The sequence below is a fragment of the Enhydra lutris genome, unplaced genomic scaffold (genome assembly GCF_002288905.1).
Source record: "Enhydra lutris kenyoni isolate GAN:26980312 unplaced genomic scaffold, ASM228890v2 scaffoldscaffold3, whole genome shotgun sequence".
Classification (NCBI taxonomy): Eukaryota; Metazoa; Chordata; class Mammalia; order Carnivora; family Mustelidae; genus Enhydra; species Enhydra lutris.
This window is the reverse complement of record NW_019154087.1, coordinates 49,776,840-49,848,928: the sequence shown is the minus strand read 5'-3', so window position 1 is coordinate 49,848,928 and position 72,089 is coordinate 49,776,840. Positions and strand designations below refer to the sequence as shown.

The 72,089-nt window shown below is 38.0% G+C and overlaps 1 protein-coding gene across 1 annotated transcript; it reads left to right on the top strand.

Moving 5' to 3' along the window:
- Positions 1-22,711: 22,711 nt before the first annotated feature.
- Positions 22,712-66,440, top strand: LOC111156581 (family with sequence similarity 198 member B). Its single transcript, XM_022517574.1, has 4 exons — positions 22,712-23,609; positions 38,794-39,008; positions 62,565-62,791; positions 65,674-66,440. The coding sequence occupies exons 1-4, from the start codon at positions 22,712-22,714 to the stop codon at positions 65,879-65,881; spliced, it is 1,548 nt and encodes a 515-aa protein (XP_022373282.1). The 3' UTR covers positions 65,882-66,440.
- Positions 66,441-72,089: the final 5,649 nt, after the last annotated feature.

Here is a 72,089-nt window from a genome sequence, read left to right as displayed (position 1 = left end):
AACCAATAATAATAATAATGATATTAAAACTAATAAAAAATGAAATCCATATTCTCACAGATCTAGCTCTGATTCTACCTTACATAATGACTGATCGAACCACAACACTTGACTTTGGCCTACAGGTCATCACAATTTTGTTAAGAACAAAGGACATGACTTAAATTTGTATAGTTGGAGGGCTCACCTGTTGATTATCTAAAAATAAGGGAACAGTTTATCTAGGTAATTTAAAGTCTATATAGACAATGAACAACTTATTACAGTGCCACATTCAATTAAAAGTTTTTACTTAGCTTTACTCATCAAAAATGTAGTATCTCTTGAGCCCGATGTTAGCCAGGATATCCTTTTGCATAAATCATCTTTAACATGCCCTCCAATGAACATGTATGGCCTCTCATACCTTGATGGTTGGCATGATCATGTGATTTTTCTCAATAATATCTCACAGGGTCTCACAGTCAATGTAATACTTATGGCGGAATGCCAAATGAGAAGTGTCATTGGGGGTGTGGATGAAAGTCACAGAAAGGAAATGAAAAACTGCATGATCTCACTTTATATGGAATCTAAAAAAATCAAACTCAAGGATGCAGTGTAGAATGGTGGTTGCCAGGACCTGGGGGAAATGTTGGTCAAAGAGTACAACCTTTCAGTTATAAGATGAGTAAATTCTGGGGATGTAATGTACAGTGTAGTGACTAGTTAATGATACTGACTTGTAAATTTGAAATTTGCTACCGAGACTTTAAGCATACTCACCACACACACTCACAAAAAGATAACTGTATGTATGGTGATGGATATGTTAACTAGCTAGATTGTGGTAATCATTTCACAATGTGTATGTATATCAAATCATCACATTACCAGAAATATATGCAATATTTATTTGTCAATGATACCTCAATATACCTGGAAAAAACATAATAAAAAGAGCTCATGAAGGTGAAAAACTTAACACAGACAACAAATCCAATATGAGAATAAATGTAGTTCCTTTAGTTTTGTCCTTACTAGATTTGGTTTTTTCTCTCCACTGCTGATAAGAAGGAAAACATTAACTTTAATTTAAATCTTAGTCTGATTGTTCATTTAAACAGAAGCTTTATCTAATACTCAGTCCCTCTTAGCAAAATAAAAGCCATACCAATAGTGCTCAGTTTATCAAATAACCTCCCCAAACCTGATTTTCTCTCTCCCATGGTGTCTCTGTGGATGGGGGACGTGTCACCTTATGGGACATCATGAACATGGTTAAGTCCGAGTCCTAAGATGTTACATCCTATGCATCCTCTGGTTTCCAGAACTGTGTCCCATTTAATTTCAGTCTTTTTTCCTGGCATCCATGGCTAAAGTGTTACTTTCGTCTTTTGCTTCCATCAGTTAATGGAAACTGTCAAAATCACCAATGGCAGCCCCATTGCTAAATCCAACAATTACTTCTCTGTCATTATTTATGTGACCCTTCAGCAGGATCTGTCACAGCTGATTTTCTCCTTCTATTTGATGTTTCTCATTGATGTGGCTCCCAGAACACCACATTCTCCCAGTTTTTCCTCCATCCTCTGAAGACTCCTTCATCAATCTGGTTTCTCATTTCATCCCTGACCCTTAATATTGGAACACCCAGATTGCTCTTCTGAAATCCAATAACTTTTTGAATAGCTTACCTGACATATCCACTTAAATATCTGAGATAAAACTCAAACTTACCCCAACTCTGCTCTACTCACAGTCTTCCCTTTCTTGGTCAATGGCAATCTCATTATTCCAGTTGTTCAGACCAAAAAGCTTGGGGTCCCAGGGCTCTGTTAGTTCATGACCTTGTTTCTTGGTCTCTTGCCCAAGAGAGCAGAGACATAGATAAGGATGTTTTGCTCCTAAGGTCCTTCCTTTCTGATTCCCAACCTTTTCTCTTCTCCTACCTCACAATGCCACTCTACTATAGCACATAACCATATTAAATTGTGCATGCTTGTCTTGAACATTGAAATTCTAGGTAATCTTGGGGTAAAATTATACATAGGTTATAGTTTAAATTTGCAGTTTATAGTCCAAAGGGATCTGTTTTATCAGAATCAATGATATCCAGACATTGTCCCTGATAGACCTGATTGATAATTTTAACAGGCCATACTTCCTTGGTCGCCTTTTGGCCCTGCACAGGCCCCAAATTCAATGTGTTTAAAACATCATCTTCCAGTAAGGGACACTGATAGCTATATTTGTCCTTGTTCTGGGAATACTACTTCATTCTTCTTGGGATTGTTCCTGTGCTTCCTCCTTAAGCTTCCCTGAGTGTTGCTATTTTCTTACAGGAATTTGCCCCACTGGCCTCATTTGATTGGTTCAGGGATGTCAGCCTCTCCCATATTAAGTCAAACAGAGTATTTCAAAACACTAGTTACGATTGATTGATCTATTATTCTATGACCCGAAGTGGGTCAATTAGAATCCTTTCTTAGAATTTTTGAACTTGGAAGCACAGAGACTAAAAGGCAGAGAGTAAGACTACCTTTTACTCTCTGTGCTTCCAAGTTCAAAAATAGGGATAAAACCTATTTAAAAATAGAGATAGAACCAAGATCAAAAATAGAGATAGAACCTATGGAAAATAAAACTAGGGAGCCATTGTGGTCACATTTCTAACGATGTAAATGAAAGTGGTCTGTAGTGAGAGAGAATGAAACCAATGTCCAGAGAAAGGCAGGTGAAAGGTGTAGGACGAATGATATTTCAGTCCCTGGATGTAGTTTTCCTGAGGCCTAGTTGTATTTCTAGCCTTTTGGAGGTCTTAGTGGAGAATCTTACACTTTATATCACAGAGACCCATTGCTAACTAGCTTAGGGGAGAAAAAAGAATTTTTTTATCTTATATGTCCACTTATATGTCCATATAAAGTGATATTTATCTTATATGTCCACTTATATGGTTGGGAGGGAGATTAAAGTAGCTAACATGATCATTAAATAACCAGGCCTCTGTTTATGCCTGGAAGTGACACTTCAGAACAGCTGGATCTTTCTCTCTTTTTTTAATATTATTTTTTTATTTGAAAGAAAGAGAGAGAATGAGAGCGAGCACAAGCAGGCAGAAGAGCAGAGGGAGAGGGAGAAGCAGACTCCCCACCGAGCAGAAAGCCCAACGCGGGGCTCCACTGGATTTCTTTTTATCCATCTCTCATCTCTGCTTGTTTCAGCGTTTCAGTTAGTCTCAATTGAACTTCATGCAATTAGGCAATTTCTAGGTTGCTGAGAATGAGAGTTGCAAGCTGCCCCAGTCTTTCATCCTTCCTACACAGTGACCCCAAAGACAAAAGCTCTCTGCTAGTTTTAATAGAAAGTCTCATGAGGGCCCTTGATTGGCTCAGCTCATGTCTTATGAGCTACCACTTCTGAGTTAATCACTCTGGCCAAAAGCATGGGGTACTCTAATTGGCCAGACCCAGTTCACATGGTACATCTGTGTGCATGGGTAGGTCAGACGGGGCTGTGCTCAAAACCTGAGAACCTTATTAGAAGGGATATTAAAAAATGTCCTAAGAAGACTACACTGTAGCTATCATAGTTCACTACACTATTGTCGTACACTACTACACTATTAATCCTTTCTTAGATTTCATGCAGCAAGAAAAACCACTTTTCTCCCTAAGCCAATTGAGTTATTTTCTCTCATTTGCAATCAAGATTCCTAATGAATATACACTTCCTCATCTCTTTTTCTTCTTAGGTGCCCATCTCCCTGAATGCAAGTGTTTGCTGAATCACCTTTTTTGGACATGTGGCAATCTTCTTCAATTTCTGCCTATTTCTCCCTCTCTATATTCAATCGAATATCCTATATGAGTTCTAACTCTAAAATATTTCTAAAACCAATCTCACTTTCCCACCTTATTGTCACAGCCATTGTTCATGCCTTTATCGGCATCTGCTTCATTTGCTCCCTTAGTTTTCTGCCTTTCAGTCTTGTTTCTTTGCATTCTATCCTCCACTCTATTTTGCAAGTAGAATGGTGGTGTCATTTCCCTGTATAAAATTTTCTCTTGGCACTCACTGCCATGAAGCTGAAAACTTCTTGGTGATGTGTACAGGAGCTTTTACATAGTTTTGCTAAGTGTCCCTTATGTGTCTCTTGGTGTTCAGGTCTCAGTATCAGTTCTTGTGTATCACATTTACTTGGCTGCCATATTATCTTTGCTCCATTCTTTTCAGGTATTGCTATCCTGGTCCTAAACTCTAATCTCATAATTAGGTGTCTTTTATTTTGTCTTGGAATGCCTTGATAACCTGAGTCCTCCTGCCTTTATTGTTTACCAGGTTTAAAGCTAGTATTATATATAAATCACTTATGGAACTTTTAAGAAGGTCCTTACCCAACCCAGACACATTGCATCATAAAGATCTTTTAAAATGCTTTTCGGAGCTTCAGAAGCAAATGGTTTGGAGAAGCACTCATTTGACAAACACTATGCTTGAGCCTCTTTCGCTACTGCCTGCTCTTGAAGTTTTCTGATTCCTCTCTGCTACATTGACTGGATTCCTCCACTTACTCTTGAGACTTCTGACTGGCTGAATCCAGCAACCTAGTCATCTCTGCTCCGAACCCTTCTGCCATCAACCAGGAATCAGCTATTTCAATCGCTGACCTCTCCTATAGTTATATAACCCCTTCATTATTCCACATTCTTGATTTTTTTCTGTCTATTCTTGCTTTATCATCTATACTTCAACTTCTAGTTCAAATGTAAATTATTTTTCCTAGCTAGTTTGGCTATGTCTCCAATCATAAATTCTCCTAATTTGAGAGCCCTGAATTACCATTGCTAGATATTCACTAGCATTTAAAAAATCATTATAAAGGTTCCAATTAGTGGTGTGCTATAGCTGAGGGCAAATTGTGTATATCTCTTCTAAACTTCATATTCAACAAAACTATGTTGTTTGAAATTGGCTATGGTGAGGATATTTGCATCACAGAAATCAACAAATGCTCAGAAAATGCTACTTTCTTCCCCACTGAAGGACTGGTAAATGTTACCAGCATGCCACTATTTCCAGTGGAAGCTGAAGCTGTGGGAGTCCTTGTGCCAACCTAGAGTAGCTGGTTTAACCCTTGTAGGTAAAAAATGTATATACCATGAACTAATAGCAGCTAAAGGCAAATGTGGGCTGAGCCTGGATGGTTAGTGGTCTCTAGACCTTAAAAAGTAGAAAGGTAAGCTTCTAATGCTGTTCCAAATTCATTCTCCTCCTACACTGATCCATCTGAACTAATGGCAACAACATTCACAAGGACCTCGCACAAGTTATTTAAGCAATCTTCATAGCAAGTTCCTCATCTATAAAATGGGAATGCTAATAACATCTGTCTCATGGGATTATGAGGATTAAGTGAATTGTGATTGGCAAAAGGCTTAGGATAATGACTGACACAATCATGATTTCCTGAAATAGTATGTAAGTGTTTAAATATCGTTCAGTTCAAAACCTATAGAATCAGCCTTTCCTCCATTCTTTCTCTCATACCCTATATTCAAACTGTCAGGAACCTCAGCTTGACTACATATATTTGGATATGACCTCATCTTATCACCTCTATTGTGACTGGTATGGGAAACAAAGGCAAAAGAAAAATTCAATTTCCTTACTATTTACTGCCCATTGACAAGTTCTTGAAATGGACAGAGTGACATTCCTCTAGCAACTCAGCTGCCTTGACATTACTACTTTGCTAAGGGCAAGGGGCAATCTTAGCCCAACCCCAAAGATCCTGTAAGTTTACTTCAACATATAAAAATTCCTTTGGAAACTTACTTTGTCTCTACCCCTCAAGATACATGTTGGCAATCAACCTTCAAGCATATGGCCCAGTGATACACATCTGAAGAGTCTCATGACTGAGTATTTACTAAACAGTAATAAATCACCTTTCCTTACAATAGATAGCTCCATCAGGATCCTGGAAACCATGTTTTTAATCAACCTGGGAGGCTTATGCTATCCGTAACCCCCTCCCAACTTGAAAGTATATGATGGGCCACTCCTCATGACCTGATCGCAGCTCTTTCTGCCCATGGGTCCTGTGACCATGCTTTGATAAAACCAGATTTTTGCACCAAAGACATATCAAAAATTCTTTCTTTGCCATCAGCTTTGAACCCTGACATCTTTTCTACATCATGACCACCTTAGATCGAGACTCCATCATTTCAATCTGAATTATTTTGGTGGCTTACAGATGGTTTTCTGGATTTCACTCTTGTGGCCCCACAACCCCTCAGACTGTTCCTAAAATAACAACCAGAGTGATTCTTTTCCATCATTTTTAGACCATGTCTACTCCTTATCTGAAAAATTTCCAGTAGCTTCCCATTTCCTTAGGAGTAAAAGCCAAAGTCTTTATAATGGCCCATAAGGCCTTGAGCTGTCCTCTGACATCTCCTTCTATTACATTCCCTCACTTAATCCAGTCTAGCCCCCCACCAGCCATTATATAATGGACTAAGAGAAGGGAGTAGAGTAGGATTGTGAAAATAAGAATGGGTGAGAAAGCAAGAATGGACATAGTGAATGAAGTGATGGCATATGTGGGGGGTGGGTTTAAGTAATATAGGGCAAAAAAGAAAGGGGTAGAGAAGGAGCAGGTCAACAATTCTGTCCAAAGCAAATCAAGTAAAAACAAGATCTGTACCCAGCCACCTGGAAATGGGCCTAGTATGAAGGAGCCAAGAAAACAGCCCCAACTAATACCCTGCAGAGAACCTGGCAAACTTGAATGCCCCTGAGTCCTAGGTAGAAACAGGCCAAGTGTGGGCTGGCTTTGTTGTAGAAGTATTCAGTGTGAGAAAGCCTATGCATGTCTTGACAAAAAATATTTCCAAACCTGGTGGTATGTAGAAAACACTCCACTAATAATATTGACTTCCTTCTTTCCAGAAAAATGATGGGAACTGAATGTTCCTTGGGAGCAGCTGGGAGGGGGCTAGGATGAGGGCAAGTGTTTACACAGCAAAGAACAAAACTGTGGCAAACAAGGCACTGGGAAAATGAGGCTTGATCTAGCTCATGGTTAGACTTCCCTTTTGAAAGAGACAGGGAAGGCACAGACCAAGAACAGACAACACTGAGTGTCATCTTTAAAAAATCATTTTGGTAGAGCCAGGACTGTAAACCAAAGAAGTAGACAGTTAAAAACAAAACAAATTCTAAAAACAGATCTTTTGCTTCTCCAACTTAAAAACATGGCATAAAAGAATCTATTGGAATCCTACAACAGAATCGGGGATATCCTGACTATTGTCTTATAGTCTAAACTCACTTCCTGGCTCTTCTTTTCTGGTGCTGATTTCAGTCTATATACCCTGTTCCAGTTGGTATGTGTACTTTTTTGTTTTGTTTCTCATCCATGTGCTCATTGTTATCTCTTCGTTTCTAAGATTCAATACCCCTTAGGATTAGTGGGCTGTGCCTTGTCTACTCACAACCCACTTTGCTTAGGTCACTACACTTTAGGTCCTGTCGATATCATTGCATCTAATATTTTAATCTTTCTCTCACAGCCTTGTCATCACCTGCATCTTCCCCATTTCGACTTCTTCCGTTCCATGTCCTTGAGTTAAGCCAGGTTACCCACAGATATATACCCGTAGAGATAGACTATGTAAACATGTATTTCATGGAAGGATGGAAAATTCCATCATAACAAATATGTCCACCAAATAAAAGATTCTGGTCAAAGCTTCATTTTACACTATGAAAATCAGTTCCAGCCGAGAGCTTAGGACCTGGTAATTAACCATTTCTGCTCATATACAGTCAATGCTGTTGGTTCCCCACCTAGCTTCCCACATAGCTAATGTATCCTTCTCCCAGGTGCTGAGAGTACTAAAGCTAAGGCTTAGATCTATAAATTTTTCAGAGAACAGCTTTTGGCTGATGGGAGTTGCCTCAGCAAGATATACTTGGGAAATTATGCTTCTCTTCCTCTATCAGTCTACCTGGATTTGATTCCAAACCTCACATTTTGTGTAGGGTGGAGATGGGGAAGAAGCATCCCATGTAATCACCACACTCGGTTCTCCAAGAAAGGTTATGTGTCTGTGACCTTGTGCTGAATGAATGGTGCCAATTAAAATGATCCTTCCTCCCATCTTGAAATAAAATTTACCTTGTGACTTGGAATTTTTAGTCAATTCAAGCATGAAAACCTTTTTCCAGCTCTGATTAGGGGATTATTTCCAGATGAGAGCTCTGATACATCTCTTGGACAAGCTGTCAAGCCCATACTTTATCCAGAACGCCTTACCCCAGTAATGACTTGCATCTTTTGAGGTATTATACCTCCAGACTTATAAAATACAGGTAGGAGGTAGTATGTTAGTCCCCCACATCAAATTGCATTGATGTGAGGCTCTAGAGGGAGGTATTGGATTCCGTTTCCATGGCAACTGCTTCACTGCTCAAGGGGAAAACAGGACAGGAATTGAAGTCTGTGTTAATAGCAGCTCTAAAAATAATCGGTAATGTGTTGAAACAAAGTGAAATACCCAGAAAGCAATAGGTAAAAATTATAACCATGCAGGGTGGGATTGAACAATATGGTGTTGTGCAAATATTATTACAACTACAATACGTTTACAAGATGGTTGATGACAAATACATTTCTGAGAAGAATTAGTTATTAGTTATTTTAGTTGTTCATTCATTCAGGTGACTATTGAATACTGATTATATATGCCAGCTTTGAAGTAGGACCTGAAGATACAGAGATATGTCAGTACTGTCTCTATCTTCCAGGTTGTCATGGTTTTATAGAGATAATAGAAAAAACAAAATCCACCACAGTTATAATGGATGTTTTGCATGTCTACCTAACGCCATTTTGTTTCCCATTGTGTAGCAGCCAGGAAATTAAGGATTTGTGTGGGATGAATATCACACCCAGCTCCAGAGGCAATTCAGTATCATTTACAATGGTTATCATTTCAACAATAAGCATGTAACCAAGTTGTAAACCTATATGACATACTTTTATCTATAGTGATTGTTTTCTGTACATAACTGAGAAATCTTGTTTGATGGCTGTGAGATGCTTGTTCTTTTTTACCTAGATGTGAAAGAGGGATCAGGCAGAGTCCATTGCTTCATGAAGCCACCTTGTGATCAGGAGGAAAGTCAGCCAAGGATGTAGCCAAAAGGACTACAGAGAAACTTAGCCAGACATGAATGAATTGCATGGAAGCCTACTTTACTTCCGGATGTTTGAGTGAAACTAGTCAATAACATTTCTTTTTGTGGAAACTTCAGTAGGGTTTCTGGGTTTTCTGTTGCCTGAAACCAAGAAGAGCAACCAACTAATTTCAAATGACAATACCAGTGGGATGAGTGAAAATAATGGAAATAAGTAGAGGGAATTACTGAATTTACAGAGGAAGAATATATCAAGGGAGGAAGAGGAGGTAATCTTTAATCTTGGAGAAAAGAGTGCAAAAAAAATCAATTTTCCTGTATTGTGTGGTAGACAGTTCAACTTTTCTGTCAGCATAGTGCCTGATTATCTAACTTTCTAAGATTGCTAACTACTGGTGAAATGGGTCTCTTCTAAACCATGAACCTAAAGAAACTTCAGCTCAAGTGCCCATCACTTACACTTGCCCCTTTGGGCTTGGGGGTCAGAGTAGCAGCCCCAGCTGCACATTAATGATCTGGCTGCTCTAACTTAAAGATCACTCTTTAAAATCTGGAAGCGTCTCTGGGCTGTGGAAAGAACCTAGAAGTCCATTAAGAGATGAATGGATAAAAAAGATGTCTATACATATCTCACATATCTATAGATCTCTCTCTCTCTCTCTCTCTCTCACACACACACACACACACACACACACACACACACACACACACACAGGAATATTACGCAGCCATCAAAAATGAAATCTTGCCATTTGCAATGATGTGGATGAAACTAGAGGGCATTATGCTAAGAGTAATAAGTCAATCTGAGAAAGATAATTATTATATGATCTCACTTAATATGAGGAATTTGAGAGGCAGGGTGGGGGATCATGGGGCAAGGGAGGGAAAAATGAAGCAAGATGGGACTGGGGAGGGAGACAAAACATAAGAGACTCTTAATCTCAGGAAACAAACAGGGTTGCTTGAAGGTAGGGAGTGGGAGGGATAGGGTGGCTGGATGATAGACATTGGAGAAGGTATAGGCTATGGTGAGCTCTGTGAATTGTGTAAGACTGATGAATCACAGACCTCTACCCCTGAAACAAATAATACATTTATGTTAAAAAAAAAAAAAGACACAGTGCACCATTGATATTAAAAACCAGCAACATCAACAAGCTGGATGTGAAAAATGCTCTGTGATTGGAAGTTCAATCATCTGAATTTCTGTCCCCGTTCTACCTCTAACATAAAGCAGCCTGAGCGAGCGATGGACTTTGAATTACTTTTTTACATTACCAATCTGTTTGGCAATATGGAAGTCAGCAAGAAAGATTTAAAAATAGTTTAGTTAACAAAGTATAATTTTAAAATGATAGGAGGATCTATATCTTTGGATAATGCTGCTGACATATAAAGTTAAATAAGAGAGAAAGTCTTGTATAGTGAAAACCTCACCTAATCTAAATTCAAGAATTCTGATTCTGGCTGTGCCTTATCTGTGCCTTTCCTTAGGTCATTTGCTTGTGCAGTTGTTGATCTGCTTCTTCTTTAAAATCAGTGTGTTATAAAAGTTTATCTCTCAGACCTCTCCCAATTTTAAGCTTCCACTGTAAAATACAACTATGCTTCAACTGTTCAAACTTTATAGTGCTTCCTTTATATAAAATGTTTATCTGTAATAATCCTTCCTGAGGTTTGTAGCATTTCTTAAATCTGAAAAATCATAGCCATTTTATTTTCAAATACTGCTTTAGTCAGATTCTATCTCCTTTCTTTTACACCTCAGGTTATTCTTGTTTTAAATCTTGTCTCATCACTATGTCTACTGTGTCTCATATCTTCCTTTCTATATTTCCCATCCTTTTAGCTGTCTGTGCTTCTGTTCATCTGTCTTTGTCTGACTCCCCTTTCAGTTTACAAATTCTCAGCGCCATCTGGTCTCATTTTTGGTAAGTCAACTATGAGGTGTTTATTGATAGTTTTCTTTAACATATCTTTTCTTGATCTCAGTGCATTTTTTTTGGAGCTTTGAATTGATGTCTTTTGCCAGTTTGAAAATTCTCTGTCATTATCTCTTCCAGTATTGTTTCTGCCACATTGTCTTTCTCTTTTCTTTTGTACATCTAGTTATACATTAAATCTTTGAAGTTTGTCCAATGTATCTCTTAAACACTGCTTTTATTTTTCCCTGTTTTCCTCTCTGACACTTAGTTTTTTTATATTTCCTCGGGAACTCTTTCTGATTTTAGAAACCTTGCATTTATTTTATTTAAACCCAAATAAATTTTTTATTGGATATATACATATGATATGTATCATATATATTTATCATAATTATATATATATATATATATATATATACATATATATATCAGATTAAGGATGTCCATTTGATTTCTTTTTATAGGTCCCAATTTCCTGTCGAAATTTTCTCACTCCTCATCTTTTGCTTTTTTAACTTACCAATCCTAGTATTTTAAAGTCTGAGTCACTTGTGGATTCTTTATCTCTCTCTCTCTTTTGAAAATCATTATCTCTGCTCTATAGCTTAGGAAAATAAGACATATCATGAAAAATGAAATCCGCTGTATAATGTGTAATATAGTCACAGGTCTTGATATAGAATTTGGTTCCTAACCATCATTTCCCACACTTTTAAAAAAGATTTATTTATTCACTTTAGGGAGAGAGGTGGGGCTGAGGAAGAGGGAATCTTAAGCAGACTCTGGCTGAGAATGGGGCCTGATGCAGAGCTCTATCCCACGACCCTGAGATCAAGACCTGAGCCAAAATCAGGAGTCAGCCACTCTTGGGACCCCTTTCATTTCCCACATTAAATCAATAAACATTGCTCCTCTTCCTAAAATGTTATCCATATTAAATATACTGAAATAAACATTAAATACTATTAAATGATGAATATCTCTAAATCTCTCTAATTTCTTTGTATTCATTAACTAGCACTCCAGAGTAAAAATAATCATGGTTTCCTATTTCTTTAAAATATTGATTGAAAAAGATTTCCAATTCTGGAAGCAAATTAAAAACTAATGGCGTGGTTTTAAACAAAAATATACCTTAATTATCAAGCTAAAGCCATGACAAAAAAAAAGGACATTGTCACTTGATGTTTGTTTAGCATCGAATCAGACACTCTTAAATTAATTCTAGCAGAAATTCTGCTAGTTCATGGACTTGCCCACAGCACATCAGGGAACCACTAATATGCTGGACGGGTAGAAAGAACAATAGCAGTAGAACATCTTATTTTATACAGAAGCGGGAATTGTTTTGAAAATTTTTTCTTGTTTCAGCAACAAGATTATAATCCTTCATAATATGGCATATTTTATTGTTTAAAAAACAAAAGAAGCAAGTGAGCACCATAATACACTTGAAATAAGAAAGACTGCTATAACTTTCTCAGGAACAAAGTTCCCATTTCAAGCACATCTAGTAACTCTCATTATTCATTAGGACGATTTCATATACGTCAGTTTACAAATAAGCAACACTTTACAAAAGGCTCTTACTTACTACATAGATCTCAGGATAAATGTGTTTATACTTTGAACAGTCATGTGGATACCATAAAAACTATAGCACATTATAGCTTTATAGTCATGTGAATACTATAAAGATTCCTATACGTGGTGAGATTTCTTGCCTTACCTCATAATTTCTTTAATCTCTTTTTACAGTGAACAAGTAATTCTAAAAAGTCTGAATCCTGTAAATATAGGTCAACTCCTGGCTAAAGCTGGAGCACCTCTCAGCAATTAAAAATGTGATGGACAGCCATTTTCCCCCTGCCTTCTAATGTATGGTCCAAACAAAATTTATACAAGTCTTATTGTATAGGACAAGGTTTTCAAGTCTTATTTTATTTCTATACTATGGGCAACTAGCCCAAAGATTTAAAAAAAAAAAAGCGTTGTTTCCAAGCTGGTGACTACCTCAATCAAGTTTACTTTATTAGCCAACACAAAGAACTGCAAAATAATGTGCATTCTTAACCAAAGCCTTGGTTACTTCCTGGGAAAAAATGGTTGAGGTGTGTTATATATAAGGAAGCAACCTGTTAATTCTTATGCAAATATTTAATTTTCTTCTATGTGTTATACTGTTTTATGTTTGCTCACTTTTCACAATTCAGAACCCATTCCAGGCTCCTCACCAAAGCTTTTTGGCTTATAATTGCTGTCTATGCTACACATTATGTGGCCCTGGGAACCCTATGACCGCCTTTTGGAAAACAGTGTGATTTTCCTATCGAAGGTTTCTTTATGGGTCCAGAGCTGGTGATGGCTTGTAGAGGGTTTGATTTCTTCTTGTAATTTTCCACAGAGAGTTCCTCCACACCCAGGAGTGTTCCTGGTTTCCATTCTATGGTTTGTGATTGTCGTCTCCCAGATTTCTTCTTTTCCCAGTATCTACATGTTATAACCTGCTTTGAGAAAGAGGCTAGAATCAATAGGGCTGGGTAGGTGGGGTGTCTGGCTGGCAGAACATGTGATATTAGTGTATTCTGTCTTTTCTCAACCAACGGATGAGGTGTCAAGGAGGAAATGAACTCTCATAAAGAAAGAAAAGGTAGAGAATAACTTCACATAAATTACAAATGCTGTTTTGAATCTTCTTACAACTTTTTGCTTTATTCTATCATTTTTCTTTTGGCATTTTCCTGTCTTCTTCCTGGCCTGCCCCATTCTTTTTGGGGTTCCTCCACCAGAGCAATGGTTCTTAAACTTCAGCACACCTCGGATTACCTGGAGGGGTTGTCACAATACACATTGCAGAGCCTCTCCTCCAGAGTCTGGAGGCCAATAGGTTTGGGGTGGGGTTTAAGTATTTGCATTTCTAATAAATTCCCAGGGGAAGTTGATGCTGATGGTCTGGGGCCACAGTTTGAGAAACCGTGGTCTAGAGACTGTGCTTTATTATCTTAATAGTTTCATTTACTCATTCACTATTTCATCCATTCACTCACTGATTCATTCATTCATTCAATATTCATTGGGACATTACTGGCATTTAGTGGGTCTTTAATAAATGTTAAGTGGCTATGCCTTTCCCTGAGTCTCAGAAGACTGTGGGTCCCAAGCACTCTTTAGTGGGAGTGACTCAAATTGCACTGACTCTTACCCTCTCCTGCATAAAATAAGATCTCCAGCACCTCTCAGACAAGTATGCAGCTGTGTCACAGGATGCCAGGGCTTCTCACTCAAGAGCTTATCACCCAGTCAGTTCTGGTTACCACATTCCAGCTCCTCTATGTTTCCTGTCTGTGCAGCTACTTAAGGCTGCCACACCACTGAGCCTGCTGCCGCCTTCCATGGGAAGCCTAGGTCCATGTGCTGCCCGATAGTGTGCCTGAAATTGGAAGGGTGGGGACAATGGCCTGCTCCCTGACTCCACATCACATTTCCTTGCCTGGAAACAAAAGCAGCCAGCTGATGCCTCGATATCTTCCAGAACAATATCTGGAACAATATCCAGAAAAATATCTCCATTCGTGTTTGCCTGTAGTTATTTCCCAGGGCTTGAATCTCTAGATCTGGGAAGGTGACAATGGGTGAATGGGCAGGGAATGTGATAATAACACTTTCTGTCTTTTCGAATCCAGCTACTCTCAAAAGTGCATGAAAAATGCATGTGCAGTTTTCACAACCCCACATCTTCTCAGATACGCCACACGTGCCTGAATCCCAGTGGAGACACAGCTGAGTTTCAAAACTACTAGTGCAGATGAAAAAAGGACCCCAAATTTCTCCCTGCCTCCTTCTGCTCTTTGAAGGTGTTTGTTTACAACCCCATTGCATTTCTAATAGGACAAATTTAGTCTAGCCAGGGGGACTTCCTTCCTCTAACTGTATCTGCAACTCATTTCTTTCAGGCAAATGATGCCTTAGGTGAAGAGAAAAGAAATCATTTGTAGCCCTGTGTAATTTTCTGCGAGGAGCCTAAGGATTAAAACAGCTTTACCCAATCTTTACTCTTTATAGAAGTCCCAAACCACTGCTGCTTGGGTTTCCGATCCTAAGCCAAGAACGATTGAAGGCTGCTGCATCTGGCCTCGTTTCCGTGTGTGTGGCCTGGGATTGGAGGTGGGCGGCAGAGCGTGGGGGCTTTCAGCACTCACTGCTGCGGAAGAGGAGCTCCATTGTTTAGATTGTCTAGGGGCTTTTAGAGGGAACTCAGAGGGCCTCTTATTTACCTGTCTTCTCTTATTCCATGAAGACTCTCTGCATTCTTAGGTTTCAGAACTATGAAAAAATGCTGGTTATTACAACATGCGGAAATGATCCAATTAGCCAGAAATGAAAGAACAACAATATAACAATATAATAATATAAATACACTATTTCAAACATATGTCAGACATATGTCAAATCGGCTATCATACATTTTATTTGTTTCCTCTATTATGCTCATTCCATACAAACGTTGCACTGTTTCTCGTCAGGTGGCAGAAACATCCTGACCCAAACAAAACTTTATATAAGTGCAACAAACACTCCCGGGGAAGAGAAGCTAAATGGGTGATTGCAGATTTCCATACTGGCAAAAGGCATGGAGGCTTGTGTTCCTCTTTTCCAGGTATAACAGGGATAGAGGGGAGAACACCCAAAGCAATAAAATGTCAAGCACTGCGTTCCCTGGAACTATGCCTATTTGGTGCCCTTCTGGTCACACACGAGAGATCAAGAGATGGCATGCAGCGTCACTTCACAGATTTGAAAGGCTAGCTCTGAGAAGACAGCTAGTTCTCCTTCAAAGTGCTTCTCCTACGTATGGTAAATAGATGTAGTGGTGTAGGTCAACCGGGAAGATGTCCTTCGGAGTGACCGAATAATCAGGTGTCCAATGGAAGGGCACACATTTTTTTAATACAGCGGAACACTGTGATTTCTTTTGCATACAGTTCTGAAGACCTATATAATATAGAGCACTATTTAAGGAACTACAAAATTCTTGGTACCAATCAAACATCTTTATTTTTTTTTAAGATTTTATTTATCTTGGGAGAGAGAGCCTGCAAGCTGCGGGTGGGGCAGAGGCAGAAGGAGAGGGAGAATCTCAAGCAGACTCCATAGTCAGTGCAGAGCCCGATGTGAGGCTTGATCTCACGACTCTGAGATCATGACCTGAGCCGAAATCAAGAGCTAAATGCTCAACAGACTGAGTTGCCCAGGCGCCTCAGTCAAACACCTTTATGACAACATTTCACAGATTGTAAGACTGAGAATTCTTCAGTGTCTGGACAGGCCAGCTTGGGGCTGCCCAGGCCTGGTGTTAGAATGGATAGCAAAAATATCGTAAATTCCATATCACAAGCAAGACAAGAGGTAGTACCTAAGAACCTAGGCTCAAGCCAGGATTATAGTTCTAGAACAGCTATAGGTTCTAGAGAGTGGGGAAGGCTGTGAGCAAGGGTTAGGGACCCAGTGAAAAGGTCTGGTCAGCACAGAGCTAGGAATTAGGTGTTCCTTTGTAGGTCTGTAATCTATGTAACAAACATGAGTTCACAACAGCAAGGAAAAGCGTGATTCTTAGTTTCTCTGTGACTGGAGCCCTTAGATATTTTTCCTCTTCATTTTCTGAGTGGCTCTGAGAAGGTGGCTGAGCTTGAGCCCACAGTAGCAACAAAAGGTACACCTGACAGGAGTGGAGAAATGAGAAATGTGAGTAATGTGAATGAAGATCTGGAGCCCTATGCACTGTCCAATCTTGTCCTGGAGTTCTCCTAGCCTGAAGAAGAAGCAGTCTTTACTGCACTCAGTGCTTACAACTAGAAGCCTTGGAGGATTTAAAGATTATTTTACTGCCAGTGAAACCTTAGACTTATCCCTTGCTGGCAAGAAGGTGTTAATTTCCTTCTGAAACTAACCATTTAACTTTTAGAAAAGTGAATTATAACCCCGCACACTGGAAGTCTTTCCAAGTTTGGATTGCTGGGTTCTACCTCAGATCAATTAAATTAGAATCTCTGGGGAGGTGGGTGGGGCCTAGGTATCTATATATTTTTAAAATTTTCAATGATTTTATTTTGCTTTAGCTTCTTTAATTTTAAATGATGAGGACATCATGAACTCTCATTGTAAATAAAAATATGTAAAAAATTATTACTTCTGGGTGTGGTGCATAAACAATGAATCCTGGAACACTGAAAAAATAAAGTTAAATTAAAAAAATAAAAATTATCTGAGATCTAAAAAAATTATTACTTCTACTCCTTTTCTATATAGACGTAGAACATAAGCAAGATATAAAGTATATAAGAAGAATATTTGTTTACCTACCATCTGTTTCATAAATTGTAAGTGTATAGCCAACAAAATGTCTCAAAATAAACATCTTTTCCTAAATACCATATAGGTGGAGAAATCGAACACCACCAGAGGCTCTGGACCCTGCTCCCATTGCTTCTCATTACCCTCTTTTGCCTCCATAAAGGTACAAAAAGTTTCCCAGGTAATTTTAATGAGCCATATCATTGTCTTGTTGTCTACCTTTCTGCTTTGTTTTCCTCATGGATTTTTTTTTTTTTTAATGGAGAGAAAGTACTTTAGGTATAAGGATTTGATCTCTCTCATCCAATATTAATATCAATAACAAACATTTGCAGTGTTATATGTGAACACATATATATGTGTTACATGTGAATGTTATATTGTGACAACAAACTTTTGAGCCATTATGCATTCAAGGAATTTAGGTTTATTTTTCTTTCTTTTTTTTTTTTTAAGATTTTATTTATTTATTTGACAGACAGAGAGTACAAGTAGGCAGAGAGGCAGGCAGAGAGAGAGGAAGGGAAGCAGGCTCCCTGCTGAGCAGAGAGCCTGATACGGAGTTCGATCCCAGGACCCTGGGATCAAGACCTGAGCCGAAGGCAGCGGCTTTAACCCACTGAGCCACCCAGGCACCTCGGTTTATTTTTCTAAAATGAAATTAAACTTCTCTCTTGAGCTCGGTGGTAGAAAATACCTTTCGGTTCATTTTCAACCTGGATTGTGAGCAATAGATAGCAGTTGCTTCCCCATCCCAAAATGAGGGTCCACCATGTCAAGGGAAATAGATAGCCTGAGGTCGCTGGGGCAAAGGATGGTGACTCTGTGTATCAGACCACTTGTGGGCAATGCAGACAGGCCCACATGGGAAAGCCACCCCACTGGTCATTTTAAATGCTGTCCAAGACAAGGGCCTGAAGAGAGAATGTGACCTCAACAGGGCAGAGGGCTGCTGGAACCCAAGGGGCTGAGAAGAGACAGTCACAGTGGTGTTTTTGAAGAAACTGCAAAATGCTTACCAGATAGTCAGCTTTATATACCTGTGCTAAGCCCAGAGAGCTTATAAACCAATTCATGACAATATAAGGGAGTGGCAAGAAGTTTTCCACTGTAGTTACTACTTTTCTGTCCCTGCTACCCTTCAAGTCTGGAATAGCCAGAGACAGACCCAGAGTGGGGTGAGTGGGTATATAGGTGAGGAAGAAAGTCTAGACAGTAAAAACAAAGAAACAAACAGTGCATGGGGGATTTCCTCTCCCCCTTTTCAGTAGGCTTTTGCTATGCTTTTTGAGGGACAGCTAATTTCTGGAAAAGGAAAATACTTAAAACTTAAGAGAAATTTAAAAATTTTAACCTTGTTTAGATCAAACATTTTGATTAGTTTTCATGCAGATTGTGTGTGTCTGTGTGTGTGTGTGTCTGTGTGTGTGTGTGACTAAAATAAGTGGAAACATTTTAAAAAATCTAAGTATGACTAGAAAAACCACGTCTGCATTTTTATGCAAGGAAGTTGGAAAGTGCTACTAGGACACAATGCAAGTTTGAATAGGTAGTGGGGAGAATGAGGAAAATGGTTTTTCTTTCTTTTCTTTCTTTTTTTTTTTTTTTAGAGAAGGGGAGAGACAGGAAGTGAGTGAGTGGAGGGTATGGGGATGGAGAAGGGGCAGAGGCAGAGGGAGAGGGAGAGAGAATCCTAAGCAGATTTCCCACTGAGAGCAGAGACGGACTCAGGGGCTCAATCTCATGATCCCAAGATCATAACCTGAGCCTAAATCAAGAGTCCAACCCTTAACTGACTGAGCCACCCAGGTGCCCAATGAGAATTGTTTCTGATAACCTCTGATGAACATTCTTGTCCACTATGTTGCTTATATCCATATATTGACTACTCCAATGATTCAGTGAGCATGTTCCTAATTATATGATGATAGCTTCCCCTTTGATGAGTTGGTGATTCCCTGTCAAGCTGCCTGGGCTGGGAGAAGGGTCTCTGAGAAGTTCAGTAAGGTTCTGGGGAAATAAAAATATTGACTAATCTTTCAAATGATCATTCTGTCACCGTTACCTCATTTAACCATCACAAGAAACTTGTGCTGTAAGTGCTATTATTAGTCTTCTCTTAGGGAAACTGAGGCTAGAGAGGTAAGGCTATTTGTCACAAGGGACTACAGCTAGAAAGCCAAGGATGATTAGGAGCCAGTCTTTTTCCCTCTGGAGCCCATTCTCTAAATGGGCTTTAGCCTCTACTTTAGCCTCTACTACTCACTTTTGAGGCTATAAGAGGAGGCAGTGTGCTGGTCTTCTAATAAAAAGACTTCTGTTGGTGTGAGGGTCAGTCAAGCAAATTTACCAACTCATACAACTCTCGTCTATTTCCGAAACATTTCTTTACTGAAGAAGTTGATTTAGAAACAGCCAGTGAGGCTTTTTCCTGTTATAACTTGGCTTCTGCCTTTAATTTAAGAAGCACTTTTAATTTTTGGAATCAGGTCAGTTATTCTTCTCGGTATGTGAGAATAATATCATTGCAATATAATTTTTTAAAAGATCTTATTTATTTATTTGACAGAGAGAGATCACAAGTAGGCAGAGAGGCAGGCAAAGAGAGAGGAGGAAGCAGGTTCCCTGCTGAGCAAAGAGCCCGATGCGGGGCTCGATCCCAGGACCCTGGGATCATGACCTGAGCTGAAGGCAGAGGCTTTAACCCACTGAGCCACCCAGGTGCCCCGCAATATAATTTTTTAAAGATTTTACTTGTGTATTTGAGAGAGAGAAAGTGAGTGAGAGAGAGAGCATGAGCAGAGGGAGGTGCAGAGAGAGAAGCCGACTCCCCGCTGAGCAGGGATCCTGACGTGGGACTCGATCCCAGGACCCTGGGATCATGACCTGAGTGGAAGGCAAAGTCTTAACTGGTTGAGCCACCCAGGCACCCCCAATATCATTATAATAAAACAACTCTCTCATGGTTTCCTTTCAAGAAGTTAACAGTTACTACCTAGAAAATAATTCAAGTGAGCTTTAAGAGTTTTGGAACACAAAGAAAAATGCTTCTGGAAAAATGCTTACAGTCTCATGAAGTTTAGCCAGAATCCACAGGTACTTCTAGACCATTGTCAATATTAGAATTGTTCCTCTCTTTTCTCCATGTGGCAGAACTTTTAAAAAAGAAGACAGGAGTGAGTTTGAGCATTAAAGTAACAGCTGTATTATACTTTTTGAGCATTTTAATCACTTGGAAGCTTATTCTTTCCTTCTATGTTTCAATCCCCTTGATCTGTTTTTTTGCATTATAAAATGTAGTATTTTTACGATTCTACACCATACGCTAATCTCTTACTGGTCCCCCAGTATCACAAACTTCTTTTCCAGTGAGACCCGCAATCCCTATCACCTTCCTACCTTCTGATTCTATCTGCCTTTGAAGCAAAAAGAATGAGCTTAAGTGAGACCCAGAGGTCATCAACCCTGCGTTTGTGTCAGGACATGCAAACTCCCCAAGCCAATTACTAACCTGTTTTTAAAGACAACCTCCAATCAGAGGGAATCCATGACTTCTTTTTGTGAGCCATTGCACCGTGTAAGAGCACTCTATAAATGTCTTCCTCTATCTGGGTGCACTCTTATCTCACCGGTCTATTTTTTTCCTCATTTAAGTTAACCCTTTCTTACCTTTTTATGAACCTCTAGGCCTTCTCAGAAGTGGTGGGAGACAAATGTTCTGTAAACAGTCAAGACGGTAAGATGAGTCGTAGTCGCTGGGAACTTTGGTGCTCTACTCCCCCGCTACCCAGGATGGACAGCAGGGTTATGGCATTCCTCCTTTTATAAGGTATTTATCCTGCTGCTGCTTAGCAAACACTTTGAATCCTTTTTAACACCGTGAGACTGAAATTTCTGAGTCTGTTTCCAAACAGGACACTAGAGGGCTCCCAGGGGTTAAAAATAAGTGGAAAATTATTTGATTGAACACTGCTTCTGTACGGCTTTGGCTTTTGTTTTTTTCAGATCTTAAAATTAAAGTTTATTTTTTAAACTATTAAAAAAAAAACAAAAAAACCTTGTGTGTCTTAAAACTGGGTTACCAACAGCCAGTTGACAAGTAACCGTTTTGCTTTGCAATCAGGAGTTTTCAAGAGAGCTTTTAAAGCTGAGCTGAGATATTTGAAATGTGGAACACTCTTGACCATGAAATATGTTCTACTTACATGCCTCAGCCTTTAAAAGTTCTTTGCATTACAGTCAGGGATTACATTCTTCCTGGAGCCAAGCACGGGGCCAGCTGTGTAAGTAAGGTTGCTTAAGAGTTCTTCTTTTTAGTAATGTTAAAAAAAAAAAAAAAAAAAAAAAAAAGGAGAGAGAGAAAGCTAGAGATCCCTTTATTTTCTTTCAGCTGACTTTTGTGGGAAGAAAAGGAATGAAAGGCAGTTGAATTTGTGTTTTGTGTTTCTGTGTGTGTGACTGAAAAAAATGTAACTTCTTCTGAGATATATGGACATTTGGCTTTATATCGAGAGCATTCTTTATGTAGAGATGATGAAACTTACAGTGAAGAAAAAGTTGCACCATCAGATTAAGAGAATGTTTCTGAATTTGAATGTTAATACTTGGTGCTTCTGCCCAATTTGTAATGCAGGACTTTAAAAAAATAAAAATGGGATGGCTATAGATTGTTTTTAAACACCGTCTATCCCTTGTCTGAAATAATTTCTAAATTTCAAAAAGGGTTTGTCGGATTTTAATGCTTTTCTTTCAGAGTCAAATTAAACTACTTTAGCTACAAGTTATAAAATATTCTTGGATTTGCATGGTTTGTTTTCACTAGTTTAAACTGAATATCGACTCTATATTGTCCTGTTTCTCTTTTTAAACGTAATTAAAAAAAATTCATGGTGGTGGTATTTGTGAAAGGAAAGGGCTACTCTTTTTCTTTACTGTTGAAGAGGAACTGAACTAGTTTGAGATTGTGACTCAGTTAACTCTGTTTCCATTCATTCCCAGAAACAAGCCACACTTCTCCTTGGGGAAGCTGATAGGAGTTTAAAAGGTTTGTTGCCGCGAGTGTCAGAAACATTCCCAACTTCATCACCAGCCCTTTACTTCCACCTCTACCCTACCCACTGGAGACCACTTATATACCTAAGAGGAGGCGACAGCTGAATTCAGGAAACCATGCATCATGTCAGCAGGAACCAACTGCAGACTTTAAACTCTGTTCAACATGTGGATGCAGCAGAGAAATGACCTGTCCAGACAAGCCAGGGCAACTCATAAACTGGTTCATCTGCTCCCTGTGTGTCCCGCGGGTGCGTAAACTCTGGAGCGGCCGGCGCCCAAGGACCCGGAGGAACCTCCTGCTGGGCACTGCCTGCGCCATCTACCTGGGCTTTCTGGTGAGCCAGGTGGGACGTGCCTGTCTCCAGCAAGGAAGGGCAGCAGAAAAGGGGCCGCACCAGAGCCGCGACACCGCCGAGGCACCCTTTCCTGAGATACCCTTGGATGGTACGTTGGCGCCTCCAGAGTCCCAGGGCAATGGGACAACGCTGCAGCTCAATGTGGTGTACATTACCCTACGCTCCAAGCGCAGCAAGCCTGCCAATATCCGTGGCACAGTGAAACCCAAGCGCAGGAAGAAGTACGCAGTGGCCTCGCCAGCCTTGGGACAGGAGGCTTTGGTCGGACCATCCCTTCAGCCACAGGATGCTGATGCTGAGGTGCCTGGGTACGTCCAGGGAGGAAACCTGGCCAAGGTTGGGGAACGACCCTGGAGGTTGATACGGGGCTCGGGAGTGCAAGTTGGGGGCTCAGATTTTCAGCGGCCCAAGACCCAGGAGAGCAACATTAGGATCTACAGTGAGAGCGCCCCCTCGTGGCTGAGCAAAGAAGACATCCTCCAAATGCGCCTGTTGGCGGATGGTGCAGTGGCAGGTCTTCAGTCCGCGTCCTCTAAAAGTGGAGCGCACTTGCTGGTGCTGGAGGGGAGCTCTGCTGGCTCTGTGCCCCGCTGTGGCCCCAGCCCCTGTGGACTACTCAAGCAGCCTTTGGACATGAGTGAGGTGTTTGCCTTCCACCTGGACAGGATCCTTGGGCTCAACAGGACCCTGCCGTCTGTGAGCAGGAAATCAGAGTTCATTCAAGGTAACAGCTTCACATGCTTCGTGATTTGCAGCTGTTGGGGATTTGGGTTGATTTTCCTCTTTTCCCTCAGTCTCTCTTTCGAAATGATTTTCTCCACCCACGTCTCACATTTGGACAGCAGCAGCATGTCTTTCCATACGTTTGGCGTTCTTTATTTTCCCAACTTTGGGAGGATATGAGCGTTCCAGGGAAATGCTGTATTCAACATGCAAGGGTAAGCCCACACTGTGTAATCTTTGCTCTCCTTTTCCCTCACTGCACTTCCCAGTGGCTTATTAAATCTAATTAAAGCCAGTGGCAATTTGCATGATGAGAAGAGGAAGCCGGGTGGAGGCAAAGAACTTGCTGACAGTCAGGCATATTATTAGAGAGGTTACTATGGAAGTAAGTAGAATTTCATTCCTTAGGAGTTTTTAAAAGTAAAAGGGAGAGGGGGTTATCTTTCTTCAGCAGATGGAAACTTTTTAAAAGGCCCAGAGACAGACCATGTTAGATTTGACCCTTTGATTTTTTTTTTTTAAAGATTTTATTTATTTGGGAGAGAGAGAATGAGAGAGAGAGAGAGAGAGAGAGAGAGCACAAGAGTGGGAGAGGGTCAGAGGGAGAAGCAGACTGGAGCCTGATGCCAGACCGGATCCAGGGACTCTGGGATCATGACCTGAGCTGAAGGCAGTTGCTTGGACCAACTGAGTCACCCTGGTGACCAGACCCTTTGGTTCTTTTACAATTGATTTAACTCCCTTAGTTTTACAAAGAAAATGAAATGAAACTAGGTAATTTTTTCAGTATATACTAACTAGGTGTATGGTTTCTTCGAGCCCATGACTAAAATTTATTGAGCTTGATTTCTAAGATTCTGTCAGGTGACAAACATTTTGGCAGGTTCTGGGTTATATAGCCAGTCACTTGGGTGTCAGGCAAAGGGGCTTGTCTGTGGCTATATGAAGGATATTTTCTGAATCTTGAGGCTGTTCCAGGCTTTGAATACAGTGTGGGTCAGTGGTTTGTGTTTGAAAGCAGAATAAGCCCAGAATTTGCTGGTGTGAATCGAGACTGGCCCAACAGACTAGAAAGGACCACAAGGGAATTATAAGCTCAAAGAATATTTTCTTATTTTTTGTCATCATAAAATTTAGCATTTTATGGAGTCCAGAATGGAATGGATTAAAATTCTTGGGAGTGGTCAAGAACTAAGCTGTATTTTCAACAGCTTTAGGGTTATAATTTAGTCTTAAAATGGTACTTCTAGAAGTACCAGTGATTTACTTACAAAGACTTGACATTCCTTACTTATCCTGGTCCATGTTTAAGTGCTTCAGTTTCACAGGTATGTTTTGATGTCTCAAGTTCACAAAATAGTCCACCATGATTAGGCAGATGTGCGATAACCTCCCAAACATTTAATAAAAGTTTGGTTAAAACTCATTTTTCTTGGGTGCTCACTATTTGCTAGGCATTATACTAATTGATTCATATAGTTGATACATGCTTGACCCCATATTTCTCACAACTAAGCTATAAGGTAGAGCCTACCTATAAGGTAGGTTCTGCTTAAGCAGAACTTAAGCTCTAAACCACTGGGCTTAGGTGACTGTATAACTTATCATCCAAAGCAGATCACCCTGGAGTAAAAGAAGATACTGGTGAGCATGGAGATAACAGGCATCTACCAAGTCTGTCTTGGCAAAGTAGGTCATAGCATAGGGTCACTCTTATTACCCTATACTGCCATTCACTATCATGTCATAAAGGCCCCTGGGTAGAGAAGGTGAATAGATCCTGAGGTATGGTACTCCAATATGGTACTTCCTTGGGATACTCTTGGATGGAAGTTGGGAGAATTAAGTAGTGGGTAGGAACTTGGAACTGTTCTGCCTGAGTTTGAATTTACCAACCATGTGAGCCAGAAATGTTACAGTATCTCTGAATGCCTCAGTTTCCTCAGCTGTAAATAAAAGGACAATAGTACTTACCTGATGAAGTTATTGTTAGTTAATACATGAAAAACAAGTGGAATGAGTGATTTTCACACAGTAGATCTTCAATAAATATTGTCTATTTATGTTACTACACTAGACACATGAGGTACCAAGTTCACCAAGTTACTTACATGGCCTCCAAGCCTCATATATCATGTCTTTATATGACACAACCAGGTCTAGAGCACTGGTCTCTTGATTGTTGAATTAAACTTTTCAATATCAGGATTCCTTGTATATACTTATTCTTCGCTCTTTGCTCTTAATATCCAGGATTTTTTAAAAAATATATATTTTATACACACACACACACACACACACACACACACATTTATTTATTTGTTTTAGAGTGAATGAGATAGAGAGGTGGGATGTGGGGCAGAGGGAGTGGGAGAGAGAGAATCTCAAGCAGACTCCCTGCTGAGCATGGAGCCTGACACAGGACTTGATCCCACAACCCCGAAATCATGACCTGAGCTGAAATCAAGAGGTGGTCACTTAACCCTCTGAGCCTCCCAGGCACCCCTGAATATTCAGCATTTGTCGGGATCAAGAGGGCAGTTGTATTCAATTTAAAGGATGGGTTTTATAATCCCAATATATCTTGGTATTGTTCTCTCATTTTGACCTAACCGGTGATGAAAAGAAACAAAGTTATATCAATATGACTCTCAGTGTGATGAGTTACCTAAGATTATATCTCAAACAATACTAAATCTCTCTTTGTTTTTTTTCTTTGATACCTTCTATGTAGTTATTTAGAGACATAAAATCAAGCCAATTTCCTCAGGAATCTGTGACATGATTTAAATATAGTTATGAACACTCTACACAATATAATTCTACTCATGTAGGCTATTATATTGGTGTAAAGTGCATAAATAGATCAGTGCTGGTCATGGTAGGAGATATATAGACAGTCTTAGGTTCTTGGTATCTCTCTCTATCCACCTATTTCTAGGCTTTTCTTGACATGTCTTTCCTCTCCTGATTTCCACAGAAGTGTGTATTTTCCTCTAACTCCTCTTATTCTTCTTTTGGTCCGAGCTTAGATTTATTTCAGGCTCCCTGTCTACCTAAGGAGATGATAGATCTTACCTAGTTGCCCAGGATCTATTTTTGGTTCATTTATTTTTTTTAAGATTTTATTTATTTATTTGACTGACAAAGATCATAAGTAGGTGGAGAGGCAGACACAGAGAGAGGGGGGAAATAGGCTACCCACTGAGTAGGGAGCCAGATGTAGGGCTCAATCCCAGGACCTGGAGATCATGACCTGAGCTGAAGGCAGAGGCTTAACCCACTAAGCTACCCAGGTGCCCCTCTGGTTCATTTTATATCATCTCTTTGTATTATAGTTACTTGTTTAATCATCTTTTCATTCCCACTAGTCTCTAGGTCTGTGAAGGCAGAGACATTTCCTGTCTTGTTTATCATTTCTAGATCCTAGTGGAGAATCTGGCACATAGTAGGTGTTCAATAAATATTTTTGAATGAATGCAGGAATACATTCTTGGCTTGTTCTACTGATTTTTTTAAAAAGATTTTATTTATGTATTTGATGGATAGAGATTACAAGTAGGCAGAAAAGCAGGCAGAAAGGATGGGGGCGGGGAAGCAGGCTCCCCACTGAGCAGAGAGCCCGATGTGGGGCTTGATTCCAGGACCCTGAGACCATGACCTGAGCCGAAGGCAGAGGCTTAACCCACTGAGTCACAGAGGCTCCCTGTGTTCTACTGATTCTTAACGGTAAATCTGTATTTGCTTCCACTTCCAATACTCAGGAGAAAAGTACGACCATTTTTAGACCTAAAGTCATGCTGAGATTTCTCCTGGAGGATCTTATAAAGAGCTCACTATAGAGGTAATGAAAAATGTCTTTGGCAGTCTCTGTGTTATGCAAATAATGAGATTTATAGAGCTTATTCTTGTGAGGACCATCAATGTGGTCTGCTGGTCTTACACTGTAATGTAATTTGATAATGAGTTTTCTGTAGGAGGAACTGTTGGATTATTTTAGGTATGTATTTCCTCTGATGATCTGGCTTGGTCTAAGAATAAATTTTTTAATATATGGGAGATTGAGTGGCCAGAAAATCCTGTAAGTAATCCTGCCCTAAGTGTTGCTTCTGTTCTCTGACTTTTGATTAATGTTTGTGAAAATAAATTCATGCCCAGTACCAAGAACATAGCTAGTCTGTATTATGAATCAAATACAGATATTTGGCTTATCTCGGTAAATCTTTTGAAGAAACCTTTGCAGTAGAAAATTTTTTTAACGAGAAAATCCAATGCTACAATTAAATGGTCTACCTGCCCCCAGCCTCTCAGGTGAATCTTTCTGTTGATTGAGTCTGAAGTCTCGGTTATAAAGCTCATCTTCGGGTTTTGTTTGTTTGTTTGTTTGTTTTTAAAGATTTTGTTTATTTATTTGACAGACAGAGACCACAAATAGGCAGAGAGGCAGGCAGAGAGAGGAGGAAGCAGACTCCCTGCAGAGCAGAGAGCCCGATGTGGGGCTCGATCCCAGGACCCCGGGATCATGACCCGAGTTGAAGGCAGAGGCTTTAACCCACTGAGCCACCCAGGCGCCCCTGTTTTTTTAATTAATAAAATTGTTGTGGGTGATCCTATCAGCAAAGACCCACTAGCTCAGGTTAGCTTAGGACAGGTTTTTGGTTGTATAACTTAGTGAATTGTATCTGATTCTCTTTGAATACAAAAAGTATGTATGTGAAATTCGTGGACTCACTGACCTGGTGCTGTATATCGGACCATGTTCTGACAGGTGCAACTCCAAAGATAATCCAGAAAATGAGAATGGTGTCCTTAGGGAAAAGCAAGTTTGTAATTAGATAGGGAGTACCAGTGGTGCACCATGCTACAAAATCTAGCAATTATCACTGGAACAGAGTCTCCTCTTGTGCATATCTACATGGGAAATGCAAAATTGAATGGAAATACAGCATCAAAAGGCTTTTTCAAAAAATCAATTCCTGCAACAATGATATCTTCTTCAACTGTGAATTTGTAATGAATCTACTGTTATACATCACCCAGTTCCTACAACACATTTGGTATTATATGCCAATGCGTCACTTTATCATTATGTAAAGAAGATACTATCGATACTTTAAATATGAGAATACTGAGATTCAGAAAGATTATGAAATTTGCCCAAGGACACATAGCTAGTGAGCAATGAAACTGAAATTTGTAACCATTCTGTCTGATACCTAAAACCTCCTTAAGCTGATTCTTTTAGCCCACATCACCTCTAAGATATAACTTGGTATAGTTATGGGATAGTGGCAAAAATGGGCAAATTTTAGCATGGTTATTTCTGATTTATCACTACTGTTTCTACTCAATTTCTGTTTTGAATTCAACAACTTAACATGGGTGATATTTTGTTAAAAGGAAGTATGACATATCACTCTAAATACTTCTGCAAGGTTTTCATTTTTTTTTTTTTTAATGCAAGCCAATGCTTACCAGATTTTCTTGTTTTACCATAAGTGATTATGCAAACATGACTGAACATATTGGTGTGTTTTCTGCCAAACTATCCTTGCAAAAGTCATCAATCGTTTCAAGGGTCAACAGATACTCTATGGTGCTGATACATTTAATTTTTTTAACAAAATATTTTAAACTGTTTACCTAAGATTAGAAAAGCAGACTACATCCACATGAAAGTCAAGAGCATAAGAATACCCAGCACCCCTCTGTGATCTTCACTTGAGCAGCTTTGCCAAAGCTTCCCTCAAAGTCTGTGCAGTAATATGAGTGAATCCCAAGGGACACCATTTTGGTAGCATTTAAGCATTGTACTATTTTTCATGCCCTGTATGGGAAATGCATTATGTATGCTTTATTTTTAAGATGCTGCTTTATTGCCACAGAGCTGTCATACCAAATTAAGGTAGCCTAGTTCCAGGAATTCTGTATGTCAAGGCTGCTTCCATGACAAACTGCAGGCACCCCACCCACTTCCATTTAAATTCATTGTAGATCCCAAGTTGCTCACTGTTTTTCAACTTGCATCGCCTCATCTTGTTATAAAGTAGGAGCAATCCAGTGTGTATTTTCCACTCTCTTTTTGAGGCCATGTGGGTAGCACCGCATTTGCTGGGTAATGGAGGGGTAGCCAGAGCAGAGAGATGGCACCTGCCAATTTCATGTTGTTTCAGGCTCTCAGGTAAGGACAGAAGCCTTTTGCAGGGAGTTATGAGAATAATCCAGATGCCCCCACAACCTGGAGATACACTGACTCAAAATCCTAAAGCCTTGGACATTTGTACAAACTTTCTTCAAAGATTTCTTTGGGAGTGTAGGAATCACGTTTCATTGTTAAAATCTGGATTGAAAACACATTGTGTTACCAGAAAAGTCCTAAGAGTATTTCATTAGCAACCAAATTGAGCTGGTCAGCTTAATACTTTTCATTCATTGGTGAACAAAAGTTTGCTGACCATCCGCTCAGGGTGGCACTGTGTTCCAGGATCCTTTTGTTTGTTTATTACATACTTTCCTAGACAAGTGAGGGGACCTGGTAACCTTCTCTGCTATGCTTCTGTGGCTTGTCCCTTGATCCCACACATGGCCCAGATAGAAAGGACAATGAATAGTTACCATGGTGTGAAGGATGCATGTGTTTCTCAGTTCTGTGCAATCTGCACCCTTCTCCAGTATCATAGTCATCTTTTCTTCTTTTAGGAAATATATTATTGACCACCTGCTCTGTGCCAGCTGCTCTTCTGGTCACTGGGGGCTACACCAGTGAACGCAAAAGTCAAGAATCTCTGCCTTTTTTAGAGCTGACACCAGTGGGCCGTGTGGCAGTTGGGTGGCCCGAAGGGAATCTTCATCCAGCACCGATGCCAGGATCTACTTAGAACCTTCCTGAGCTCAAAGTTATGATCTTTCCATTAGGACTGAATCTGTTTTTGTTTCTGGATCGGTCTAAGGACCACGAAGGTCCAGAGGGACTAGACAGCCTCACTCCAATTTCATTGAATGGGTGAATATTGCAGTCATATCCCATTGTGGTTGATAACATTTACTTTCTGTGTGTGTGAGGCACTGTTCTAAACATGGAGAAGAAGCCGCACACTCTGATTCAAATACCTTTGTCGTTAAGGGCATGGATTGTCATATTAGTTTTCTAGGGCGGCCATCACAAAAATACCATAGGCGGAGTGGCTTAAATCACATAGTTTTATTTTCTCACAGTCCTGGAGGCTGGAAATCTAAGATCAAGGTGTCCACAGGTTTGGTTTTTTCTGAGACCTCTTTCCTTGGCTTGCTGATAGCTGCCTTCTCTCTTTGCCCTCACATGGCCTTTCCTCTGTGAGTGCCTTGCCCGTGTCTCTCTGTGTTTCAATCTCTTTTTACAGCAACACCAGACATTTGGGATTAGGGTCCACCATAATGGCCTCATTTTAACTTAACTACCTCTTTAAAGGCCCTGTCTCCAAATACTATCACATTCTGACGTTATTAAGGGCTTTCACATATAAATTTGGGGGGAACACAATTCAGTTCATGCAACTGACAATCCGGACTAACTGAGTTTGAATCCTGATACTGTAGTCACTTGTGAATCAGGTGGCTGTGTTACCTGGGATAAATTAACTTAATTTCTGTGCACCTTATTTCTTCATTAGTATATTGGGGATGATGACAATAAAAATAATGATGGTAACAGTACTTACCTCATGAAGTTGTGAAAATTAAGTGAGTTGATATGAAAAAAATATGTTTTTCATATTAGCACTTGGGTGGCTCAGTGGGTTAAGCATCTGCCTTCATCTCAGGTCATGATTCTGGGGTCCTGAGATCAAGCCCCGAATCAGGGTCCCTGCTCTGCGGGGAGTCTGTTTCTCCCTCTCCCTTTGCCCCTCCCCCTGCTCATGCTCTCTCTCACTATTCCCCTTCTCAAGACACTGATCTGGGGTCTGGAGGAGAGAGACAGATTTCCAACACCTTCATTTTCATTATTCCAGTGACTCACAGGGTTATGGAGACCTGGGAGTGGACTGTTGAGCACAAACTAGATAGAACCAAGTCATGGAAGCTTCTGCATATCCTCGCCTTTGTTTGTCAAGTTTCTTTCTGATCTTTCTTAACTCAATTGGGAGTGAGGGCACTTCAGTCACAGCTTACTGTGAATGGATGTCCCATTAACCAAACTTCGATTCTGAGCCCATTGACCATTCCTTGGAACTTCAGGGCTATAGATGAAAATTGAGGGATTCTGAAAAATTCATTCATTCATTCTCCAACATTTTTTAAAAAAGATTTATTTATTTGACAGAGAGAGAGAGAGTGAGAGAGAGCATAAGCAGGGGGAGTGGCAGAGGAAGCGGGAGAAGCAGGCACCCTGCTGAGCCGAGAGCCAGACACAGGGCTTGATCCCAGGACCCTGGGATATGACCAGAGCTAAATGCAGACGCTTAGCCAAATGAGCCACCCAGGTGCCCCCATTCTCCAATATTTTTGAGTGCTTGCTTTGGTGCAGATATCATGTCAGGAGTTGGAGGTCCAAAGGTAATTATGAAATAGTCCCTGTTCTCATTGAATGCTCAGCTTGGAGGGTAGAAGTCAGCTAAGCAACTGCACCATATAAAAAGGGTATGATAAAGACCTCAATGGAGATATTTTGAAGAGATCTTGCAGGCATAGAGAAGGAAAATTTAGCTCAGAATGCGTGCGTAGGGGGGTGGGTGGGGCATTGTAAAAACTTCTTGAAGAGCTAGTGTCAGAACTGGATCTAAAGTCAATGTGGGTGAAGTGAGAGATGGGGTGGGTGTTGGAAGGGTAGAGAGAATAGATGTGTGAAAAACTTGTGAAGACAGAGGTGCTTAGGAAACCTCAGAGCTCTGAAGGAGATAGGGTTTGGGAGGATTGTGGGGAGGGGATGAAGTGAGATAAAACTGTGGTACTCCAGAGTGGCTGGGTTTGATGTCATGTAAGGACATGAACTTTATCTTGCAGATAATGGGGAATCATTGAAGTGTTTGAAGAAGAGGAGTGATATAATGAGTTTTGCATTGTAGGAAGGTCACCCTGGGCAAGAATTCATGGCTCCTTTATCTACATTAATAAAAATGAAATGGCCCAGGACTGGGTCACCCTAATGTGACCAGGACATTGTTTATAAAATGTGACTGTTTTTTGGAGCCTGGCACAGTGACCACATCATCACATATGTGACGCAGATGTGACACTCTCAGAAGTCACATTTGATTTCTGTTTTCCTAAATGGAATATTGAGACAGGACTTTTCTGGGAAATTTCGTTTATATGTATATAGCAGAAGTCCAGGGCAGACCTAGAAAGCAGAAGTTTCTGTCCATTAGTCAAAGGTTCAGAAAAGAGAAGCACGCTGTGTTTTTAAAGTAAAACTGATGATTTAGATTGTTAAGTAGTTTGTGATGGCAGAAGTCACAGGACATTCTCCTTTCCTATTTCCTCAGCTTCACACTTAGCTAACTCTTAAGGAGATATGGAAATTATTTTAACTCAGTCCAATCTAGAGGAAGCAAGTTATAAACTGAAAAACAGTTATGTAAGTAAATAAATGTTTTATTTGTTGTTTGAAGAAATGTCATCTGAATTAGCCAGAAATCTATTCTGAGATAGGACTTGGTTGGCTATAGAGAACCTATACATATGAAATCTATAGAATTCTGCTTCTCTTCTGCCTCTCCTTTCTTTAAATCATAAAAACCTAAGTTTGGTTCTTTTAAATATTTGACAGGGCTATATTTTCAGTATTTCACTGGATTCTCACACAACCCTGAGATAGATTTGGAAGGTACTCTTCTCATACCTTGGGGAACTCAGTGCTTTAATCAAGGTGGCTGAGGGACTTGATTCATGTTCTGTGGAGATGAGTGATCAGTCAGGAATAGAATCAACATTTGTGATTTCTTTTTCTACCACATTGCATATTCTTAGCTCTTTTTCAGCGAAGTTTCTTTTCCTTATTAACTGCGACATTTCGGCACATAGCTATTCTAGGGCACAGTATTCCTCCGTTTCTTAACTTTGCACTGACAGCTCAATCTTTATGTTAGTCCTTCACTTGTTCCCTTCAAACACTTGTTCAACTGGCAGATATTTTTGTCTGATCATCATTAGGTGTGCAACTTCTCTGCTTCTGAGGCCGGGGCTTACCAGGGATGGGGATCTTGTAAGGCTTCTATGTTTGCTGTGTCTCACTGAATTCTTTCCGTCCAAAACCCAGGCTCTAATAGGTCCACTTGAGGACAATTGTAAAAATTTGTTTGAATAAGTAAATTAACAATATCTAAAACCCCGAGCGGAATTAAAATTTCATCAACTCCTTCAAATTGTCTTCTCCCTCAGGGCTGTCCCAGCATCTTCTCTCACATTCTCTGACTTGTTCACATTTACCAGCTCTAAGCCGAGAGATCTTACCTGCTTCTTCACTTCAGTCTAATACTTTTAATTGCCAAAATCCTACTGGGAGAGGCACTCTAGAAAAATAGAACAGACAGTACTTAAGGGATCATTAACAGCTAGACACCTGCTACACTATCATTGGAGTTACAGCAACACCAATAATTGCCTTTAGCAATTAGAGATCCAAGGCATTAAGGTTTCCCTCCAATGCACTGTTGATAGTTGTTGTGGAACCCAACAGAATTCATTTCCTATAACAAAGATGAGTCTAAAATTTTGATTGGCCTTTGTTTTCTTGAATAGATTTTGGAGAGTTGTTTTTAATGAAGGGCTCTGAGCTGAGCTGCCACTTCCCTTTTTGTCTTGTTCACAAGGAGTCTTGAAACAGTCTTGGAACTTGGCCCATATGATAGAAAGGGACCTTTGATTTTAGAACTCCAGAACGTTTTTACTTATTTTTGTTCAGTGACAAATGCAGACAGACACTCATAACTCCAGCCAGCATGCTTAGTGTTCACCTGCAGTTCAACAAAACCAGGCAGCCAGTGTTCAAAGTGAAGGGTGTTTAAAAATTCCAGACAAAGGAGATCACGTAGAGAACTCATTCTTAGTGAATTTTCACGTTCATCTTCTCAAAAGGATGTCTTCTTTGTGCTTTTGGGTAGAGAATGACTTGGGAGAACATCAAAAATCAGAGGAAATATTCAAATTTTGGAAAAAAAAAACAACTTATGCGGCAAGTCGCATTTTTTAAAGCAGCTGTATAACCTTTAATTCACACGAACACCCACATATCTTTTAAAACCTGCTTTCTCACCACTCTGACAGTTAGAATTTTATCTCTTCACTCTTAAGATTTCTCTGGAGAGTGAAGTACTGCATCATTTTGACAAACCTGAATGTGAAGAGATGAATGCTCCTCATCTCTGAAACACTTCAGGGTAAGTTGCTTTAACCAGTTTCCTGTTTTCAGAGGCTATTTTTCTGTCATCCCTTCAGATCTATCAGAGTTCATTTAATTCTTCTAACAGTCATATTTTATAAAAAGTGGAATTCTTTTCACACTCATACTCATGGCTCTGAGATCTGGAGCCATTCTGACTACCACTATCATCTGGAAGGACACCAGTGTGTGCAAAGGACCCACCCCACCCACGCTCAGCCTGAGAATTACTACTTGCCCTGCTTTCTTCTTGCTTTCTGGAAATCTCCCTTGCCTGAGGTACACAGATTTCCAGGAGGGCAGGATGGAATATCTTTATATTATAGTCAGCATTCAAAATATTTTGCTGAGGGGACATGGATGGATGTGGAGAAAACCCCAGAATATTAACTGAAAACCAATTACTCCTAGCAGCTGAAAGCTCCCTTTGGCAGTTCAGGAACAACTTTTTAAATAATAGTATAGAAAATGTATCATTCAGAAAATTCGATGTGCTGAAATAGAGAAATGGCAAATAAAATTCAGTATCCTTAAAGACTAGATCAGAGGCTGACTCACAACAGTCTGCAGGCCAAAGATGGCCCCTTTATTCCATATGCTGTTAGGTGATATTCTTTTCTAGTCTACTTTTCACTAAAGCTTCATGTGTGAGTCTCAGATTCAACATCTTCATTTGGCAAGAGGCTCAAGGCTTGGATTTCTATTCTTCTACAAGGTGGTACAAGTATTTCCCCATGATACAACCTTGATATTGGTTTATGGTTCACTACCTTGATTTTTCCTTCCCATCCCTCCAAAAAGTCCTCTTAAAACTATGACTCTGTTCCTGAAGTGGCTTGTGAGCTACAGATGCTTTCTCCAATTTGAAATTGTTGAAAAAAATCAAAAGAACAACATTTCTTATGACACTTGAAAATGATTTGAAATGCAAATTTCATGTCTATAATAAAGTTTTATTGGAATAGTCACATCCATCTGTTGATATATTGTTTTTGACTGCTTTCATGCCACAGCAGAGTTAAGCATTTTCTGGGTCAATAGTTGTGATGGAGACAAGGCGGCCTTCAAAACCTAAAATGTTTACTACCTACATTTGACGGGGTGTGCTGACCACTAGGCTAGGTTATTATATGACAGTTGAACTGATGCCATTTAAAAATATTTAATTGTAAGAGAAATTTTGTGGTAAAATATTTAGTAAAGCAGTCATGACAAACTGTATAATACGAGACAGTTCCACATAGTTTACCTTCCTCACATAATTTTTGCCTCTTCCCCCAGTTGAAATGTAAACGCCAGGAAAATAAATAGAAATTGGCATTTATTGATTAATTGATTTAGGTTCAGTTCCTAGAACTATGCTTGGCACATAGTAGATGCTCCATATAGAAATGAAGGTAGTCAAAGACTGATGAATTGTGTCATTCCATCATGTCTCTATATAGTAATAGTTATAGCAGAAGTTTCTGGGATGTGCATATACATTAGGCATCAGGTTGAGGACTTCAAATGTAAGAGCTCATTTAATCCTAAAAGCCAATTTGGGAAGGTACATTCTCACCCCCATTTTACAGAGGATGAAAGCAAGGCTTAGAGAGATTGCTTAACTTGTCTAATGTTACAAAGCTAAGAAATAAGGTGACCAGAATTCAAAAGATCTGTTGGATTCCAGAGCCTAAGCTCTCACCAGAAGTTCTACTTCTTAAGTTTCTAAAAACAGTGTACATTTTGAGGTGAGAAAGAAAAGGATGAGAAAATACCAGAAGTCAGTATATAAATCACAGAACCAATTACTAAGCTCCTATCCGGGGCTTATAGATGATTTTTGTTTTCTTAGTTTTACATGCTAATGTTTTTCCACATTTCCTGAAATGAGTAGATTTGTTTTTAATTGCTTTAAAAATAAGAAACAAATGTCTTAAAGGAAAGAAAAATAGCCCAGAAGGTTAACTGTTTCAATTGTTTATGTAAATCATTTCCCTATTTCTCTGCGGGCCTCATGTGAATTGCTGAGGAAACGGCCTGCCTGTCTGTCTCCTGTATTGATGTGTGTTGTTGAGGTTCAGGATTAGGTTTCAATTCCCTTTGAATACTTCCTAGCCCTGAGAATCTAAAGTGCCATCTGTGTATAACTTTAGTCCAGAAACATCGATGGGTAGAACTCCTTGGTGTTTATCTTTCGAAGTCTGAAGTACACATGTCTTTGCAAGTGATGTTTTGTCTTCCACTCATATTTGGACTCATATTTGGTAGAGACATTGGTCTCTACCTGTCTCCCACTCATGATGGATTGCGTTTACCTGGGCTTTACTATTATTATTATTTGTTAAATTGACGTTGTATTTGGAGTCTACTCATTTAAAATTATATTTATCTTCTACCTAAGAAAACAATTAGTTTTGAGCAGCCCCAAAACTATTTAGGAAAGTCGGAGGAAAGAAAAGGGGAGATGGTGTTAAAAATGAAGTTCTTTAGTTTAGATCTATGTTCTTTCTCTATTTTTTTTTTCTTAATTGTGTGTCAGTGACTGTGGCATGCTTCCCCAAATCTAAAGGACTTCCTGTATAGAAGTCCTAGGCTGAAATTCCAAGGCTAAAAGGAAGAAGATTTTTCTTTCGAATAAAACTGGAATGCAAGTGATCTGAACGATCAAGTGAACGCTACCAAAGTTATTGAGGTCACTGTAACAGCAAATTCAAAAGAGGTTAGAGAAGACGGCAGTTTCCTGTAGTAAAGACCAGACAGAGATAAGAACTCTACAAAAGGCAAACAAGCAAGATGGTAAAATAAATGTCTTGAACCAAAGGAATACAGTCATAGATCAAGAGCCTCTCAGGTTATTTAAAAGGACTTTTAAAAATTCCTGTGATGTGTCTTAGACATTCCAGTCATAATTTCAGAGGCTTCTGTTGTCCAGGCCTGTTAAGAATGAGTTAAGTGGGCTTTTCCAGATCTTTGTGACTTTTTTCCCCCCAAGAGCATCATTCTGATTTTTAACTTAGAAGCAAAGCTGCTTAACATCATCTGTCAGTGACTTTATTTGGCAGAAATGGGGGCTGGAAAGTGATGTCATTTGTTTTAAGCTTGAAGTATCATTTAATGGACCTTTGTGATCTTCTCTGTTTATAACTTTACTTGGGCTCATCATTCTTGGTACAGTCTAGCAGTGGCATTTCTAAACTCTCAAGAGTGAGACAAAAACAATTAGTATGACAGTTTTGTTTTTTTTTTAACGTATCGTCTGTGTGCATGCAGTTGAAGAAATGCATTTGCTTAAATGCACTTTGTGAGGTTATGTGTGAATAAATGATCCATTACCAAGAGCACTACTGTTTCCACCAGAAGAGAAAAAAGTTTCCATCCTGCTTCTTTTTTATTTCTTTGGAAATTATGGTGGTGGCTGGTGTGAGCCATGCAATTTCACTTTTAAATTTGTGACTTCCAAAAATTCTTTTTCTGTAGCCCCAGAAAATCAGACAGTTGTTATTACATATAGAGAGCAGCTCCACTCAGACATTGAATAGACGATTATAAACACCTGGATTCTTTCCCTTATCGTGGTGGTTGCTTTTAGAAGTGGAATAAAACCACTTTAACCAGAGGACATTGTTATTGGTAATTAGTGGCTTATTCCTGTGCCACATCAATAAAACATCTTGTCTCAAAAATCTTTCATTTCATTGCCTAACAGGGACCTTGAAATATCATCTAATCAAACTCTTGCATTTGGGAGGTGAGAGGGCGAAGCTATGAGTGACTGTCTAAAATCTCACACTGAGTCATGCTGAACATGCTAAAGCAAATTTGTTTGTTTGTTTGTATTCTATAGATGGCCGACCATGCCCTCTCATTCTCTGGGACTCATCTCTATCTCCAACAAGTAATGAGACCCACTCTTCTGTTAAGCTCACCTGGGGAACTTACCAACAGTTGTTGAAACAGAAGTGTTGGCAGAATGGCCGAGTACCTAAGCCTGAATGGGGTTGTACTGAAATACATCACCACGAGTGGTCCAAGCTGGCACTCTTCGATTTTTTGTTACAGGTAAGCTTATCAGATCAAGTAAGGGGTGATCTAAGGCTGACGCTGAGTTATATAAGGCTAATGCTAAGGAATTTTCTATACTTTGAATTTTCATGAAGCCAAAGTTTAAGTTCTATAGTGGCATTTTGTTATATAGCTTACAGCCACCATTTCTCTTGTTTTCTTTCTAGTAATTTTTTTTGCAAATATTTAATTAAGATTGGACATTGGAGAATAATAGAATGATAAATATTGACCTTCTGTATAAGTGAGTGACACGGAATATCACAGATGTCTTATAACTCTTGTCCCCTTTTGATGAAGATCTCGTAACTCTCTTCATCCCCTCATTCTGATTACTGCTTTTCCTTTCCTCCATTTTAGAAAAACCTGTTGGCTGCTGTTGTTGTGTCGCTAATTAATACTTTGTAGAATTTAGGACTGTCTTAAGACATTTGCAAAACATTCTCCTTTTGTTAATTCCTCTGTGTGTGTGTGTGAGTGTGACATTTTGGGAAGGAAATAGAGAGAGGTGAAAATGTAAGAAGGAAACCAGAGTCACAGACTTTCAAGGGATTAGGAACTTTCAAGAAGAGGATGATTTATGGGGTCAGCATTGCAAAACCACCAGTGAGAACAGAGTTGGAGAGCAGGGCATTTGACAAGCAGGCAGTCAGAAGTCACCAAAAACTGTTGTAAGTACAGCTATGAGGTTCAGACTGGTCTAAAGCATTGTATATATATTATCTCATTTTTTTCCATTTAATTAACATGCTAACTCTGAGATAGGCATCTTCTTTCCATTTTATGGGTTGGTAAAAGGGAAACTGAAGTGTAAAGAGGCTTTTATCAAGAACTGTGGAAAGTCTGAGATCTTACCTTTCTCGAAACAAGCTAATAGATTAGCCAACCACATGTTCATAGATGGTAGCAGAGGACAGAGACAGACAGATGACTTCATTACTCATGGTATAGCAAATGGAACTAGCTTCATGCTCCTTTGCCCCTAGAGTCCCATTGGGATGATACAAAGTAGCCTGGTGAATGCTGCATGTAGGGGTTTGTCACTACAGAGGAACTCTAAGCTTAGGAAACCCCCAATCTTATAAGAGGTTGCTAGCAAACCTGTCCAACATTGCCCCAGAAGGAGACATTATCTTTATTATCTTAGTCAGCTGATAAATAAAATCTGACTTCCACATTAGTGGGAAACAATCTTTGTATTTTCCAAGGCTGTTTGCTATAATAACATCCTTGAAGAGACAGTGCAAAGTAAAACCTGATCTAAGATGTGCAGAAATGCCATGGAGAATTGTTTCTAAAGAGTTACCTAACTTGTTCAGTATTACAGAGCTGGTAAGTTCCCAAATAGAGATTTCGGCAGTTTTGGCTGACACGAGATTCCATATTTTTGACCATTATTGTATGGCAACTACCAAGGTATCTTTAGGTTAATAAAGGGGGTTGGTGTGATAAAATGTATTAGCAATAAAATGAAAAATGAGGGCTAAGTAGGTAAAGGTACTTTCTATGAGGCCAGGTGTTTAGGGGAGTGGTTCGTAGAGAGGTTGAAGCTCCTGAAAATGATGACTAGAGGCAGGAGGGATAGGAGAGTCATGAATGTGGCAGTGAAGTCTATAAGAAAGGAATAACCTTGAGGTTTGTAGTTGAGAACATAAGAGCTAACCTAGACTGAATTAGAGGGAAAACCCTTTTAGAAGTGTCTATAGTGATGTTTGTTTTAATTATGGAAACTTCAACTAAATCTCCACCCACCTTCTGTCTTTGTTATTCTCCTTTCTATTGAGGAAAACTACAATTATCATTCAACAAATGATAATGTGTTTATGCAGCACCTACTGTGCATTACACTGAAGAAAACTGACCCAGGGGTAGCAAAATAGTAAAGACAGTTATCCCCTCTCCCTATCCCACATTTGGGTTTTTAAAAAATTACATAAGAAAGTATAGTATGAAACAAAAATAGATCCATGTAAGAAGGGCTGGATGGGATAATATAAAATTTCTTACTGATACGAGGTTAAAAAAAAGAGAGAGTGCTTTGCCATAAAATAGTAAAGGAGGGAGAGTTTGAGTAAGATTGCAGGCTATAAATGATAAAGAGGATAGGCACAAATGTAAGGAAGGACATGGGGTTGACAATGTTCATAGGATATTTAGGGCATCCTATATATACTATTTATCTGAAGGAGAGTCATTTGGGGGAGTAGTGATGCTCCCTGCCTATAAGAGATATGATAGAAAACAGAGGAAGAGAGCTTTTATTCACAAGAGGTATGTTCGCATTGTAACCTTTGTGTTCATTACCTTGACTGAGCAAGAATGAATTCAAACTGACCCACAGTCTCCTGAGAGCATTAGCAGCTTTTGTCATTGTGCCCATTATCCGTGGTCTTGAGGATGAATGTGGACACATCACTATTATAAGTTTTCAAAGAAGACAAATATTTTAAGAACTTAAACTAATACTGTTAATATTCTAACAATTATGTGACACTTGCTATGTGCTTGGCACAGTTTTAAGCACTCTCTCTGTACTGAGCACTGAGATACTATCTTATTTAATCCTCATAACAGTCCCATGAAGTGGATCTTATTATTATTCATATTTTAGAAATGAAGAAATCAAGGCAAGGAGAAATTAATTAATTTGGCTAGAGTTACAGAGCTTGTATCCAATAGAATCTGTAGTCCAACTGAGGAATTCTGGCTTAAGAGACAAACTTATAAGCAAAGCTTCCTCCTATTCATTTTATAGGGCAATGATGCCATCATCTTTCAATTTCTCAAGTCAAAAATTTGGGAGTCATTTATATGCCTTGTGATACTTACCCTCATATCCATACAATGACCAAGTCCTTGAAATATCTCCCCAATCCACCTTCTTTTAGGTATGGCTTGTGCTCGTATCTTAGTTCGGGCTTTGTCATTTCCTAACAGGATGAATTCCTCCAGTCCACTCAAACTATATAAGCCAAGATCACCTTCGGCTTGAGATACTGGGCATCAGGCTGCTGCTAAATCTGCAGGAACAGATTCTATTGGTAGATCAGTTAGTTCTATTTGTAATCTACTCCCTTGTCCCTTCTGCCCATAGCAGCTTGTGAAGGTGTCTTTCATATTCCTCATAATCCATGAGGATGTGATCTCTGCAAGGCTTTACTGGAACTTAAGTTATGACACCAGTGGGAGTTCCCAGTTTTGGCTCTGCCTAAAGCATTGAATCTAAAAGTCAGAAGTTAATTTGATTGTTAAGAGTTAATTTGGTTGGTATCTACCAAAGTATATCAAATTGTATATATGAGGATGGCATCTGAGAGAATAGACTTACATTCTTTCATTCATCCAACATTTACTTGCTTCCCACAGTGCAACAAACAAAAGACTGATTTCTTCTAGATGCTGCAGCATTTTATAATTTTATCAGTAAGTTAGAAGAGCAAGTGTTTTCTTCTTTCTTTCCAACCTTGGGAAGTGGAAAACTGATTAATATTTTTACTGATTTTATGGAGGGTAGTAAGGTCTTGCTTATATTTCCAGTTTTTTCATTATGAGTGAGATTGAGGATCTCATACTTTCAAATATGCATTATTTATAGTTCATTTTTTGTGAGTTGCCTGTTCATATAATTCCCATTTTTATTGCATTCCATAGCTTTTCCTTATTTATAAAAACATTTTGTATATCATGAAAATTATTATCAATCCTATATATCTCAAATAATTTTTTTACTTTGTTGTTTTTCATTTGACTTTGCTCATAGTAGATATTACTCCAGAGAAATTTTACATTTTTTATAAGGTGATATCTTAGTTGACCTTTTTACTTTCTGTATTTAGCATCATACAATTTTTATAGAGAGGTGTTTGTTAAAATGTTTGCTGAACAAATAAATGAATAAATGAACATATGTAGGCCATTTTTCATGAGTACTACAGTAGTTATCTTTTATACAATAATCCTCATCAATTACACTGAGATGTTTACTTTAAAGAGAACATTTTTTTTTAAAAGATTTTATTTATTTATTTGACAGACAGAGATCACAAGTAGGCAGAGAGGCAGGCAGAGAGAGAGAAAGGAGGAAGCGGGCTCCCTGCAGAGCAGAGAGCCCGATGTGGGGCTCGATCCCAGGACCTTGGGATCGTGACCTGAGCCGAAGGCAGAGGCTTTAACCCACTGAGCCACCCAGGCATCCCGAGATGTTTACTTTAAAGTCAAATATATGCCTTATTTAAATGGTGATTGTGAATGTGTTGGGAACGCATTGAGTAGAGTTTGTTAACAACTTTAGAAAAGTTCTGCCTGAAGTAAACTAAAATCACTTGTTCTATGATGCTACAACAAGGCAAGGGAATACAGAACCCAGTTGTTAATTTTCTGTACACAACATTCTTTTTGTTTTACCCAATTAACAAATCTACATTCATAAAAGCTATGCCATTTTACTGGGTCTATAAATGTGATAGAGGCACAAGTAACCTTTTATTCTTGAAGCGTGGGGGTATGAACTGCAGAGACAAAAATTCACCTCCGTTAGGATGCCAAAGAAGAGTATTCTAGAGAGAATCTGAGTTTCTAAGACTTGGGAAATTTCTATCAAAAGGTCAAATAAAATAATAGGAAAAGATTTAGGATGTATAAAACTTGCTTTTTGAACTCGTAGATAGTCTGTATAATGGTTAGGAACTGAGATTCTGGAACCAGTCTGCTACAGTTCAAACTAAATGTCCAATACTAATTTTTTAACATTGAGAAGTTATTTAACCTCTCTCTACCTTGGTTCCCTCAGGAATAATAATAATGTTTATAGAGAAGGTTATTGAGAGAATTCAATACATTTACACACATGAAGAATTTAGTATAATGTCTGTTACATAATAGGTTCAGTGAGTATTACATGTTAAGAAATTTATTATTCAGAAATAATAGTAGAGACTAATACCGATAAAAGAACTAAAGTATTTTACCTTTATTTTTATTCATTAAATTGTAAGTCATTCCCAAATTGTTATATTTTCTACTCTTATAAACTTATATTAGAGACCTTAGTCCATTAAGTTTTAATTGTTTTTGACTAGTCTGTCTTTTTTAATAAGCTGTGAATTTCTTAAGGGCAAGTCCCTGTCTTATCCAAGTCTGTAACCTTTTCAATTAGTAGCACAGTAGCTGAAAATGTCACACTCAGGGCGTTATTTTTTTGATCAAAGGAAACTACCTAGTTATATTAAAATATTAAATCAAAAGTGTCCAATTAAAAATGTTAAAAGTTGAAGCAACAAAAGTGTAATTGTAATAAAGAAATAAATTTTGTTAAAATAAGAGAATCAGAAGGTTAGAAAATGAAAAATCAAATGAATAGAAAATATTTATATTTTTCCTATTTAATGGAGTTATTTGTGTACTTATATATTCTAAGAATAATTTTATTTGATGAGCAATTAAGGAGTGTTTAGATAAGGAGTACTAGCAGAGATTTGTTTTGGGAGATATTTTCTTCCACCTTCAACAAAACAAATTACATATATTTCTTTCCACTTGGACTTGACAGACTTTTTTGGGCCCTTTTCTGTCCCAGACACTTGGCAGGTTTAGTGCTGGTGATAAAATAGTTGAGATCCTGTCCCTGACCTTGAGTTATGCAGTCTAACAGCAGAGACAGATAATCATAACAGAATGAATCAGGTGTCATAATTAAGTTTAACATTCTTTTGAAACAAATAAGATGCTACTAGTTCTTCGAGATTTGTAGAGTGTAAACAGAGAATATGACATTTAATCTAGAAACTGAAGACCTTGCAGAAATCAAGTGAGTCCAGGAGACAGGAAGAGAGTTTCAGAGAGAGGGATTCTAACAAAGGGCAGAGTGGGAAAATCCATTAAGTAGTTTTCCCCAGGTGGCTGTGAGTAATAAACTTATGTTCATAAATTCAACAAACAACAATAATATGAATTGGTATGCCTTGTCACCCTAGAGTTGTCTTTTATCAGTCAACTCTCCTAGCTCTTACCTGGCTTCTAATGATTTAGTTCCTGAATATAATGCATTAGATTAATAGGTGTTAATCTTTGACCTATTCTCTTCCACTCTTCTTTCTATGCATCATTTTTTTTTCACTTAATGATATGATAATAGTAAAAGTAAAAATTCCAATCAACTATCATCAAACCAGAGAAAATATAACTTTTCATTAAAAGAATATTTGTTTCCGTGGGAATATCCAATGCTAGGCAAAGAAAGATTCCAACTGTGGCCTCCATGGTAGATTATGAAGGTCTTCCAAGCATCGCCTCCTTTTATCCCCACTACTCAGTGACCAAGGGTTTTGCCTCCAACTTTCAGAGATCACTCACAATAGGTGCTCTGACAGCAAGAGGCATAACAATCCAAGGTCTTCGACACTGGGATTTCTAATAGTTTGGGTCAGTTTTATTGTTTTGCAGAAGTAACACATTGCCGACCCAAATAGCCTGTAGCCTTGTATTTATTGTTAAGTCCAAGCAAGCAAATAATATAGGTTTTTGTTCATTTGCTAGCAAACAATGAGACGTGATGTAAGTCACATACTATCTTGTCTTCAAGTAGCAATGAAAATTATTAGCTTGGGCAATATTAGATGCTGAGCTGACAGGGATTGAGGGAGCAAAGATGGCCAAGGATGAGAGGGTTTTGAGAAGACATATTATTGCTTCTAATTATTGAAAACTTTCACAATTTGTTTTTATGATGAGAATCACAATGGTTCACTTGATTACAGAGAGTCATTTCCTAAGATAAAGGACATGGGAGTGTGATATTCTAGACATTAAAATTGACCAACTCTAAACTTCGAAGGTATGGATGTGCTAAGAACTAAAATATATCACAGTTTCTACAGAATTTTAATTGTATAAAGTGTGCTCTTTCTTACAAATGAAATTCAAATGTCTGACTTTGACATAGTTTTTACTATACACATGTCCATGATTTTTCACTAGGAGAAATTATTTTCGGTATTATTGATGCTATAATACAAGGGACTATCTTATTTTAAAAGGCCTCAGAACACTTACCAAATTATTTTGTGACATTATAATTTTATTCTTCTAAGTATTACTTATCATACGTGAGCAAATTGGCCAGAAAAGCTGGTATTTACTGGGCAGCTATGTTTAGATAGAGACAGGGGAGGTGATGTAAAAGAAGTTTACAGATTTGCTTCTGTATCAGAGAACACAAGAGATTTTTGCAGAGAAAAGGATATAGAAGAAATGGCTAACCTATGCCAAGAAAGTATGTTTATTAAGGAAGATTTTGGGTCATCTTCCTTGTTTGAGGAGGTCTGACATACATTTTTATTCATTTATTTGATTATACAACTTTAATTCATGACTATTTTAAATAATTCATCATGATTGGAGAGGGCACAAAACATTTTTATGCATATGTGGCAAAATAATACTTCACTTTAAATGACAAATGGTCATGTCAGTCTCACATACTTGATGTCTAGAAGCAAATTTGTCCCCTCATGCCCCGACAATTTGCCCTCTTGACTTACTTCTCATAATATTACTCATAATATTACATAAAATTACATAATATTACTATTTTAAGAATTGGTCAGGTCAGACATTTTTGAATCATCTTTGAATCTTTGACTCTTCTTTGAGATACACTAAACTTTGTAGTTCCTCAGGATCACTCCATTTATGTTTCCCTTTTCTTCCGTATTAATGCTATCCTAATCAAACTCTTATCAATATAGGTCTAGATGTTGTAAGAGACTTCTAGCTGATCTCTTTGTCTCTATCTTCCCCAACTCAATTTATTGTGTAAACTATGGCTGAGTTTATTTTTCCTACTTTCCTTTAAATTGTTTAATTGCTTCTTGCAAAAACAAAACAAAACAAAACAAAAACTCTAAAAAGTTCCATTTGATTGGAAAATATTTTTTTCTAATTTTAATTTTTATTTTTTTAAAGAATTTATTTATTCACTTGAGAGAGAATTAGTGGTAGGGGTGAGAAGCACAGGGAGAGGGAGAAGCAGAGTTCCCACTGAGCAAAGAGCCAGGTGCTGGCTCAATTCCAGGACCCAGACATAAAGACCTGAGCCAAAAGCAGACACTTAACTACCCAAATCACCCAGGTACCCCTGGAAAATAAATTTTAAATGCCTTAGTGCATTAGGGACACCTGGATGGCTCAATCAGTTAAGCATCTGCCTTTGGCTCATGCTATGATCACTAGAAAATAAAACATAAGCACGTAACTATTATAACATCCAAAAGAAAAATTTGCAATAATTCCAGTAACATGTCCAGTAACTGGTCTAATTTTTAATTGTCTAATAAATGTTTTATTTATTTATTTTCTTGCTTGCTTATTTATTATTTCAGTTTGTTTATTTGAACCAGGATTCAAATAAAGCCTGCACTTTGTGATCAGTTGATATGTCTTTTAATGTATAGACTCTGCTCCCACCTCTTCCTTTTTTTCCCTTACCAGTTTATTTATTGAAGAAAGCATTTGCCTTGTTCTCTAGAGTTCTAGATTCTGGAGTTTGCTGGTTTTACTTCCATGATGTCTTTATTTGTCTTCCTGTCACCTATATTCAATAGACATTGGCATGGAGTTTAGATACTTGATCCAATTTAGATTTAACTTGTTTTTTCAAGACTTCTACGAGGTTGGTGGTATATTTTTCTACTAGGAGAGTTAATGTCTGGTTGGTCTTTCATTTTTGTGGCAGTAGTAGCTATAGATGCTCAATGTTGATCCATCCATTCACTAGGCATTGAGAAATGGGGGTATTCCAACTCTCATCACTTCTTCATTTATTATTTGGAATACTTCTCTAAGGAGTAGTTTACCTTCATCTCTTACCTCTTACCTGGTTCTCTCATGGTAGATTTGATATAAAACCTGGTTGTCTAGTGGTACAATTTATATAGAGAAATGTTAACATTGAAGAAACACCATAATGTGACCTTGTAACTTCCTTCCCATTCTCATCTGCTCATCATCCATGATCTTTTGTGGCATTTCACTACTGTAGATTGAGAACCCTGTAGTTAGCAAACACATAAGGAGGTATGTGCTTGTTAACTTCAGGGTTGTGTATGCCTCTGTGTGTGTGTGCTGTGGTTTTGTTTACTTACTGCCTGTTGCACCCTCCACCCCCTTTCCCCATGGATTACTCACCACTGCTTCTACTTCCCCATCTAATGTGCAGCCTGGCCCTCAAACTCCAGTCAAATCCTTTCTCTGCAAAGTCTTCTGGAACCAAGTCAATCATATTAAGCTCCCTCTTTCCTCTGAATATCTAACATCATTTAAAAAATGTTCACAAGTTTTCAATACATTAAAATCAGAGGGCAACAATGCAGAATCATATGGATATGCAACAGAAGTAAAACAACATCACTGTTTGTTGTAAGGCTTGATTCATATCCCAGCCTCTTCAATAGTCTGGTCTGTAATCTAGGACAAGTTCATAATCTCTGAGCTTTGATTTCTTTATTACTGAAATGGAGAATGATCTCACTTCACTTGGAGATTGATATGAAATGAAATCTTTATCACATGAAATGTTTATCATGATATCTGGCTGCCTATGGTCTGAATGTTTGTGTCACCAAAATTCATACATCGAATCTTAGCCCCCAAGGTGGGGTATTGGGAGGGTGGCTTTGGGAGGTGACTAGGTCATGAAGACAGAGCTCTCATGAGTGGGATTAGTACCTTGTCAAAGAGGCCTGACAGAGTTCCCTGGTTTCATCTACCAGGTAGGGACAGAGTGAGATGTTGCTAGTTTGCTATTGGGAAGGGGGCCTTTACGAAAAACAGACTGTGTTGGCATCTTGATCTCATACTTCCAGCCTCCAGAACCATGAGAAGTAAATATTGTTTATAAATTACCCAGTCTATGGTATTTTATTTTTAATCGTATAATTGTAGCAGCGCAAATGGACCAAGGTACTGGCAAATGGAAAGTACTCAATAGAACAGCACAGATCTCATCTAGAATCACCCTTTTATAAGAATTTGAATGTATAATGCACACATAGCTGTGATTTCTTGAATCTCCAAATACTACAGGTCCTTGGACTAGGGTTCATGTCTGTTTCTCTGTGAATTTTCTGCAGTAAAGAGCTACTCATCATAGCGTATCGTACTATGTAGGGAATCATGAGATCATATAATGTTGTTTCTATGGACCAGCCATTCAGGTCAAATTGGGATAAAGGGCTGTCATTTTTGCAGAGATGAGGGCATTTCAGAGAATACATTCTTACATGTTTGTTAACTGCAGGGTTCTCACCATACAGAATCTGGGAAGCTAGTTGGGATTATATTCTGAGATTCTGTTCCTCAAGATCTCTAGTCCCTTTGTTGAAACATAAAACAACAAAAACAACAACAACAAAACCCCCAAAACTTAAAGAACAAAGACTAACATAACAAATACCATGTTTCTACCTTCTAGGATTATACTGTTAACTTTTTGTTGTTGTTGATTTTGCGTATTTGCTTTTATAATTTACTTTAGAAACATTAACACATTAAAAATCAGTTAAACTCCCCTTTGACCATCTCTTCAAGTCCCCTTCCTGCACTTTCTCTGAATAGATGGTCACTGTCATGAGTGATTCATTCACCCAATTTTAAAGGAATCTTACATGCATAGTAAGTGGATATTTGTGTGTTTTTAAAAACTTAAATACTTTAAGTGCAATTGGCCACATGCTATTCCTGTCCTTTTACCAGTTAGAGAGAAGCAGGGTTTAGGCAGGCTGTGGTTTTATGATGCCAGAAAAAGGGATGTTGTAGGAGGTAGATATTAGGGAGGTTCTATTCCTGAGAACATAGGTCTACAAGGCAATAACCAAGAAAGTTTTCCTTAGATTGAAACAGCATCTTAATATAACAAATACCTTAGGGCATTTATTTATTGCTTCTGGCTACTTTGACACCATATGAAAGACTTTGCTTGGCCTCGTAGGTGTTTTATTTAGATAGTTTACTTTATAATCTTTTGTTCTTTTTCCTGTTCTCATAGCTTAGTACTTTTTATTTTAATTTATAAACAAAAACCAGGACTTATAAGCAAACAGGACACTGCTCATGGGATTCAGTTAAATTGAACTAACTAGAAGAATTTCTATGTTCTGTCTAGACAATTCCAAATCATTCTGTGAGGCTCAGTCATCATGTGAGATTTTGTGACTTGGCTTTGAGTCTGACACGATGTCATTTCTATGCCTGGGAACTATTGTACTCTTGTTTCTCAGTGTGATTCCTTTCCAGATGTCCTCTTGGTTAATCCACACAGCCAATTCCCCTTTGATTATTCATGGAATACATCCCATTTACACATGTTTGCTCCTTCAGAATCCTCTCTTCCAAAAAGAGTCTGATGTAGGAAGTCTGTGAAACCCCCCACTTCTGTGAAGAAACTGACCTGCTAGATTGTACCTTGTTCCCTTAACAGTTAGGCCTTCTCAAAACCTTGGGGAGATTAGGAAACCAACAGTAGAATTATATTGGCCTGTATTTCAAAAGGCAAATAGTTTCGCTTTTTATGGCCGTTAAGTGGAATGTACGTCTGCTGCTAAAAATTTTCTACAAGAATATGACAGGATTGAGAAAGTAAACACAAAGGCAGTGGCCTGTGAGCCTGTGTTCTGGGCTTTGACATCATGGCTCTAGTGGAGGTCTGACTTTTAGAAACTACATTCTCTTCACAGCATCAAAGCTATTTATTTGATTTTTCATGGAGGCAACATCAAAGAAAAACAATTGTCTAGCCATACTGACCCTGGTTTATCACAGAGGCATGGCTTTTTGGCCTTTACAACAAGAATATGTTTCTCTGTACACTGATCCACTTCTCGTTAAGACTTCCCTGTGTCTCAAAGCATATTGCTCCTGTTAAGGAGCATACAAGTTCCTCAGACATCGGCTTCCAACTTAGAAGCTTTTAGAACCTACTGTCTAGTATTTATTCTCAGAGATTTCTGGCATTGATTATACTAAAGCCTTATTTGCATAAAACGTGGACTAGGAAATTGGTTCACATAATCTTTGCTCTTTTATTGTTCTGAATCAAAGGGGAAAATGGTCAAATAAGTTATATTCATGAACTTCATATTGCTAAGTGACAACCAAATGAGCATTCATGGGTCAATTCTAATTTAATTATTAATCAAAAACACAGTATATGTTATTTAATGATACACATTTTTGCTTATTTCAGCACTTGCCATGGAATTTATAAACTGTGCTGAAATTGAGTACTGCATAGTTACTATGTCTCAATCCTAAATCTTGATGTATAGATAGCTGGGGGAGAAAGATCAGGGATTTGAGGAAGTCTGTGTGATTCCCTAACCACCTTTTGATATTCAGAGATTGTTTAATATATCATTTGAGCTAGCTGTGGGATTGGCTTCCCCATTAATCCTATGCCATTGAACCACAGACAGTTTGAAACCAACCTTAATTGCTATGTTCCAGGAAAATAGGAGATCTAAGCATCAGACCTGGATTAATCCTCCAGGAAGCAAATAAAAAACCATGGATAACTTAATACACTAGTATTTTCATAGGAACACCTGAGAGGTCAGGCAGATATTCATCTGGCCTCAATATAGATATTTTTTGATATAATTATTTTTAGAAGATTTATTTTAAAAATAATTTTGCCCGACAAAGTAGACTCAGAAAGGGTTAAGTGAGAGGTGGTTCATAAAGATTCTATAGGTTCCATCTTCTTGTCAACCATATTCAAGTTATTTAATGAACATAGATAACTAAGAGAAAATGGAGCTCAAAAAATTATTACTGAATAGGACTGTTTGGGGCAATGTCTTTTTTTTTTTTTTTTTTTTTACCATTTCAGAGGGTCCATGAGGTCAACACTATTCCCATAATGGTGTTAAGCCAGTTTTTGCTTTTTTTTTTTTCCCTCTATGTTCATGTTTGCAGTAGTGGGTAAACTTGTTGGTGCCTTAGCATGAATCAAAGCTGGCACTACATTATACCAATACCTGTCCTACCCTTCATTGCCACTGTGCTCATGTGAAAAAGTACATGCAAAATACGCCTGATTCACTTAAGAATGTCCTTGATAAAGCAGTAAAACTATTAATTTTCTTAAATCTGTACCTGTAAGTATGCATCTTTTAAAAATTCTGTTTGAGGGGCGTCTGAGTGGCTCAGTGGGTTTAAGCCTCTGCCTTCGGCTCAGGTCATGATCTCAGGGTCCTGGGATTGAGCCCCACATCGGGCTCTCTGCTCAGCAGGGAGCCTGCTTCCCCCTCTCTGCCTGCTTCTCTGCCTACTTGTGATCTTTCTCTCTCTCTCTCAAATAAATAAATAAAGTCTTTTAAAAAAAATTCTGCTTCAGGGGAACCTTCGTGATGCAGTCAGTTAAGTGTCTGACTCTTGGTTTCAGATCTGGTCATGATCTCAGGGTTGTGAGATTGAGCTCTGCGTCAGCTTGAGATTCTCTCTCCCTCTCTCTCTGCTCCTCCTGCTTGTGCTCCTTCTCTCTCTCGAATAAATAAATTAAATTAATTATTATTAAATAAATAAAATAAAAAATTTAAAAAATGGAAAAAATAAAAATTCTATGTGATAACACAGGAAGAATGCCTAAGGCACTCCTAATGCCTCCCACAGTGTGGTAGTGGCCTGGAGCAGAACTACTTAGGCAGTTGTTTGATTTGTGAGCTGAACCAGCTGCTTTTTTCATTAAACATCATTTTTACTTGGAAGAACAATTCCATTTCTCTTATTATTTTGTTGGAAAGTATAGCAATTTCTTTAAAAACATGTTAACGTGTAATGGATGGGTCAGTGTTATTTTTAAATAATACGTGACAAGTTATTTTTTCAGGTTTAATTTCTATATAATAACTAGCTCACATAAATTCATCCTTTTTGGTGTCTTCAATAACTCTATGTGTCAGAGGTACTTAAAAAAAGTTTGAGAAGCAGGGTCTGGGTAATTTTTCTGAAAAAAACTTCCCTTTGTCCAAATAGTAGCTTATAACGTCAAAGGTATTACGTCTCTGTGATTCTAAGATTCTGTGATTTTGATTTGAAGATTCTGAGCTTCTTACAAGAAAATGGGTAATAGAAAACATGGAAGTCTGGCCTAATGAGAGGTCTTTTGGCAGTTAGCTCTCTGCATTAGATAGGTGTGAGTGGGTGAGCTGAGCGATGCCTGTATTCATTCTTTCATTTTTTCAACAAACAGTTTTTGAGTATGTGCACTCTGTAAAACATGATGGATCAGGCACAGTGAATCATACTTAGAAGCATCAGACTGTGATCTTCATGAAAGCAAAAAGCTTGTCTTTTCTACCCTGGGAGGCATTGTGATGAGTCAGACAGAAGTTGGTAGAAATTCACATCATACACTAGTTTTGTCTCCTTGGGCAAGTTATTTACCATCTTTGAGTTTTTTCCTTACTTGTAATGTGGGAAAAGATGATATATGTCCCCTTGGGTTATTTTGATAATTAGAAACTTTATAATGTAAAGTGAGTTAGCAGTATCCTGGGATTTTTGTATCCAAGCTGCATTAAAGGGTTTACTTTATAGCAACTTGCTATCCCAAAGAGCGTAAAAACAAATCTGTCTTCAGACGGGAACTTCTGTAAGTACGTAAGTGCATGTAGCAGTAATCATTGAAAAAGGTAGACACTCAACTTTATTTAGTTTTTTTCCAGTTCTATTGAAGTATACTTGACAAACACAACTGTATATACTTAAAGTGTAGAGTGTGATGATCTGATGTTTGTATACATGTGAAATATTTACCACAATCAAGGTAACTAACCGTCTATCACCTCACATAGTTACCTTTTGTATGTGTGTGGGAGAGAATGCTTAAGATCTTCTCTGCAACTTTAAAGTATACAATACAATATTATTAACCATGGTCTGATCCTCAGATTTCACCCAACTGGCAACTAAAAGCTTGTACCCTTTGACCAACATCTCTTCATTTCCCCACTTCCCAGCCCCTGGAAACCACCATTCTACTCTCAAGCAGTACTTATTTTTCAATAACCAGAGAATAATCAATCTGTCAGAATTAGTTAGCTTTTTATAAAGAGAACCAATTTCCATTGAAAGATATGAGTTTAAATAGCTTTTAGATACGTTATATTAGATTGTGTTAATCATTGTTGAAGAAAGAAATAGTGATACTTGGTAAAGATGGTCAAGAAGACTTTATTGGTGATGATAGTTGTAGGTATAGGGACCACTGTAATGGGATATTCCAGCAGGGGAGAGAGATTGGGCTCCACCCTGAATACAGCATGGGGTCAGTGGAAGGCAAATTATGAAGAGGAAGTGCCAGGAGTAAGAGGAGGTCTGGTTTAACTGGTCTAACCAGATTCTTGCTGAAGACAGACCCCGGGGATCAGACATATCCCTGGGGGCCAGTGGAAGATGAATGCGATCAGATATCAATGGTGGCAGGGTTCTGGTTAAACTGACTTACAGGGCTCTTGCTGAAACTGGATTGTGTATGGAAGTGCCTAGATGGGCCTAAGAGAAAGGTTCAGGAGCCTGATGAAAGTGACATCAAGCAAAGGAACTTTGTCACTATAATCACAATTGTGTTTTTGCCTAGTCATTTAGATTATCTTATTTTTGCCAATATCCTTATAATAAAATACTACATTATAGGGGAAAATAAAAGTGATAGAAATTTCATGAGAATACTGAAAGTTAATATAGTCAAGTCAAGGAAAGAAAGTTTTTAGTGACAGTATTTACCTCAGCTATATGTATATGTAATCTTAAGTGTTTACAGCCCTATTTAATGTTAAATTGTTAAAAATGGTGTTTCATATCCTCAAAAGAACGCACTTTTTAAACATTTTACTTATATTATTCTTGTTTTAATTTTCTTTGTTTACTATAAACCCATTCCATAAATCAGAACTTTATAAAATGTAAAAATTATTTCTCTTAGTTTTCTTTATAAGTCTTTACAGGAAAATGGGTGTGCCTTTGGCAGAGTCTATTTCCATGCAGCTCTATTTGTGCAAATTACAGATTGTGGATTTTCTTTCTCTAAAAATAGATTATCATTTGCCTGGTGACTCTCTTTAGTCTTTCTGGGGCAGAATGATGTTTGACTTCTGGTACTTATTCAGAGGTACAGTATCTGGGTTCTAAACATTGCATCTATAGAAATAGATCCAAATATATCATAGCATTAAGCATGTTTTTACTTCTGCATAAAGAAATACTGTTCTGTCTTTACTTACGATTCAGTAACATGGAAGAAACTAGACATGCCGCATTGAATTGGTTCATATTGATATTTTTAAATGTGGAATTCTAGAGATTGAGTAGTATAGAGCAAATGACTGCTCTTTCCAGAGGCAGAGAGGCAAAAGTGAGCCTACGGCCATTGTTAGGTGTATATATTGAGAACTATTTTTACTTTTCTTAGTGTTCATCAGATGTTCTGCTAGTCACATTTACATGCAGAGTAATTTAATGGGCACCCGTTGCCATGGCAGCAAAGAACGAAAATGAAATCTATTATTTTATGATGTGAGAGTTCCCAAGTGATAGAGGTATAGGCTGGTGAGAACACTTTTGCTTTTGCTTGTGTAGAGCTCCCAAGGTAAGACACTAAGTCTGTATTAACAAGTACCATGGGGACTATGGGATTTATTTGAGGTTGCTCTTCTCTATGATCTGGTCTACCTTTATACATTCATTAGACTACAGGGATCCATCTAGTTTCACGGGTAACATGGTAACAGTACACAAATTCACATCAAGACACATTCACATACAAGGCTTTTCTAATTATGTGTTATTAGCAGATAAGTAAGTCTATATGTTTCCGTGTTTCTCTGTATCTAGGGTAGAGCTGATACTAGTTGTGATCCTGTCTTTATGCCTTTTTGAAATAAAATAATTGTTGAAAATGAGACAATGAGACTTCCCCTCCTCCATGCATTTCCTAAAAACAAATGATAATTTGACAAAATGACAAAACAAGTTTTCTAAAGACAAATTATCTCATTGGACAATGAAATAACTGGGTTATCTGGGTTATTTGATGAGATAATCAAAGGAATATTCCAGGAAACTGTTAATTACAGAAAAGGATGCCCTATTGCTTTTCTGTCCCATCTACCTGTTATGTATTTATCAAATGCCTAGTACTGGCAAGGTGTTATGGCAGACTCTCTGTGGGATATAACAGTTCGTGATCTGTGGTTAGTGAAATTAAACCCACATAAGGGAGCCAACCAAGAGAAATGGCAAGCACAGGCAGTTCCATCTTTTGCTCCCTTCCCATTTTTTTTTTCCCCTTCATTCACTGGATGCTACTTTAAAAAAGACCCATGTCTTCCTTTGTCACCATTATTTTGTATTTGATTCTTCCCAGTAGAAAACAGGGTTTTGAAGGAGTTTTGTAAATAGCGAAATTCACAGTGAATACCAACTCTCAGGGGTTCTTTTTATAATACACACTTATCAAGTGCCTACTATGTGCCAAGTATTAGATGAGTTACTATGGTAAACTGTTAACCTCTACTTATTACATGTTTTATTGCATTATTTAAACTTCCTCTTTAAAAATACAGTTTTCTTTGTAAAAGTACGAATTTTAAGTGGTTAAAAACAAATGGCTTGAAAAGAGATGGTGAGATCTTAAGATATTGACTCACCAACCAGAAATGCACACATACCTACACACAAATGCTCACTGAGACCCTTAAAGAGGTGTACAAAAATGGTAGTAGAAAAATCTACAGGGTTATGTAATTTAACTCAAAGAGTTGAATGAGAAAAATATTTGGATCAGGGGATTTTCTAATCTATGTGAGGAGGAACATCTTCATTTTCCTCTCTCTTCAGCTTCCAAGTACACTCTGTCTTGATTCCCTTCAGTTTTTATTCTTTTTAACATTTCCCTCTGATGCCCTGCTCCCTTGTTTTTACCTTCCTTCCAGCTCTACATGAGAAAATGATAGTGAAAATTAAAGACACTTCAGAAATTTGGCTTTCCCTATTGGGCACAATACTTTTATGCACCTTTTGCTCTGCTACCTGCCTTCATGTTCCCCTAATCCTCGACAGAACCGTCTTGCATTATCCTACTTAAAATGTGACTCATTTTGAGTGACTCAACCTGCCAATTTATTAGTCCATGACAAGTACAAAAATTGCAAATAAGCACTTAGAAACTTTGATGGCTATTTGGTAGGGGAATTTCATCTGTTGATTCAAATATTTGGCTGGTATTTTGTATTTTATTCTCTAGTAATAAATTATTATTGTAATTATTATTATTATTAGTATCAGTATCATTTAACAAACAACAATCCATATAGGTTGTGGGGCTGAAGGAAAGAAACAAACAAAAACCCCTGGTCTTTCACTACAGACATTCTGAGAAGCACTGTCTCATGTACTCTCAGTTCTTCTAAAGATGTCTTTTGATTGCCTACCTTCATGTCTTTGTCTATTTTTTTAGTTAATACTTTCTGTCTCTCAAAACACAACTGTAATATCCTCTCCTTCATGTGTTTTTACCTGAACTCCTACACTGCAGTTTTTTGTATTTCTGCTGAAACTGTATAACCAGTATTTACTGAATGTAGTGACATTCAGTAATTTAGTATTCTATACAAGTGCATTTGCTTTTTTTTTTTTTTTCCCCCACCACGTTGGCTGCATGTGAGAGAGATAATCAGGTTGGAGAAGGGCATGAATATCTGGGTTAGAATCCCGAGTTCTGTCATTTATGAAATGAGGGACCTTGGGTCAGTCAACCAGCCTCCTTGCTCCTCACTTGCTTCATTTATCAAACAGGACTATTGGCAGCTCCTATCCCTTCGGGTTGCTGTGAGCATTAAATGCAATGATACATGTAAAGCATTAAGTGTACAGTTCCTGGCACATACTAAACACTCAGTAAATGACTGCTATTATGTTTTTCATTAATATTAGCAGAACTCTTAGAATATTTTTTCTTGCTTTTGTTCAGACATTGCCTGAAATTAGTTATTTAATTTCATTGCTTTGAGGAAAAAGAAGCTATGAAGCCATTGCTTTGATAGACCCACTTTTTGAAGACACAGCTAGAATGGGTGGTGTGTAAAAGGGTGGAAAGTCATTGGATTTCTATAGATTCCTATGGGGCTTTGGAGAGCTGGTCAGTGCAGCAGAGGCATCCTTGTTTAGGCTCTGTAAACTTAACTGAGTCACTCAAAAGATACTTTTTTCATGCAGGCAAAAGTTACACCCCCAAAAGGAAAATAGAATTAAAAAAAGGAATTTTAGAAGAAGGCAGTATATCTAAAAATATTCCCACCACCAACAACAAAAAATTTGGCTGGAACACCTGGATTTTTCTGAGTATAATTTTAGTTAGGTAAACATTGAAAATATATATTTTCCTAAAAGAGGAAAGAGCAATTTTATGGAAAATTATGGTTGGTAGTAATCTTCTGATTCAGAAGATTAATTCTGTAAAAGATTTTCCTTGTTTTAAAGAGTGAGAGGTTGTGAATTTGGACAAGTTGCATTAATGATGATCAATACTCACAATCACTTAACTGGTAAGATTTACCCCCAATGAGTCTTCTTCGTAGGATAATTATCTAAGGATATAGACCTGTAGATGTGAACTATAGTGATTAATTATGTGGTAGTTAAGTGAAATGATAGCTTTACTATGTGAACCAAAAAATATATATTTTAAAACTATATTATAGATTCACAGTTATCTAGGATATACTTTATTAGGCTTTAAAAAAATAGGTAAACTCTCTTGGAAGTAAGCAGAAATATATTCAATATATAACTAAATTAAATGCCTAGCAACATGGCACTGAATTTAAGGGAGTGGATTATGGTTTTGTGGTCAAATTATTTTTGGTATAGTGAATGTGAATTCAAAAGGAAGACTATAAACAAAATTCTGAGAAAAGCTAGGGAATAAGATTTAAGAGCTACTTAAGTCCTTGCTAGACAAGGACAATAATACAAAGACATAATTTACTTTACTTAGAGGATAAGAAAAATGAAGAGAAACCCAGATTATTTGAGGCCTTACAACCCGATTCTATATTTGTAGATGTACACACTCACACCGCCCCACACACACTCAACATGTATTAACATACCTACCAACTTCACATGTACGTCCAAATAAAAGGGGGCGGTGAACATTTTCTGGACAAGGAGTTGAACACACACCCATTTTTAATAATAAGGTCTGTTAGACTTGAATAGCACAACAGTCTGTCAGGGAAGTGGTGAAATCATCACAGACTGTTGAGTGATTCAAAATTAGATCAGACAAAGCACTTTAAAAATACACTGTAGGAAACAATCTAATGCTGGGAAGGCAATAAGAAAAAAATGACCTAAATCGGTCTTTTCCACCTCTAACTTTTAATGTTTTCTTGTAGTTTAAAAATAGAAAAGTATAATATTTATAGGAGTACTGAAAGTTGATATCTGTACTCTGAAGAGCTTATTATTTAACATTAATATTTTTGACTTGTGGCTTTGTTGTAGAAACAACAGAAATGTAGCTATATTTCTTAGTCCTTTCTTCACTGATATGAAATCAACAATGAAGAAAAGGCTCAGCGTTCAGGGTACCATTTATTAAGCGGTTGATAGATTAGTCCTTAAAACTTAAAAGCCTACCATTTATCCTTTGTAACAGACCTTGAATGTTGTGGTCAAAATTAAATAGGATTTATGTTATTTTTTTCTATTATATAATGCCATTATAACAGGTTATAAGCATATGATGATGTTGGACCATGATATAGAGATTCTTTGGGAATTATAAAAGAAGGAAAATTGGATGAGAAGCAGCTTCTAGAAGGATTATTTTTCATGTTCTCCCTGACTCCATGATCTTAAATAATTGGCAATCAGATGCAATCTCTTTATGTCACTTGATTTCTCTTATATTCAAGGGAAGTCAAGGTACTATACAAAATGGATCAAATTGTTTGAAGTGAAAGGACTCAATATTTTTTTCTAATAGTTCTCATTTGTGCTTTTTTTCATTTAACCTATAGTGATTTGCTTGGGTTGCTCTTGCTTACCTTTGGGCAACCCCTGTGCTCATGTCAGACAAAGAAACTTTAACCAGAAGTGGGAACTTAATGTTCTCTGCAGTCAGCCTAAGTGACATTTTGGATAAATCATTGCTTAGACTTATAGCCCCATGGATCAGTTGTCTGGAACCAGTCCTGACAGGGACCTCCCTTTATCTGTAGGTTGCTTGTAGATCAGCAATGTATCCTCTGCATTATCCAAATGCTGCTTGGCTCACTAACCACCCCTGTCCCATGTGACTGGTTTTATATAAATGTCACAGAAAATTGGCTTAGGCTGACCTCTTTTATAATCCCTGTTTCTCAAGATACGCTATTTGATACAAAGTTCACTTATGTGCAGAAAACAGAGACAAAGGTCATTTGTCCAGTTCTTAAAGTTTGCTGTGGTAGGGAGGCAAAATTAAATGACCACTTCATTCTCCTCCGGGAGTAGTGATGGTGGGGAGGTACTTAACATGGGCAATATTTTTGCCTTGGTGCCTTACCCCACTGATGGATGGGAGATGGTCAAAAACATTTGTTGGATGAATAAATGAATGAATGAATGATCATTTCAAAGTAGGCTAAATTTTGGTACTACACTTTCTTTTATTTTTTTGGTACTACACTTTCTGCATTCCTTCTTGAGCAGTTGACCTCTTAGCGTGGCTAACTCTGCAAGATCTGTAAAAACAGGGAAAGAGAAATAATTGAAATTTAGTGCCAAAGGAATAAAAGTGACAGTGTTATGTCCAGCCATCTTTTGAATCATGAGCATATGTATTTTCTTTGATTAACCTTAAACTATTTGACACGATGTATTGGGGGGAAAATCTTGGAGTTTTGGAGACAAATATACCTGTGTCTACACTTGATCTTAGCCAAAAGGCTGAGAAGCGATAGCTATGTCTAAATCTTAACTTTGCTACTTACTTATATCCTACTCAGAGTGGATTTTTTTTTTTTTTAAGATTTTTATTTATTTGACAGACAGAGATCACAAGTAGGCAGAGAGGCAGGTAGAGAGAGAGGGGGAAGCAGGCTCCCTGCCAAGCAGAGAGCCCGATGCGGGGCTTGATCCCAGGACCCTGGGATCATGACCTGAGCTGAAGACAGAGGCTTAACCCACTGAGCCACCCAGGTGCCCCCAGAGTGGATTTTTTAACTTCTCTGAAGCTCAATTTTTCTTCATAAATATGGAGAAATTGCCTTTTGTCTTGGAAGCTTGTTTTGACGTAAATCAATTCATACAGTGTGTATGTGTGGGTCTCAACAATAATAACTTTTCATCTTTTGGAGTATCTTCTAGATGCCTGGGTGAGGGCTGGATGGTGTATAAATATTTTCATTACTATCCTCACTAATTGTACAAGGTACAGTGCCATAATATCATTCCTATTATATAGGTAATTAAATTGAAAGTCAGTGATGTAAAGGAATCTACACAAGGTCATAGAGATTTGACTTGAAACTTATCTAATTCCTAGCCTGAGGCTTTAATTTACCCTGATTAATAAATATCATTTCTTTTGTGCCCAAAGGAAATGGAAATAACACAGTTCTCCCTTTCTAATTAATCTGTTTACTTCTTCTATAGGATAGAAACCCTATCCCCGTAATAAACCCCACTGGGCCCCAAAATTTTGTTCATCCTGCTCACTTATTTAGAATCTAGCTGTGGGCTCCATATAGGTAGTGCTTTTTGTTATCATTGCTGGATGTCACATCTTTTCAAAAGATTTATTCCATGTTATTTATTTCAGGTTAGATAGTATAATTCTAAAGTCCAAAGAGGTTAGAGGATGCAGTAAACTTTTAGAGCCACTGAGATAACTTAGGTTTTCTATAATCCAGCTGGAGGAAAAAAAAAATGAGCCATAGCCTTTAGGTATATAAAAGTGTAGTGGTAGAGGTGTCTGGGTGGCTCAGTTGTTAAGCGTCTGCCTTTGGCTCAGGTCATGATCCCAAGGTCCTGGGATTGAGCCCCTCATCAGGCTCCCTGCTCTAGGGGAGCCTGCTTCTCCCTCTCCCACTTCCTCTGCTGTGTTCTCTCTCTTGCTGTGTCTCACTCTGTCAAATAAATAAATAAAATCTTTAAAAAAAAAAAGTGCAGTGGTTTCTATCTTCTGCCATGAATAGAGTCAGAGATTCTTCTGGCCATGTGTCTACATATGATGTCAGTGGGAACTTTGAATATTAAGGGTGGAGATGTCTAACTTGGATGATCTGACTTTGGAGCTGTTAGAAGCTGGAAATGCTTTTAACCATGGCTGAGTCAGAGGGATATGAACCTTGGACTTCCTCTGACAGTTGCCTTTAATTAAATGAGCCTGGCCTTATTAGATTCTGGCAAGTCAGATATTTAGAAAGCACTAATTCTTCAGAAATCTTACTTTCCCAAGTTTTGTTTTCACTCAGCATCTTAGATTTTGTTTTCGCTTTCCATTTTCAGATTTATAATCGCTTAGATACAAATTGCTGTGGATTCCGACCTCGAAAGGAAGATGTCTGTGTACAGAATGGTCTGAGGCCAAAATGTGACAACCAAGATTCTGTGGCTCTAGCACATGTTATCCAGCGAAAGCATGACCCAAGGCATTTGGTCTTCATAGACAACAAGGGTTTCTTTGACAGAAGTGAAGATAACTTAAACTTCAAATTGTTAGAAGGCATCAAAGAGTAAGTTTTACGATGTAGTAACATCTATGGGACATCACATTTCTATTAAATAAGTGGTAAGGTTTTGAGAAAACTCAAATGCTATGTGTGACTGATCTAACCCTTGAAAAGGAATTGTGGATGTGGAATCCGGGGATGTAGGCCCAGAAATGGGAAACAGACCTAACAAAACAGAACAAGACTGCAGCCATGGTGTCACTTTCACCAACCCATGCAACCTACACAATTCCTGCTATGTTTCCTTGGCCCTTACTGTGAAAATCCATGTGGGTAAAGTTGGAAGCATGCAGGGACCTCTGGAATAGGAACTGGCAAAGTAGGGATATGGAGGCGGCCGGAAGCTCCATTATCAGGGCATGGGGCAGGGGGACTAACAGACACAGATACTGATGTGGTGGGATGTCTAAAGGCATAATAAACTCAAGAGATTTTTCTGAATGTGGCAGGAAATTGGAGCTAATCTGCTGATTAGGACACAGTATCAAAGAACAGCAGCTGTTTGAGTTCAGTTGGGAGGGTTTTGAACATTTGGAAATCTTTCTTGTAGACATAGACATAGACACAGACAAAGGGACAAAAGTATCTTGAGCTTATCTACTTGGAAATAAAGGAAATGAATGCATTTAATAGTGGCAGGAACCCACTGTAGAGTCTGGGCCATTCAATTTTAGCTATAGGGATCGAGGTTAGATGTCAGGCCCCAGCTCATAGCCACTCTTTCATAGCCTTCCTATCTTACTTAGAAATCAGAGTGACCAAGACACGGGTATGTTTGAGACTTGGAAATAGAGGGTGCATTAGTGAAAGAGTGAACCAGCTGTGTGAAGCTAAGTGACTCCTGGAGAGCACATGAAGGAGTCTAAAATTGAGAGTAGAATCCGAATCTTTCAAATCCAAGTCCAACCATTTTTCTACAGTAACTTGTGTTATTCAAGCTGTTCCTTTTTTGTTAACAACACTCTGAAGCATGTTTCATTATTTCTTCCTAGCACTCCGCATTAGGTAGTGTGGCTTTTGTGTACTTCCAGGACTAGAGACAATACTATTCCCATGAGAGTTTCGTGAGCCCCAGTTTCCTGAGTTTTTGCCACGTCTTGCCCATTAATATTCATTCTCACATCTCTTTGTGGATTAAAAGTAGAATATATGACAGATTCTTTCTTTAAAGTTGCTAAACTAAGGGAATTTTATGTGTAGAAAAATTGACTGAAGGCATCACTTACTGAGTTGATATTGGGGGGTCTTCTTAAGTCTTTAAATTTTCTCTTGGAATTAGGAGTGCCTGAGAATATGGTTCATCTATTCAATACATTCATATTATTATGAATACTGTTTTATTTATCCTTTGAAAGAAGTTAACTTTAAATGCAATATGAGGAGTAATGAGTCTAGAGTCAAATTTTTTTTTTTGAATAAGTAAGTCACACATTGAAAAGCAAAAATGACTTTGCTAGCCCAGATTTATGCATAGAATATTCCTATTAATCAGTGTAATGCATAGACAGGTACTTTTTAAATTTTCTTTTGTGAAAAGGATTAGTCACTAAAGAGATCCATGGTTTTCACGGTTTCATCTCATACATTCTGGTACAGCTAAATTAGTTGAAGGGTCATAGAATTTATAAATCATGGATTATTAATATTTCATAGAGCAAAAATGCTTACTTAATTAATACCATAGCCACTAAATTATATAGTACATGTCTTCAGGGAGCTCAGAGCATCTTATCAGCATTAATTAATTCCACACCTACTCAGAGTCATTAAGCACGTCCAGCTCTGTGCCCTTTGGTCTTTCTGCAGCATCAGAGCACTTGGGTCCTTTGCATTCTTGCCCCCTGAATGCCATCCTTAGCTCACTCCACTGAAATTTGGAAAAGGCATTTAGGAGGACTGAAACTTCCAGCAAACTGTATTCTTTGAACAAGGATATATTCTTGGTTTGGTTGTTAAGGAGCAACTACATTTGCATGAGATTTACTATGCAACCCCAGTATTTTTACTGTGCTTTCATCAGTATTTCAATGAAAGCTGGATGGGGTCAATTGGAGATTCAGCAAAACACTCCTTATGAAGCTTGAACCTTGATAAAGTTCTTCAGATAATGTACATGGTAGGCAGCTTGTTTTTACTTTCTAAATGAAAGGCAAGAAGCACAAAGCACTCTCTTAAGGTAGTTCAACAAATTCCAAATTGGCCTCAGGTGTTCCAGAGGTGGGTCACAGTGGAATGCCTGCTTCTAAAACATGAGTTTTGTTAAATATATTTGAAAACACTTCAGTATTCCAATTTAGTAAAATGCTCCCAGATTCTCAGAATTCCTAAAGTATAATCTGAATCAGAAGTAATTCTTTATTTAATTGAGCATTATGGACTGATTCCTTTCTCTTCTTACCACCTACATTTCGGATTATTTCACATTAAATTCAGTCATGCATTTGTCAGCATTTTGCTTCTCATATTTTCTTGCATAAAAACCCCACGTTGACGCTTATGAGGATACTATTCTACTTGACAGATTGAAGTGGTTTCTATGGGTGAAATGGAGCTTAAGATTGAGGAGAGTATTTTTGCCAGGCTAACAGAACTCTTTTTAATTCCACACCTCTCTTTGCCTACAGATAATGACTTTAAGTAAGATGTTAGTATGTCAGGTTCTCAATGGAAAGTTCAACATAGAAAATTCAGTTCCCTTGAAACATATTCTTCTAGTATATTATTATTAAGAGAAGTGTCAGCTTGACAGTGACAAAAATATTTTCATTCTCCAGGTACTATTTGATAGCGTGATTTATGCCAGATTAATGAAAGGCAAAGCAATTGGGTAAGGCATAATATTTCTAAGCAATTACTAAGAATGAAATATCATTTTATCTTCTCAGGTTTCCCGAATCTGCAGTTTCTGTTTTGAAGAGCCAGCACTTACGGCAGAAACTCCTTCAGTCCCTGTTTCTTGATAAAGTTTATTGGGAAAGTCAAGGAGGCAGACAAGGAATTGAAAAGCTTATTGATGTCGTAGAGCAGAGAGCCAAAATCCTTCTTACCTACATCAATGCACATGGGGCCAGAGTATTACCTATGAATGAATAAAAGGATCTTCTGGTTAGATTACTAGATAAAGTTATGCATTTTTTTGTTTTTGTTTTTAAATAGGTACACAAGCCTCAAGTCTTTTTAGGAACGAGGCGGTGTAGATGACTATATAAAGTAAATAAATTTAACCAAGTGTTTATGATGGGTCTGAGCACGATAAGCAGGCTTAAAACCTTTTAAGAAACATATTGCTCAAAAAACGTTTGTTCACATTTTTCTCTAACATCCTGTCACGTGAGTCTCTACATCTGATTTCACAGGATGGTTGCAGTTATTATTCCAGCTAGCTTTGTTAAAACATTTGTCGTGCCGTTTAAAAGAACAGTGTAGTATAAGACAGAGGTACTGACCCTTCAGCAAAGCATATTTTATGCCACATTGACTGGTCTGCCCAAGTACTGAGGTGAAGGGCTCTTAACACTCTTCAGTCTGATTGTTGAAACAGAGCTGACCCAGTATGACCCAGAGGCAGGTCCACATTGGAAAACTGAAGCATGTGATTTGCAAAAACGTCAGGGTGTACGATAATTCTGCACAGAAATGGTGGGTTATTTGCAAAAGCGCCACTATATATTCTACTGTATCTATAAACGATTGGCCATCCCTGTGAATCTGAGAAGCAAGAATCATAGTTTCCTTTTTTTTTTTTAAAAAGAAATTTATTTTCTCTTCAGTATTGAAACTATCCAAATCTGACAATTTATGCATTAGGTAGTTTTGTTTTCTCAGTTTTGGTCCAGCTTATTCCTAGTGGCTTAGACCTTGAATAATTTTAAGTTATGTTACCTATTTGAAATTATACTTACAGAGTGCCTTTTTTTAATAGATGCTCTTTTAAAAAATTTTGTCATTTTTACAAATGATATATTCTAGTTTTTGTATATTTTCTTAATAATAGTGGTGTTCTTCAGATTTAAATGATATTGCCCAGATACGGACAATAGAACCAGGTATGGAGTGCATTTAAAAAAATTGTTTAGCTTATTCTAATAGGAGAAGTATGAACAAAATAAATTAAAACCTGACTCTCCTCAGTGAAAGCACATGACTAGAATCAAAATAGTGAATTTGGACAATGTTGAACTTCAAATAATTTTCCCCAAACACCCTCTACCAACTTCTTAATTAGGCATAAGACATGGACATACAGTATTCACATGTTGGGTCTTTGTGTCCTGGGAAGATATGCCTGTCATCACATATGATAAATATTCATACAGAGGTTTTAAATCTCAAACAAGTCATCATCCTTGCCCCCTACCTCACCCACTCCTTATGTAAAAAGTGTTATACTGACTTCTTTTTTCCCTGAAAGTTGAAAAATACAATTTAAGAATATTGTAATGCTTTCTAGTCTCTGTTTTCTAAGTTCTGTATGTTATTGCTAAAACATTGCATTTTCTATGTTCTAATCAAGGGTCATTTAACACCACTGTAAAGTAGAACTATTTAAGACATTACAATAAAGACTAGTCTTTTTAAAAATATATACCTATAGATTCTAATTTATGCAAATATATAGGGGAAAAATGTCAAAACAACACATGGTAACTAGAAGAGAAGATGGCCAACGAGAGAGGGATCATTCGACCATCTAATCATAACTTTCCTAGACTCATATTTAAGTACTACATTGTAGCATCCGTATTTGCTGTGCTGACCATTGGAGAAGTGGTCTTCAGACCATTCTACTCTTCCATTATCCCTCTGAGGTCCTTTCTCTGGTTCCACACATTCTGTGCACTCTTTGGTTTGCCCAAGTCTCCACTTTGACTTGCTGTCTTTGGGTATTTTAAGAGCCCCCTTTTCTCTCATTAATCAGCATTTTAATAAAAAATTGGCCTACCAAAACCTTGGAGACCAAGGTTTTATTTTGAGCCACTGACTCAAAAGAACTCTGTCAGGTTGCCTTATACCTTGTCTTATCGAGATGGCATATTTGCATTTTAATAAGCTTTTTATGGAATAGGTCATCTTTATCCAAATTTGTGAAATTAGTGGTGAGAATCTAGTCTCTCTAGAAATTAGCTTTCATGTTGTGTACCAAGCTACACAGCCTTTGGGCGGCTTGGTTCTCCCTAATGTGGGTCTGGCTTTGCTTATTTGCCTCCAGTGATTCTGACATGCTTAATATTAAATGAAAGGTCCTGGAACACATGTTTATTTTAGTCACCTTTGCTTTTTAACAATGTGTTTTGTTTTATAATCAGTGAATAATTCATGCCGTATTATTGTTGAATAATGAATAGCTACGGGGCCAGGCTTTTAATTCTAAGTAATGCTCTTCTTTTCTCTTACTGAAACAATGAGAGTACTCTGTGCCTTTCTAGTGCACTCAGATTATGCTGTGGTTTCATTCACATAAGCATATTATGTGGTTTATTTATAACTTGATAAATTTGAAATAGAACAATTTACCTTGGCAGAAGTACAAAAGTTTATTCTTGTGTGACTTATTTTCTTTAAGCTGACAATATGAAAATAAATACATATCTTAAAAATCTGTAATAAAAATATTAGAAATTAAAGATGCGTGTTTTTTATTTTTTAGATGGGTTTTTTTTTGTACATGCATTACTTTTCGGAAGTTAAGTACAGAATACTGTCTGCTACCACTGTCCATGATAAAAGAGACAATTAAACAGTTAAGAGTTTTATTGGATTGTGTTTGTATATACATATATTTGATATTGATACTAGTGATTGTATGCTTTCTCTGGTGTACACAGAGCATTGTCTTAGGTGGTATGCAAATTAGTTAACAGATATCACAAACTGTAAGAGACTAATTTTTGTTTTTCTTTGTTGGAGGTGAGTTTTAGAATTATATAGTTAAGGTTATCTTTATAAAATTCATATTTATTAAGTTTATTAGGTACTCTGGGGAACTTATCAAAATATAAAATGCTTTAGACTTAAAACATTTATAATCTCTGAACTTGTATAATAACATGTTTATTCCATTGTACTTTTAAATATATGTTACATTATATCTAATGAATAAAATAACCTAGATGTAGATTTATCTACACAGTATCATAGGAAATTCTAATGTTTATCTCAGCACAGAGCAAAGGAAGGCACTCTTAGGGCACCAGTCTGAAAATATGATATGGAAATTGTACGTGGGTCAAAGAAAGAGGATAAAGACTGTTCTCTAAAAACCGGTATCATCAAGAATTAAGAACTTTCCTTCATAGAAGATAATTTAATTTATTGGAAAAGTTATCTGACACTTGGAAACAGCCAGAAGAGATTTTTTGTGTTCTTTCAGTGCAATGCTGGCCTTGCTTTTGTATTGAATGGTCTACTTAACAATGTTGTAGGGCAGAGGTTAATGTGTAGATTTTTATCCCATAGAGATGCAAATAATTTCTGCCTGGTGGAAAAGACAACGCTAATGGTTTTACAGTTTATTATCTGTTGGACATTAACCAGTTTTATATCTAGTCTAACAATCTTATCCTGACATTGCCTGTAAATACTTAGCTTTTGAAGTACTCTTTGAAATGATTTTACCATCCTAGTGGTTCCCTTGCTAATGAATTATTTAAATAAAATCTTTGACATATGTTCATTTCACATTTGCATAGGAAATGGAGTTTTACCTTTTTTGAAAATTTTGCTTTTATAAACTTTTGACTACAGAGTCATATTTTATTTGCTTGAGAGTCATGTTGTTAAATTTTTGAAAAATTTACTTTAGCAATCTTTCAAAACACAGTTATTAAAGAACTGAATGGTACCATGTGATTAACATTTGGAGCTTATTTTCATTTAACTTTTAAATTTTTTAATGGTTATCAGTTGATTATCTAGTTCAAAGGTCTGACTCAGAAGGGCTTGCTGGCAGACTCTGTTTTGCAACCTATAAAAATGCCCATGGTAAGTGAATGAAGTCACAGAGAACTTTTCTTACAACAGCACTGCATATGATTAAATTAGTTCAACTTTTTTTTTATCCTAGAAGGTTACCTTTTTACCATCATGATTCCAAAGTACATTTAGTTTCTTGATAAAAATGTGCACAATCACACATTAAGAAATCTCTATGCATCTTCTTTCTAAAAAAGTAATCTGTATTTCTTAGCAGTACTTGTCAAGATTTCTAAAGCTTTTGAGACAAAGAGCTAAAAAATAAAACCTCCCTTGTCAGTGGCTTTAATCACATGCTGCAGCATAGCTAGCTGTGCCATATTTCAAAAGGCAAACTGGGCTGCAGAGAGTGGGACCAGTCACTAAATGAGACTGAAACAGCTGTGATTTTGCAAGATGTGCCAACATTTTCTTTAGCTCCAGGACACCAGACATTATTTGGCTCGTAAAGTACCCTATGTTATTGGCTCAACTTCTGTTTAGGAGAACAAGAGATCTTGTTCTGTATCCTTGTTTGAGGCCCTCAGGGGTATTGAAATGGAGGTCAACATTTATTTTTTTTTACCTCTTAGTAACTTAAAAAAAATCAACTGTGATTCGGATACCCTTTCTAACTTTGTGAGAATTAAAATTTGCAAGATTCAGGTCTTTCTTAAGAGAATGAGGAAATAATTTACAGCCTCTCTTAAGAGTCAGCCTTCCAAATTTAATCAGGTAACAAGTGAGAGTTATAATATAGGACTTGTGTTTTGGTGACTCTTAGGACAATGATATTTGCTACTGATATTGTGCCATTCATTTCCTTTGTCTTATGGCTGGTTGCAAGTAGAGATAGCATGTTGTGTTAAAAGAGGAGTGACATGGCAGCCTCTGGAGTAGCAAATTCCTAATTAAAGACACAAATTCTTAATTAAGTCTTGACTTTAGCCTGGGCTACCTACTAGATAGATGTCAGTAGTAACATGCCTTCAAGTTGTGGCAACCAAAAATGTCTCCTGATAACTGCAAAATGTCTTCTTAGGTGGCAAAGTCATTCCCTGGTTGAGACCCGTTAGTTCTTCATGTTTTAGTACATTCATTGATAGAAGTCTTCCATTAAAAAGTAAACCTTTTATTTTATTTTACTTTTTTTGGTCCTTTCACATTCAGCTTATAAAGGAAAGTCCTTGTATAGACTATATTGCTACACTGTATGACATCACTCAGAGCTCTTTGAAGTCTGATGGTTTGGAGAAAGAGATCAATAAAAGAAGCCACATGATAGGAGGAAGGGACATATTAAGCTTTGCAATAAAAATTTTAGAAAAGTGAAGCATAAATCTAAGGGCCTATGACAAATTAAATATCAGGGTAAAAATTTTGGAATAGATGCTGGTTGAAGTAAAAGTGCTTGAAAATCTGTGCTCTTCCTCTGTCCCAGTGCCCAGTATCTGTAGTCTTTGAGAAGATGCCTGGAATATAAAGAAGCAATACTCTTTCCAGGGACCTTATAGCCCTGTGGGAACCTCCTCTGACAGAGGGTCAAAAGAAGTGGAGGGTGTTACCTTACCAGCAGGAGGGGAAGAAGAGTAGCAAATTGCATTAGAGGGGACTTGGTCCTCTGTGATACAGTTAGCAGCCAATGGGCAGTGAAGAAGGGTAAATAGAAGAAAAGAATGGAATATCAACGGGGTAGGCTATGTGATGCTGTAATAACAAAATGCCATCAAATCTCAGTGGCTTAAAGCGATAAAGGTTGGTTTCTCACAGCATTGGTCCACCACAGCTTGGCAGGAGAGCTTTGCTTCCCATAAACACCTAGAGAACCAACCTGTTGAGGCAGCCTGGATGTTTCTATTTCTGTACCTGAGGGAAAGAACATTCTGAAGGGCTTTGCACTTTGCACTTTTGTCCAGGACAAAAGCAGGGAATTTGAACTGTTTGTTAATTAACGCTGGTAACTACAGCAGATGGTGACAACTGCAGTAGTGGCTCTGAGTATATTTGAGGCCAAACACGACCTAAATGTATTACTGTCTATCAACTAACCCTCTCCTTCGGGAATATCCTTGTGCTCCTGACACCACCTCAACTGACCTCTGCCTGGGCTTCCAGGCCATAGTTGATAGGTTCAGGGGTGTACATGTGACTTAACCCCGGGCCAATTACATCTCTCTATTCAGCTCTGTTTCCTGTCATAATTGATTGGTTCAAACTGAACACCTGACCTAAGTAGGTCACACAGAAAACTTGCCTCAGAATTTTAGAATGGAACAGAAAAAGAAACCAAGACCCAAGACTAAAGCAATAATGGATAATGTTCTGGAGATCTTAGTCAGACGTTTCCTCT

Bases quoted from the DNA above. Each gene is read 5' to 3' on its own strand.
- LOC111156581 (XM_022517574.1), top strand. From the start codon at position 22,712: ATGACCTGTCCAGACAAGCCAGGGCAACTCATAAACTGGTTCATCTGC. The intron at 23,610-38,793 runs GTAACAGCTTCA...TGTATTCTATAG, and splicing joins GAAATCAGAGTTCATTCAAG to ATGGCCGACCATGCCCTCTC. The intron at 39,009-62,564 runs GTAAGCTTATCA...TTCCATTTTCAG, and splicing joins TCTTCGATTTTTTGTTACAG to ATTTATAATCGCTTAGATAC.